The following is a 72089-nucleotide window of genomic DNA, read 5'->3' on the forward strand; positions in this document are numbered from 1 at the left end:
TAGCATACAGGTGCCTAATAAAGTATTTTGACCATAATAGATCATCAATTAAATATTGAAATTACATGAAATGAATAAATATTCCTAGTTCCTATAACTCAACATCATTTGCCCTCTCTAGGTGTTTGTTAATCCATAGATGTGTTTTAAGTTGTGCAGGCTGCTTACAGAGATCAAACATCGGAGAAATAGGATGGAAATGTTCCCCTTTTCAACATTTGAGCAAGGGAACGATTGTGGGGAGAAGGGGTTGGGCTGGGTTCACCAAGGCAAACATCAAAAGGCAAAGCAGAAGCTCATATGGGAATGATTAAAACCTGGAAGAGAACTAAGGGGTAAATTAGCCATTTAAGATGAATTCAAGGATCTGCTATCATGAAATCATTCAGAGTTAGAGTAGGCACATGGATGAGATAGTAGAATTAGGGAAGAATTTTAAAATCTGGCAGACCAATGGAATAAAGGCATCACAATACTAGAGACTAGAGGAGACAGCGGAGGAGGGGGTGGGGCTGTGACAGTTGGAGAAGTCCCAGGAAAAGCATGAGAATGTCAGACTCTTGAGTGAGTAAATCAAGCACAGTGAGTCAGAAATTGTGAGCAGCAACATATATATTGCAGTGTATAAACAAGGGCAAGTACCCAAGAGCAACAGAGACGTCTTTACAATGAAACAACTTTCTGTCACACTCAGTTATCATATATATATGTGTGTGTGTACACATATATGAATGTGTATGTGTCTATATACACTTATTTTCACAGCAAGAGATAATTTCAAGGCATAGCTGTCAAGCCTTCTGTAAAACAAACCATATTTAAATAGGAAAAGCAAGTATACACACGTTTGTTTGTCTCAAACTATGGAAATGACAAATGTTTTCCTTAATTAGAGAAATTTGATCCATTGTTTTGTGGTTTTTGATAAGTACTTTATAAAATAATATCAAGGCCAACATGTAGATACATTAACATTTTGGCTTCCTTAAACAATGGTTTTGAATCTACAACCAGTGGAATTCCTGGGTGACTTTCAATTCCTCCTCGAACCCCCAGGCTTGTAGTGGTTATTACAAAAGCCTGTTGCCATTGCTGGTGCTCGGATTCTTTCTCCATTCATTTATTCAAGAAATATTTATTGCATTTCCTCTAGGAAATCAATTTTACCAAGAAAATTCTTTGAACACCGGAATACTTTTACATGCAACTTGGTGTTTACAAAGCTCAAGTTGTACGTGACCCTTAATGAATTTTAAGTATTATTATACTAATATTTATATTCATATATTTAATTTAAAAGAAAACTTAATTCCACATTTTTCACTGGACTTTTAAAATACAGAAAATTTTCAAGTAGTCCAAAATTATGCACAGCTTTCTAAACCTATTTTATCATATATTATTGTCAGCTTAAACGAGGTGCAATTTAATCAAAGCAAAATTTGACATCTAGAAGTCAATTTCATTACAATTTCAGAAGACTCATAAAAGCTGTAAATGCATGCTTATCCTTACCTATGAAACATATTTTGATGACACTATGAAAATCTTAACTGTAATCAATTTTGTATATTCCTAATAGTGCTGATTGCTAAATGCTGTGCTGATTTTAGTACACAGTAGACATGCAATCCTTATATCTTGAAAGGATAAATAAAACTAAGCAATGGCCTAGGAAAGTACTAAATATAGAAAACCTAACAGGAAGGCTTGTAGATGAAAAGAAGTATACGTGATCAAAGGTCTGTATAAACAAATTTAATGCTGGCAAATTGAGTATATTCAGCTGGCCACTTGTGAAACCAACATTTAATTAAATACAGTTGTCTCCTAACATACTCACTTCCTCACAGCCAAACTAAAAGTGTTTAAATAAAATGAGACTCATTAACTTTTCTAATTGTTGTTTGCGTGAGGACTTGAACTTTGCTTTTAAAAAGAAACTGCTCCATCTGCAGCTAGTAAAAAGTATCAGCTGGCAATGTTTAACCCTCATGAATCATCCTTTTATTTTCCTTTCCCAGCCAGGGAGTGGTAGGGAGAACAGATTCTGTAAAAAACAAACAAAAAAAATCAAAGAATGTTACAGGAGCATTGCTTAGCGCCTGTCTTCTGAGCCTATACATACCAAAAGAAATAGTATGTGTAGTTTCTATGAAAGGTAGAAGTACAAGCATCATGGGACTGTAACAGCTGCACAACTTCAGGCATTCTTAGTTGTCAATAGAGAGGAAACAGATCATCAGAACTTGAATGCTTCATTTTATAATGATGCTTCATGTTGTACAGCTTTAAAATGGCAAGTGTTTCTTGACAAAAAAACTGTTCTATTGCTGCTAGCTGATAACAAATATATCATCTCCTTAAGAGAAGTAAAAAATAATGTAAAGCTTCAACTTGATTATTGGCATTTTAAAGTTAATGCAAGCAATAATAAAAACAGAGGAAATCATCTACTGAAATTCTGAAGATGCAATTTATTGCTTTCAATCTTTTTGTTAAGTTTCTTAAAAAAGTTTTTTTTTTAATTTATTTAGAGAAGTTGTGGGTTTACAGAAAAATGATGCATAAAATACAGAGTTCCCAATTTTTTTAAGCTAAGAATAGACTTAAATCAATTTAATAGTACTTTTAATGAATTAAGGTAATTTTATAAATAAGTGGAGTAGCTATATAAAAATGTCTGCCAATTTTCATTATTTGATAATAACTTCAATTTAGCAGTAAAAAAACAAAACAAAATATGTTTTTCTCTACTTTATCATACTGAAAACATTTTTCTGAAGTGCAGATACTATGATAACTAAAATCCATTGATGTAAAGTTAATTATTTTGGGGGGTTAAAAATAGGAACTTGAAAAAACGGTGGTTTTTACAGCCAAGGATTTATTTTCTGACATTCAAAAAAAGTCTATAGGCAGGCTGCACTGGCAGCTACGGAAGGTCCACAATGCATCAGAGGCTGTGCGCCATCTAGTTTTGTTTCCCTCTCCCATCATCAGTGGCAGGCTTCCAGCAGAGGTTTCTTCATGGTTCATTGGATGCTGACGGTCTGATCTTTGAGTCTGAAGTAACAGGAATGAGACAAGTGGAAGAAGGACTAACCCTTCCTAAGAGGAAGACTATTTGGGAGTTCTGTGCCACATTTCCTCTATTGCTCATAATTAACTGTCTAGAATTGTGGCCCCATTACCACATCTGCATTGACAAGACTCAGAAATCGAGTTTTCCACAATGCACATGGCTTAGGCTTCTGCTAATGATGAAACATCAATGAAAATACTTGGGGAGACAGTGAAGTCTTTGGCACACAGAACAAAATTAATCACATTTGTTATTTACTGGTAACACAAACAGTTAAAAAATTAATAAAAATAAATTTAAAATAGAAACACCAAAAAAAAAAAACCAAACCCAGGAATAAATCAAACTAAAATGTGAAAAGCATTTAGTGGGAACTGTTGAATATTTATTGAAAGACATTAAAATAAAAATAAAGAGGGAAATACATTCTGTTGATTAGTAGGAAGATTTTATAAAGCTGTGATTTCTAGATAAATTCATCTTCAGATTAATGCACTTCCGATCACAATCTGAACAAGCTTGTTTTTGGAGGTTGGTTGGAGAATGTGGCAGTGAAATACAGAATTTATATGAAATACAAAAGGTTAAGAAGAGCCAAGAAACTCTTTAGGAAGAAGAATGTGAGTTCATAATTGACATCGGGTGATTATAAAATTTGAGTAATAAAGATAGTGTGCTTTTGGCACAAGAGTAAACAAATTGGCAAATGGAACAGAAACATCACTGATTTTTTAAAAATTGTTGTATAGATGAGCTATGCATTGCAGATTGGGGGAGTGAGGAGGAGAGGGACTATTTTTAAATTATGCTGTGACAACTCCTTATGTTCATGGAAAAAATGAAATCAGATTTCTACCCCAACACAATATATAAAATCAGTTTCTGATTAAGTATATAAATGTGAAAAGTAAATTTTTGAAGACTTTTAGAAATTCTTGTAAATGAATATCTTTATGACCTAAGAGAGGGAAGATCTTAAACAAGACTAGAAACAACTCTAGTAATTAAAAGAATCGTAAAGCAAACTCAATTAAAAATTATGAACTTTGCTTAGTCAAATAGTGCCTTATACAACCTGAAAAGGCAAGGCACATTGTTGGAAAATACATTTGCCGCACAGGATATTATAAAGCACTAGTATTCACATTACATATAGAATGCTTTGAAATCCATAAGAACAAGAGAATTTAATAGAACATTAGGCAAAATGTATGAGAAGGTCTTTTACAGAAAAGGGAACATGAATTTTCCATAAATATGAGAAAATAATGCTCAGCAGTATTAGTATTCAGAGAAAATAAAATTAAAATCACCCTGAGATAATATTCCACACTTACCAGATTGTCAAAAGTTAAGGGAAAATAACAAGTTTTAGGCAAGGGAATAGAGAAGCAGGAATTCTCACATTCTGAAGGTAAGGAGTGTAAATTGATACAACCCCTTTAGAAAATAATTTGTCTTTTCTTAGTAGAATTGAAGATGTACATACTCCATTTCCCAACAATTTCATTCCTAGGTGAATACACCTGAGATTTGCATGCATACATAAGAACACATGTATAAGAATATTCATAGGATACTCTTAATAATAAGAAAATACTAAACTGAGTCCAGATTTTTCATCAATAATTGAATAGATAAATACGTGTATTTTCTTTTTTATTAAGAAAGCAGGATACTAAAAGGCTGGTAAAATAGTGACCTATAGCTTCACAAAGGAATCTCAAAAATGTAATGCTGAATGATAAAATTAAGCTATAGACGAACTTTCATGTTACAATTCTATTATATAAAAATCATAAACAGGAAAAATTTACCTATAAATGTGCATGTATTTATATAAGCATATATGTTTACAACATATATATGTAGTGAAATCATAAAGAAACAAAAGGAAATGATTAACCAAAAATTCAGGGCACCTTTCCCCTTCGGGGGGGGATATAAATTAGAAGGGACTGAATACAGGAAGGCAGAGAGGGAACTTGAAATACTCATAAATTATATTTCTTAGGTTGTGAAGTAGGTAGATATGTGGGCTATTACTCATTTTGGTGCATATATTTTTTCATTCTTTTGTATAAATGATAAGTTATTTTAAGTTACATGTTGTCTAACTATTTGGCAGACTTTTCAACAGAGTAGTATATACAAATATAAGAATATTATTTATGTAATATATACATACTGAGGTCAGAATATGTTTTCTTATGGCAGTAGGGATTGTGGGATGCTACCTGCTCTGCATACTTCAAATCTAAACTTTTTATTACAATTGTTCCTTGGAATTCACCACTTTCTAGTATGTACTTTAAGAAGACCTAAGGAATTCCTTAAAATGAGACTTCATGCATTATTCAGGAATCTCTCATTGCAAGTGACAGAAACCCAAGTTGAACATATGCAAAAATGAAAATTTATAGACTAACATAATTTTGCCAAAGGAAAAAAGGGAGTGCTAAAGAAATAGAGATCCACAGTGTTTTGTACTTCTGCATCTCTGCTTCCTTCTTACAATCTGGCTTTCGAACCCAATAGGCAGGACAATTATTGATGGCAGATTGGAGCTCATATTTTCTATTTTTGCTACAGCAATACATGTGAAATCTGCACCAGTAATAGACCTTCTTCTCAAATACTTCAGCATTTCATCTATTTAATTCTTTTGATAAATAATATATTCTGAATACCAAACATGTAAGAAGCATTTGGAAAAAAGAGTTGAAATTTTTAGCATATTTATTTTTAAAAGGAAACATAAAATATGTACATTGATAACTATACATTGATAACATTGAATGGAATTGAAGACTATAGCATCCAATAGAAAAAATTTAAGTTCCTACCCACGTAGTATATTTAGCTTTAAAAAGTCTGATTCTGGTATTTGGAAGTTCTAGAAGAGGCTAATTAAAAGAATAGTCTGTTTTTGATTTGGGAATATTAAATGCCTATAACACACACAGGCAATTTTTAATTCAGAGAAGCTTTTTCTCTGACAGAATAATGAAAGCCCTGTTAACAGTATTAAAAGCTTATGTTACACACACACGCACACACATATCAATATATAATTCGTGACAGTTATATAAGTCATATTTGAGTAAAGGACTTGTGGGAGAAAATAATATATTCAGGTTGTATTTACATTCGATATTTAATATTAGAATAGTCTTATAAATATTAAATTTTAATCTGAATTTCCATTCTGTTTCCTTTTGTTTCTTTTCAAACATGCTTTATATATGCACCTGCACAGCTAATTCCTCGACTCCATATTTTTAATCTTTATCCTTCTGTTAGTTCCATAATCTCTTCTTTATATCTGGAATCACAAACTCTAGTATTCCAGTCAGCATCTGTTTTGTACCAAAATGAGTTATTCAGTTCTATGCCTTTGCCATACTATCCATTTTCCCAACCTATAAACCTTTTTTGTTCTCCCTGAAAATCTAAATCTCACAAAGACCAGTATTTTAACTATTCTTTTGTTTGTACCCTTCTCCCTGCCCCTGTGTCTTTCAACTCTAGCCCTCTTGTAAATTCCAGGCTATAGACTGACCAAATTCCTGGCACCATGTTTCTAAGAATTCCCAGAGGATCGGGAATGGCAGGCTGCCATTATGAATATATTGTTTCTAACAGCACAACTTTCATTTACCTGGTAATAGTTACAAGTATTCACCACATAGTCTTCTAAACAAAACATCCAACTTTTATTCTTACCACTTCTCGTCCCTTTCTGAGGCGGAGATCTACCTTTCTTTGCTCCCGACTATCCTATTTTTACTTAATATATTCCTTCCATTCTATCTTCCCTTTCAGTACCAGTTCAAGAGTATAATAACCCCATCTACCTTCATACATTCTCTCTCGTTGCCTCTAAGATTTCAATTCCTTGATCCATGCTGCACACTTTTATTCAGTGTATTTATCTTGTACCAGGTAGACATTAAAATAACTTTAAATGAAATGACACATGGATGAATAAAGAACAAATGGATTTCAGTTTACAGTGGTGATACTAGCTTTTGAAAAAAAGAATTTTTAACCTAAAGAAGACAAAACTACATTTAAACAATATTTTAAAAATACCATTGTTTTATAGTTTCATATTTGTATCTCCTATCTTTGTCAATACACTCAATCATGTGAATATATAGGCCTCTCTATGTTCCATGCTTGAAAAACAGGACTGAGAAAAATTAACACAGGTAGCTTGTGATCGATTAGTTAGATGCTTAAGCATTTTCCACATATTCTAGTGTTCTTTCACAATATTATTGTAAAGTAATGATTATTACTGATTGGTAATTTCTGATATTTTATTTTATTCTCTGAATGTACCAGTCATACGTCAAAAAAATACGTTTTATGAACCACAAAACCTAACTCAGAAATTCCTTTATTTATTAGATCGATATTGTTTAAACTATGTTAATATTTTGGGATAATATTCAGAATAAACTCTACTTATCAATTCCTGATACAAAGGAAGCCTTTGGTTCCCATTATGATCAGGCCTCTGTTCCATACAGAGCATCTTGGTCGACCTCCAAGGAGCTATTCAGACAAAATCCAAGGGAACGGTCATAGAATAAATATATCTCAAAAGTGCTGCTGCTTCCTGAATGCCAACAGGTTCTACATGTCATTATCTGATCACCTGATTATAGAGAAGTCCAGACATCCTTACCACTTTGAAAAAAAATATCACTTGAAGTCTTCTCCAAATAATATCAGGCTTTGTAGCAAGTTCAGAAAGGAAAAAAAGGAAAGAGAGCAGAGTTCTCCTAGCATCGCTGGGTTGAACTGTTAATCTGACTTAGTGCTGGAGTTAGGAACATAGTTTTAAAAAATAAGACAGCATTGAATTATACTTCTTGTCATTAATGTTGACCTTTATATAAGATGTTCCCATAGAGTATGTTCTTATGAAGTCCACAAGGTAGTTTACTGAATTGAGTTTTTTTTTAAGAAGTTGTCAGTTCACAGAAAAATCATGTAGAAATACAGCATTCCCATATACCTCCACTCCATTATTAGCACTATGCATTAGGGTGGCACCTTTGTTACAGTTGATGAAAAAATATTATAATTGTACTATCAACTACAGTCCATAGTTACATTAAGGTGTGTTTTCCCCTATATACTACCATGTCATTGACATCCTGCTTTAGTGTGGTTCATTTGTCATAATTCGTATTTTTATAATTGTACTAATAACTATAGTCCATAGTTTACAGGGCTCACTGTGTTGTACAGTCCCATGTTTTATCTTTTAATTTACATTCTAGCAATATATATGACCTAAAATTTTCCCTTTTAACCACATTCACATATATAATTCAGTGCTGTTAAATATACCCACAGTGTAGTGTTAACGTGACCACCCCCCACTTCTAAAACTTTACAATCACCAGAAAGTCTGTACAAATTAAGCCTGAATTGCATTCTAACACATTAAAATCCTAATTCCTTAGAGACTTTAGACTAATAATTGTCCTTTTAAATATTTTTAACTGTTTGAATTATTTATGTTTTGTTTGTTTTCTATTCATGTATGAGATAGGGACTTTGCTTTGGAAGGAAAATGAGCAGAAGCCAAATGATGCGCTACCTGAAGAACTGGTAAAGTGGTACAAGAGGAAGTTTATACCAAACTGGAGAGAAGATTTTTGCTCTCTACTTAAACTGCCAATTGTATTGGTAAAGAGAAGAGAATGTCTTATTATGATCTTACCTTTCATAGAACTATGACAATACTTGTCCTGAAGGAGTCCACAGAGAACTTTAAAATCATGCTTGCAATAGGACATTATACACTTTCCAAATACATTAAATATGATAAAATAACGGGATATCTTAGAGTGACAATATACTTTCATAAAATATTAGATATTTAAGTGATGATCGCTGAGCTGTAAAAATCAAGCATTCTGTCATGGAAAAATATGTGAGGAATATTTTTTGAAATTTAAATTTAAGCAGATAGCAATGACAACTTTTAATAATTCTTTCATTTGTATAATTCATGATTGTTCTATCTTAAGCGCTTACATTCATGTATTAATTGGTATTATTATGGAGAGTTGTAGAAAAATGCAAAGTTCACTTGTAATAATAATAAAATATTTCCTTGATAAATTATTTTACTGAAACAAAATGATATAAAAGTGTACTACATCTTTTAATTAAAACAGAACTGACTCAATGGCTCTTTCCAGAGTAAATTACATTTCTGCCCTATTTTCTTTTCTTTAAAATTCCTTCTTTTAGCATTTTTCATGATCTATCAACCTAGAAACACTAAAATAAACAAAAAAATATAGAAGAAAATAAAATGGTACAAAATAATGAATATATGACCAAAGGAAGGAAAAAAAAATGTAAAATAAGCTATATAGAAATAAGCAAAAGTGCTTATAAAAAACTTGGTCACAAATTAGTGCAGGTATCAGATTCACAAAATGATCAGTTAATACTTAGCTAAGTTTCAAAGATAAATATTTTTTTCTACCAGAATTAAATTATACATTTAAATTTAAGCTAAATATAAGGAACCTGTGAGTAGTAGGTTAATTGTTAACCTTTTACTCAATAGTCAGTTTAACACAACTTCTTAAAAAGTAAGAAATATGTTTAAGATATTTGTTGTAAAGAGTTAGTGGTCTAAGGATAGTGTTTATATTAATTAGAAGAAGAAATATTTGATGTTGTAGAGTTATTAATGAAATAACTATTTGGGGAACAGTGTGATCAGAGGGAGATGTATTTTAACTGAGTTAAATTATGATATGCTACCACAATTAGTCAATAGACAATGTGTGAAGGTGATATAGCAATAAATAAGTGTATGAATATATTATTAGAAGAAACTTTTTTTTATGGAGCATGCAAATAAAATCAAAATTGTTAAAAGTAGCATGGGAAATAAATAAAATCAGAAATGGAAGAGGAGACTTAACCACTGACCCTGCAGAAATAAAGGAAGTAATGAGAGGATACTATGAACAACTTTATGCTAATAAACTCAACAATGTAGATGAAATGGACAACTTCCTAGAAAGACATAAACAACCAGCGTTGACTCGAAAAGAAGTAGACAACCTCAACAAACCAATCAAAAGTAAAGAAATGGAATTAGTCATTGTGGTAGTTAGATTCAATTGTCAACTTGGCCAGGTGAATGTGCCTAGTTCTGTTGCTGTGGACATGAGCCAATGGTACATGAACCTCATCTGTTGCTGATTACATCTGCAGTTGGCTAGGAGGTGTGCCTGCTGCAATGAATGTCGTTTGAGTTAATTGGTTGGTGCTTAAATGAGAGAGCTCAACCTAGCACAGCCAAGCAGCTCAGCATACCTCATCTCAGCACTCACAGCTCAGCCCAGGCATTTGGAGATGCAGAAAGGAATCACTCCAGGGAAAGTTGTTGGAACCCAGGGGCCTGGAGAGAAGGCCAGCAGAGATTATCCTGAGCCTTCCCACATAAGAAAAAACCTCAGATGTAAGTTAGCTGCCTTTCCTCTGAAGAACTTAGAAAATAAATCCCCTTTTATTAAAAGCCAGTCCGTCTCTGGTGTGTTGCATTCTGGCAGCTAGCAAACTAGAACAGTCATTAAGAAGCACCCCCCCCCCCCAAAAAAAAGTCCAGGACCAGATGGCTTCACATGTGAATTCTACCAAACACTCAAGAAAAAATTAGTACAAATCCTGCTCAAACTTTTCAAAATAAATTGAAGAGGAGGGAAAGCTACCTGACTCATTCTATGAAGCCAATATCATCCTTATACCAAAGCCAAACAAAGAGATTACAAGAAAAGAATACTACAGACCAATTGCTCTAATGAATATAGACGCAAAAATCCTAAACAAAACTCTTGCAAGTCAAATCTAGCAGCACATTAAAAGAATTATACACCATGACCAAGTAGAATTCATCCCAAGGATGCAAGGATTGTTCAACATAAGAAAATAAATTAATGTAATACACCATGTCAACAAATTAAAGCAGAAAAAACATGATCATCTTGATTGAGGCAGAAAAGGCATTTGACAAAATTCAACATCCTTTCTTGTTGAAAACACTTCAAAAGATAGGAATAGACGGGAACTTCCTCAACATGATAAAGAGAATATATGAAAAACCCAATATATTTTTCCTCAATGGGGAAAAACTGAAAACTTTCCCTCTAAGATCAGGAACAAGGCAAGGATGTCCACTATCACCATTGTCATTCAACAGAGCAATTAGACAAGAAAAAGAAATACAAGTCATCAAAATTGGAAAGGAAGAAGTAAAACACTTGCTCTTTTCAAATATGATACTATATGTCAAATACCCTGAGAAATCCACAGCAAAACTACTAGAGCTAATAAACGAGTGCAGCAAAGTGGCAGGTTACACGATCAACACTCAAAAATCTGAAGTGTTTCTACACACTGGTAATGAACAATCTGAGGAGGAAATCAAGAAAAAAATTCCATTTACAATTGCAACCAAAAGAATAAAATATTTAGGAATAAATTTAACTAAAGAGACAAAAGACCTATACAAAGAAAACTACAAGAAATTGTCAAAACAAATCATAGAAGACCTAAATAAATGGAAGGGCATACTGTGTTCATGGATTGGAAGACTAAATAGAGTTAAGATTTCAATTCCACCTAAATTGATTTACAGATTCAATGCAATACAAATTAAAATCTCAAAAACTTACTTTTCAGAAATAGAAAAGCCAATAACCAAATTTATCTGGAAGGGCAGGGTGCCCCAAATAGCTAAAAGTATCCTGAGAAAGAAAAATGAAGTCAGAGGTCTCATGCTACCTGACTTTAAGGCATATTACAAAGCTACAGTGGTCAAAACAGCATGGTACTGGCATAAAGATAGATACACTGACCAATGGAATCGAATAGAGTGTTTAGATATAGACTCTCTCATCTATGGACAATTGAGCTTTGATAAGGCAGTCAAGCCAACTCACCTGGGACAGAACAGTCTCAATAAATGGTGCCTAGAGAACTGGATATGCACATGCAAAAGAATGAAAGAGGATCTATATCTCACACCCTATACAAAATTTAACTCAAAATGGATCAAAGACCTAAACATTAGATTTAAGACCATAAAACTTTTAGAAGAAAATGTAGGGAAATATCTTATAAATCCTATAATAGGAGGCAGTCTCCTAGGCCATACACCCAAAGCATGAGCACTGAGGAAAGAAATAGGAATTCCTCAAAATTAAACAATTTTGTGCATCAAAGAACTTTGCCAAGAAAGTATAAACCTTCACAATGGGAGACAATATTTGGGAACAATATATCAGATAAAAGTCTAGTATCCAGAATATATAGATTGCTCAATTCAACAACAAAAAGACAGACAACCCAATTACAAAATGGACAAAAGACATGAATAGACACTTCTCAGAAGAGAAAATACAAATGGCCAAAAGGTACATGAAAAGATGCTCAACTTTCCTGGCTATTAGGGAAATGTAAATCAAAACCACAATAAGATATCATCTCACACCCACCAGAATGACCATTATCAATAAAACAGAAAACGACAAGTGCTGGAGAGGATGTGAAGAAAGAAGCACACTTATCCACTGTTGCTGGGAATGTCAAATGGTACAATCGCTGTGGAAGATAGTTTGGTGGTTCCTTAGGAAGCTAAGTATAGAATTGCCATATGATCTGGCAATACCACTGCTAGGTATCTACTCAGAGGACATGAGGGCAACGAGACAAATGGACATTTGCACACCAGTGTTTATAGCAGCATTATTTACAACTGCCAAGAGATAGAAACAGCCAAAATGTCCATCAACAGATGAGTGACTAAACAAGCTGTGGTACATACATACGATGGAATATTATGCATCTGTAAGACAGAATAAAGTTATGAAGTATGTAACAACATTGATAGACCTTAAGGACATGCTGAGTGAGATTAGCCAGAAACAAAAGGACAAATATGTATGGTCTCACTGAGATGAACTGACATTCATGAATGAACTCGGAGAATTTCAGTTGGTAACAGAGACTACCAAGAGATAAAAGTAGGGTAGATATTGGGTAATTGGAGCTGAAGGGATACAGATTGTGCAACACGACTGACTGTAAAAATTCAGAAATGGATAGTACAATACTACCCAACTGCAATGCAATAATGTTAGAACACTGAATGAAACTGAATGTGAGAATGATAGAAGGAGGAGGCCTGGGGGCACAAATGAAATCAGAAGGGAAGATGGATAATAAAGACGGAGATGGTACAATCTAGGAATGGCTAGAGGGTACTATGATAGTGACTAAATGTACAAATTAAAATTTTTTTGCATGAGGAAGAACAAAGGAAGGTCAATACTGCATGGTGTTGAAAATAGTTGGCAATTCATATTTTAAAACTATAATTTATGTGTGAGACTAAAGCAAAAAAATGTTTACTTGGTACAAAATTTATATTTGACTAGTGCATTTCCTAATATAACTTCTGTGGACAGCTTAATTGAATGCCATAGTACATGTAACCTTGAGTAGGGCATGAGATTTTGTAGGTTTGTCCAGAGTGATGCCCCAATAAATCCCAGAGTGATTTGAACAGTGAATAAAAAATGTATTTTCAGAGTCTCCTTGGAGGAATGGTGAGAAAGGGGGAAAATCCAACTTCCCCAAAGGGAGAATTTTTGATATTTTCACAAGCAGTGGGGACAACCAAAGCAATAGGCTGAGCCCCCAATCTTGGGGTTTGTTCATATGAAACTTAACCCCCCAAAGGATAGGCTAAACCTACTTAAAATAGGCCTAAGAGTCACCCCCAAGAGAACCTCTTTTGTTGCCTCTCTCTCTTAGCCAACATGGCTAGCAACCTCACTGCCCTCCCCTTCTCTATGTGGGATATGACTCCCAGGGGTGTGGACCTTCCTGGCAACATGGGATAGAAATCCTAAAATGAGCTGAGACTCAGCATCAAGGGATTGAGAAAACCTTCTTGACTAAAAGGGGGAAGAGTGAAATGAGACAAAATAAAGTGTCAGTGGCTGAGAGATTCCAAACAGAGTTGAGAGATTATCCTGGAGGTTATTCTTCTGCATTATATAGATACCACCTTTTTAGTTAAGGTGTAATGGAGAGGCTGGAGGAAACTGCCTGAAAATGTAGAGCTGTGTTCCAGTTTCTTGGAAGTTCCAAGAAAGTTCCATGTTTCTTGAAGATGACTATATAATGATATAGCTTTCGCAATGTGACTGTGCGATTGTGAAAACCTTTTTATCTACATTATTGACAGATGAGTAAAACATATGGATTAAAAATAAATAAATAATGGGGGAACAAATGTTAAAATAAATTTAGTAGATTGAAATGCAAGTGGTCAATGAAAGAGAGGGGTAAGGGGTACGGTATGTATGATTTTTTTCTGTTTTCTTTTTATTTCTTTTTCTAAATTGATGCAAATGTTCTAAGAAATGATCATAATGATGAATATACAACTATGTGATGATATTGTGAGTTATTGATTATATATCAAGAATGGAATGCTCATATGGTAAGAATGTTTGTTTTTGTATATTATTATGTTTAATAAAAATAATAAACAAATTAAGTAAAACTGCACATTAAAATGAATACATATTATATGGGTCCATATGCACATATCCTATGGAAATGAACCGTAAGTTACAGAACTCAAGTGATATGAGACAAAAAACAAAAACGTTTTATCCACAGATGAAAATCAGATGGGAAATTTTATGAATGGTGTTTTGGTTTGCTAAAGCTACCAGAATGCAAAATACTGAAATGGGTTATAAGCCTGTTTTGATATTTTGATCCTAGGCATGTTTTTATTATGATAAACATTAAAATAAGATGAATGAGGTAACACAAAATACTGACACTTGTTTTCTAAAAGACTTGTAAAATGGAAGTAAAGGCAATATTTACTAATGCTCTCACCAAATATTGCTTTTTGAAAGAAAAGGTGTTGCGAGTTCATTGCATATGGACATTATTCAAATTATCCACAATTAGTGAGATCTTGTCAAAAACATCCAATAGGTTGAGCAATGGTGGCTCATGGCCTGCCATGCCGGAGACCTGGGTTTGATTCCTAGAGCCTGCCCATGCAAAACAAACAATCAATCAAACAAACAAAACAACAGAAAACAAAAAACATCTGATAGCAAAATTGCAAGGGTGTCCACTTGCCAGAGTTACAATTAAACAGAAAGACTAATAACTGAAAATATGTGTAAGTCAGTAAAAGTACCAAAAATGTATTGGCTACACTGGGTAATGCTTTGGAACTACCTCATTATTCTGAAAGTGGATAAATACATTAAAAAGGATCATTTATCCTTTTTTAAATCCTTTTTTTTTCTGAGCATTTATCCTTTTAGAGTTTTACTGTACAGTGTTCAAAACTGTTGATGAAGGAAAGGTCTTTTGTGTACACAAATTTCAGCTAACACATAAAGAAATGTGAAAAAATTAGAATAATATAATTTTACAGTCTTTGATTAGTTAATCTGAGCAATGTAGAACGCACAGATGAAAATCAGATGGGAAATTTTATGAGTGGGGTTTTGGTTTGCTAAAGCTACCAGAACGCAAAATACCGAAATGGGTTGGCTTTTTCAATGGAAATTTATTAGGTTACGAATGCACAATTATGACGTCACATGGGAAGGCCCATGGCAATATCTGCTGGTCCTTCTCCCCAAAATGTCTCTAGGTTTCTGTGGGGCCTTGCTTGTTTCTCCTGGGGCATTTGTGTCTTAGCTTCACTGAGCTCTCCCCAGAATGTCTCTGCCTTTTATCCTCTCAGAGACTCCAGCAAGTGAATTAAGATCCACCTTGGGTGGGAGGGTCACATCTCAATGGAAACAACCTAAGCAAAAGGCCCACCCACAATAGGCCTGCCCCCACAAGAATGGCTTAAAATAATGTAGGTTTTTTTGGGGTATATAACAGATGCAAACCAGTACAAGTGGAGAGGAACACCATCACCTAAACACATTGATTCTTCTTAATATCACAAAAAGGCAGCTACATATTTAAATGATTGTTTTAAATATGTTATACAGTAAACCTAATAAAAAGAAAGACCAGGAAAATAAGTACTAGAATGTAATTTTCATAAAAAATAAGTGCGTGTGAAAATAAATTTATAATTTAGTTGTATCAGGAAGTCATAATATTTTATTTTAAAGAGAACTTGTAAAGCAAAGCAATTTGCAAGACTCTATAATTTTCTTCAATTTGGCCCCTATTGTACTTATTTTTTTTAACAAAAAGTAATGATGATCAACATTTAATGAAATTCCCCTCATTTTATAAAGCATCTTTTTTTGCTGTTAAGTAATGAGACTTCTGATGTTTGATGAGTGGTTATCACACTAAATTCTATAAAGTAAAATGCAAAATTAAGCATTTTAATATTTATATGCTAGAAAAACATTATGTTGTAACCATTTCTTAATGAAGAAAACTGTAATGGTCATTTTTTAATGTAATGCTTTATTTCAGGTATTTCAGTATTAATAAAGGGTATTGATTTTATTTTGTAAGTATATATGTGTCCAGTGATACAAATCCTCACAATGGAGAATGTAAACTATTCATAAGACTAATTGAAGGTCAAAAGTAAATACATTGCTCTTGGACATTATAAATTTCTCAGCAATGTCAAAGAAGTGCCCGTTTTTCTATGGACTTTTTTTTTAATATAGAAGTAATTTAAACTAAAAGTGGACAATCCCATAGAGGTTATCTGCTTTAACTTCTGCTGAACTTTCCCAGAAAAGCCATGCTTTACTCTCTCAGGCACTACAATGCACTGTGATAAACGTCAGTTCTGTGATATTTTCTTTCAAATTTTGATCCTCCAGGGAGGAACAGTTTTTACGAACGTAAAAACATCTGCTATGTAACCTAAACAGTGTTAGCTCAAGGAGGAAACTTCTGATCAGTCAGTAAATAATCATCTAGTTCACATAGAATGATACTGCTGTGAAAATTAGTTAGCAAGAAAGTGTACCGAGAGTCACAGAAATCCAATTATTCCAATAAGATACAATTGAATAACAAGAATAAGGATTCATTTTTATGCACTAGATACCTCTAAGAAGAAACATTGAAAGTTTCTCTATAGATTGAAAGAAAAGTACGTTAATTCTCTCAGCATGCTACCTTCATAAAGATATTATAGAATTGAAAAGCTGTGCTTAATTCTCTCCTTTGAATGGGAAAAAAAAATGAAACTAAGGGACACTATGAGGCATTGAGAGCCAGAGAGATCTGGATGCGAATTCTGACTTTGTCTTTATGTCTCTGGCATTGGTCTCTTAAAACCTTGGAGCCTATCCCCCACACTGGAAGTTGTTTTAAAGAATTGAAAAGTATGATTATGAAGCAATATAAATACACGGCAGTTTTTAAACTAGTATTACTGTTAGTAAAAGATATTTTCATGATATTTTTCACTGCCAGTACCTTTTGTAACCCTTCCTGTATTTGTGGAATCTCTAATTTTATGAGTCTTATCTCCCCATGGAAGGAATCAGAAATAGCTTTTCCAGTCTCTCCTGAAGCTGGAGCATACCAATCATACCAGGTGGAAACACCCAACAATTTGATTTAGAAGCCAGTGAAGTAGAGAATGGAGCCCAGGGCAATGTATCTTGGTCAGGTAGAGGATGCCTTACAAAGACATTCAGCTGCCATGGGCAACAGGGATTGTAATGTAAGACTGTCTTTTCTAGGGTCAGAGATAACAGCATCACATAAGAGCTTGTTCTTGGCCTCATAAGTGCTAAGCCTACCAATTATGCTTTAGTATATCATATTTCTTCTCAAAACAGCCAGTATAATTTATGCTCTTGTCAGTTAACAGTACAAACTGATTATGGAAGGGCCACTGCCCTTTGATGAAATGAGGGAAAGATAACATGACCTGATTAAACTTTGAGTAATATAGAGAAATAGAGAGGCAAACTGCAGCATCTAATGCAAAGGATGAGAGAGTTGGATTATGAGGTTACTTTTGTCTTTCTTTTCTCACATTTAATTTATTCTATACACCATTGCCCCACTTCATTTAATTTAGGGTTATGAATAGGTAGAGGGAGGCTCTCTGATTCCATACTGAAGTGTTTTCCTTGTGGACATATTTCAGGCAATGAAGTAATTTATCCACAAATAATAACCTGAAAATATACTCGACCCTAACCCAGACCTCATTTCAAAGGTGAGTTCAATGGCAGAAGTCTCTTTACTCAAAATTGCCCACAAATCATGAAGCATGAAGTGAAATAAGAAAAAGAGCTGCTAACATTAAACATATGATTGTTCTTTCTTTATGTAACTCTCTCATTATGTGTGTGTATATTTATATATGCATGTATGTATACATAAATATGCAGTATTTATATATACCCAGTAGCCAGGTATAATAAAATGGAATTTTAACCTTTAATCTCAAGCAGTAGTTCTCAAGTGTCCCAATACAAACTTTCCAAAGTCCAGTTTATCATTCACCACAGGAGAAAACTAAATTCCTCACCTAAATACCACCTTTCCACATAATATAAAGAAGACAGAGAAGAAGAAAGATGCTGCTGGCTCACACAGTGGTGTTCAGTACTGATAACATTATTGGAGGAAGATTGGATCATATTCCTGGACTAATAAAGCACAGAGTATCTCTGAATTCACAGAAATTAAGCTCAAGCCAGGACTCTATAGGTTAATATTATTTTCCCCAGAGATGCATCTGGAAGTACATGGAATGTCTTAGGGTATTAACATATGTCATTTATCTAATACAAGCTATGGAACTATTGTTTTGCATATAATATATTATTTAAATCTCAAAACAATATTATAGGGCAGAAATTAATATAACACTTCTGCAGATGAAGAAATTAAATCAATTTCCTAACCATTAAGCTATAATTTAAACACATTTTTGTTTGAATCCCAAGCCCATGTTTGTTCCACTATTCTATGATTTATAGACAGATATTACAACAGCCTACATTCTGTGAATATACCTAACCATCAGTATCTTCCTGGCAAGTATGAAAGAGTTCTTCAATCCTTGCTGACCACTGGAGGAGTTAGGTAACTGATGACTTTGAATTTTCATTTCAAACATCCCTCATCATAGATATGCAAACATGCTTTATTGTGTGACTATTCAGATCGCCAATCACAAACAGTCCCCAGATCTCAGTGATAATACTATATGACTGGAGTCCTTATAGGTAGGAATTTGGAAATAATGAGTAGTAGGAGATAAAGGAGAAGAAGGCCATGAGACTGGGATAGAAATTGAGTTATACACTGCTGGCAATCTACTACCAGAATACTAGATACTTCAGAAAAAGCACAGCACTGCCAACACCTTGATTTTGGACTTTCAGCCTCAAAAAATATGAGACAATATATTTTTGTTGTTTAACACAATCAGCCTGTGATATTTTTTATAGCAGCCCTGACAAATTAAGACAACTTCTAGTGATTCACATAGAATATACAGCAATGAGTGTTGTATTATTTTTGTTACAAAAGATATGAGGAAGAGAAGTCCACGCTATATTACTAGCATTTGTCATAATACAAAACTGTCTTTTGAGAGAAGTGAACACCAGACAGGCTGGGTTGGAAATATCTTAGATAATTCAGTGTGAGATAAGAATGATAAAGTAGTTTGGTACAATATCATGGTGGCCTACAATCAGTATTTAAAGGAGTATGAATTTTAATCTTAAGGCAACAAATAATCACAGAAGAAATTGGAAACATGTTATCTTTTATGCTTTAAGAAAATGACACTGGAAATTGTGTGAAGCATGTTTTTGAGAGTAGCAGAATGGAAGGCAGAAACCAGTCCAGATGAATGGTGATGAAAGCATAAAACAACCAGGCCACCATAGCAATAATGGGGAAAATAATGGATTCATCAAATACTGTAACTAAATAAATATGCAGAAGATGGAAATTAAGGGATCAGGAAGACATTCAATATAAAAAGATTTCAGGTGAATGAGTAGATACGATTATATAATAATAAGGCTAGGAGAAACTATGGAAATCCTCTTAATGATTCTACCTCTCCAGGTTTTTTAGCTGAAAGACATTACTAAATAGAGACATTCATATTGTAGGGATGTGTAGTTTCTCAAGCATCTTGGGGCAAAAAGAATGCTAATAATGACCAATATTGTATGAGGACTCTAAATAATAGACAAGGGAACCAGGCCTTGAGAAAACACAGGCTTCCTGGTTCTAAAGCCAATATTTTTTCCAAATATTTACTTATTGATCAATAAATTATTGATTATACAACTATTTTTTAAAACTTTCTCTTGTAGTTACATATATACAACTTAAAATTTACCATTTTTTTTTCTAGTCACCATCCTAGGAAGGTTAAAAAAATGAAGAAAAAAAAGAAACAGTCTTAGCCCATGCCTTCGTGGAGCTTATACTCTGGTTGAGGAGTGAGAAAAAGGAGAAAAGAAATACATGATTTATTTGAAACAAAAATTCTCGAAAGAAGCAGAAAGAAAGGTATAACATAGAATGAGATAGAGAAAACTGCTCCGAGAAGATCATTTAAAAATCTTCCATGAGACTTGCCCTTTAAAGGGGGACCTGAAAGATGAAAAGAATGTATATATTTAAAAATTAGAGAAAACCACTCCAGAAAGAGGCAATATCATGCACAGGAGTAATATTGGAAAAAATCTTGGTGAGTACAAGGAACATATTCCAAAAACATCAAGAAATAATCCATATATAGATGTAGACCAGGCAGTTTCAAATTTATATTGAGTGTTCATAAGAAAGGTCAGGACTGGATATGTAATTGAGAGTAAAGGGAATAGAAATGATCACAGCCAAGAAGAATATTAAATTACACAGGAGAAGTTGGATAGAATGTGAAAGGAGAGACACAAGGCAAGAGTGTTCAGTGAGACATTCCTTTTAAAAAGTGATGTAAGGAGAGCAGTAACTGAATTAAAGTGAGGGAGTGAGGAGACAAATAAAAGTCATAAAAGAACATGCAAAAATAAAGAACTCAAAAGTTTAGAAAGTAAAGGGTCATCTATGCTAGATGCAGTTTATTTGAAAAATGAAATAAGACTATTATTGGTCATTGGATTTTCTAAAGGCAACTTATGGGAAAAACACTTTTAAGATTTTAGGAACAGGGAGTACTTAGGGGTTGAGGAGTCACATACATTGTTTCCATTTGATTCACAAGTGAAATGGACAAGATTTGGGTAAATTTTTCTCTGGATGACTAAAGTTATGGACTACCCACAATAAAACCTAAGTCAGTAGGCAATATTTAGCTATAAAAAGACCTATGAGAGTTATCACTATATGTAAAATATCCACTATCTATTATTATTCTTAAAATAAAATATAGTTTTATACACACACACATAAAGGTAAAATTGAATCTAATCTAATTTAATCTCTACAATAAAATTTTTATTGCATTTTTTTAAGATGATCAAGTTGTTTTTCAGAAAAACTTAAAAACTTACACAAGAGGTAAACGTTTCTGGAGTGACAGAATAAGGGCATCCAACATGTACTCCTCCATAAAAGCGGAGAGAACACAAACCAAATATATATTTTCAGAAGTCTGGAATTAATATAAGCTTGAATAATCTGAGGAGTGCTTATTCAAGAAAAGTATGGTTGGTTCTTGGTAAAAACAGCAAGAGTTGTGGTGCTTATAAACTTGCAATAAGCAAATGCTAATGCAAGAATTTATTATTATACATTTTTCACCTGATTTGCTGAAACCTTGCAAAGCAACAGTCTAGCAAACATGGTAGTTGTGAAAAACAACAGTTAAGCAGACAAAGGAGGGGGTAAGAATGCATTTGGAGTTCCCATAAAAAGCCCCATTCCTAAAGAATTGTCCCTATTTGAACTGCCTGGCAATTCCCTAGAAAATCCTCATTCACATGGCTTGCCCTCATTTGACCTGACTTAGTGAGAATCAAGACCCCTCAGGCATTTGTTAAAACAATTAGTGGCAAGTTTTTATCAGTGTAGCCACCTGAGGCAGCCAGAGCAGTTGTGACAAAAAAAAAGAGACCAAAAAAGACCTTAAAAGGAAAATATGGGGGACAAGATGACTATACTTGACTTTGAGAAGCACTGATTTGCCCCTCTAGAACTAGAAATACATGTACACGTGCAGATCAGTGTCTGTCCAAGAACGACATGAGAAAGTCTTTATCTCTCTGCTCTGGCTGACCGCAAGTCTCTGCACAAACAGGAAGTGAAGGCTAAGGGAGAGCCATAATCTGTTGAAGTAGTAAAGATGTACCGTAGCACACTCACACACACATGTACACACAAACACGAGTGAATTAAAATACAATAATATAAGGGTGTTCGCTGTCATGTTACCTCAGCATCTCATACCTTATTGTCAGGTTCCCTCAGTGGCCATGCTTGACACCAGCTTATACAAGATAAACAGCTTCTCTCTCTCCTTCCCACATCCTTCCCAGCTTCTCAGCCCTCCAAAAGTCAAATACAATTTTCCCAAGGGGCTATAACACAATACATAGTATGAATATACTTACAAAAATTCTTTAAAATATATAAGCAAACCAGATTCAGCAACATATAAAAAGAATCATGTATCATGACCAACTGGGATTTATCCTGGGAATGTATGGTTGTTTTCACATATGAAAATACATCAGTGTAATATATCTTATTAATAAATAAAGGACAAAAACACATTATTAATAGACAGAAAAGGTATTTGACACCCTTTCATGATCAGAACCCTCAACAAACTAGGAATAGAAGAGTACTTTCTCAACATAAACGATATCTAAGAAAAACCCACAGTTAATATCATATTTAGTGGCAAATGACTGATTGTTTTCCCCATATGCTCAGGAACAAGACATTCTCTCTACTTCTGTTGAACATTGTACTGTAGGGAAATTTGACAAAAAAAAAAAAAAAAGAAGTAAGATGTATCCAGATTAGAAAGGAAGAAGCAAGCTGATTTCCATTTTAGATGACAAAGGGGTTGTTTTTTACAATGAAGATTTATTAGTTTACAAATTTATAGTTCTAAGGCCGTGAAATATCCCACCCAATTCAGGCATCAACAAAATGATACCTTCTCTGAACAAAGGCTGCTGGCATCTGGGTTCCTCTGTCAGAGAGAAAGGCACATGGCTGGCATCTACTGGCCCTTCACTCCCAAGTTTAATTGCTTTCAGCTCTTGGTCACAGTGGTTTCCTCTCTGAGCTTTTGTGGGTCCTCTCTTAGCTTCTCCAGGGCTTCTCTCTCTAAGCTCTCTCTGAACTTCTCTGGGTATTTCTCTCTAAGCTCTCTAAATCTTTTTTGTCCTTTTTTCTCTCATAAAGGACTCCAGTAAAAAGATCAAGACCTACCTTGAATGGAGTGAGTCACATCTCAACTGAAATAACCTAACCAAAAAAGTCCCACCTACAACAGCTCTGCACCCACAGGAATGGACTAAGAGAACATGGCTTTTCTGGGGTACTAAGCTTCAAATTAGCATACATGCTGTTTCATCTAAAAATCCTAAGGAAGACAACAGAATATGCAAAACAGGCAAGAACTAGAGGTAAAAACTAGATCGGTTTTTACTAGAGAGAGTATGGAATGGGGACTTTTGCGAATGGGTCTGAGTCTGTTTTAAGGAATGGTGATGAAAATGCTATGGAACTAGACAGTGCTAATGGTTGCATATCTCAGTGAATATACTAAAATCTGCATGTACACTGTGAAAGGTGAATTTTGCAATATGCTAATTATAGCTCAATAAAGCTGCTACTAAAAAAATATACAAGTTCAGGACTAGTAAGAAGAATAATTATGATTCAGGCCTATTTCTGTTTGGGGCTAAAATCAACTAAAAACAGGGTTTTTTTTTTTATTACATGGTAGATATTAAGAGGAAGGTTTTATAAGTCATTATTGAGAGACATTAGGACTAATACACAGAATGTTTAAACTACCTGGCCACATTTGCAAACAGAATAGCTGGAAGTAAGCTCAAAATGAAATCTTCCTCTCATCAAAAAAGCTGGCTACTTCCCTAAGTGACTAGGCTGCAAAAAAGATTTAAGAGAACAGAATCTGAATTTTTATCAAGTAATATCATTTTACCCACAGCACTCCCAGCATTCAGCACTGAATTCACTGGAGCAAGCAATCGTCAGTCACTGCTGATTCTCTGGCAAAATTAAATTTGGCTTGTTACTTTTCTATTACTTTCATTTTTATAAGAATGTTCTACCTATTTTCACTCCTGTAATTCAGCCATTCAACATTTACATGTTGAGCATCTACTAAATGGCAGGAATTATTCTGGGTACTGAGTAAAAATGAAATAATTTAACTTTAATTCCTTTTTCTCAAATGTTCCTAAAATCTACTTAGTACTTATGGCCTCTGCAACTTTATCTTATAGTTGATAGCAGTAGCTTTGTTTTCCTATTGCTAAGAATATTTACACATTCTCACAATATTGGGTCCATCATGAACACACTGTAGAAAAATACTGCACAAACCATAAAACCATTAAAGATGTTAATTTTTGAGATTCTAACTATAAATAGCTAGAGTTAACGTATGTATGTATATATGTATTTGCATACACTTTTGTTTATAAACACATCACAGTCCAACCAAACTAAAATCAACCATAAAACATTTATTTCAATCCTCTCATTTCTTAAATCTGGCCCTAGTCTTTTCTTGATTAATTGTTCAGAGTGGAAGTAATACTCGCCTAGTTTCTTCATTATTCAATTTTTATTCAGCTTCATTTCCTTTTAAGTTTCATTGCAATTAATGATGCACTCCATTTAGCACAACAAAAGAATTCTAATTCTCTGTAAATATAGAGTTTGTTCTCTCGTGAATTAGCACTCCTTGGGTAACTAGACTGCTATAAAATATGCTAGCTTTTGTTTGATGACACAAAGGCCAAAGGAAAGTTCATAGTAAGATCTCTTTTAGCAAGTTGTTAGATAAATGTTTCTAGATAATTAAACCTCATTATATGAGTTCAGAAATCTTTTTAAAAAGTCTTTAAATATACATGTCAATTCTCAATTATCTATGTCAGTGGAAAGGAGTGGTAGTGTGTGTAATGCAAATGGGTGACTACACTCATATTTGATTTAGAGTACCCTTGTGCCATAAACTCTGAGAATAAGCAAACTTCAATTCAAATGATGAAGTCAAGTTAGAAAAACTCACCCTAATATGCTGTGTATTTGTCATTGTATACTCCAATGATCTGCTAAACTTCTAACCATATTTGCAAACATACTGCATCCTAGTAATGAACATTTTCATCTTTCAGATTTAAATAAAGAATGCTAGCACAAACAAAAGAGGACATAGACTTCTTTGTGTTTTCTGATGTAAATGCTTTATGCCTTCCAACTGATTAGGAGCGAGAATAATATTGTACTGTAAGAAATTTTCATTACATGTGCTGGACAGAGTACAAGCAGTAAAATCCCCCAAAATATAAGAATTTAGAGTTGGATATTATGACACCCTACTAAGGACCACCTACTATGCTAAGGAATAATTAATTTCAAAGCACTGATTTACTCCTCACATACAAAGTTAGGAGTAAATAATGAGACATTATGCTATGAGTTAGGGATTCTATGGTGAGTCTAATGTTTAGTGGAAGAGACCCACATCAATGAGTTATCAAGCTTATTACAAGAGAAGAGTTAGGGTAATGGAAACAGATGGAGGAACACTTGCCTATTATAAACAAAAAAGAGATTAGGAAGACCTCTGAATAAGTGGTATTTAGTGTATGAACAGAAATACTTAATACAATGAAAAATATGTATGATAAAGGAGTAGTGGGGGAAGGTGACACACGAAATAAATTTGTGTAAAGGTTCAGAGGCAAGATTGTATGACATCTTTGAGTAACTCAATGAATTAATTTTAACATTAGCTTTAAGCAGAGGTAAATTTAAGGCAAAACTGATAAAGATTTAGGCTCAGCGCTTCTTACTTTGAGGACCACTGTGAAAGTTTTCTGTTGCTTGCTGTGTGGTGTTTCAGTCCAGGAGAGGAGTGCTAGGAGAGGGTTGCCAGGTTGCTACCTGGAAGCACTTCAATTGAAGCCTTTCTTGGGTTTTCCAAAATTTACTTAAGAGGTCTGCAAGGAGAGGAGTCTATATCTCCAAGGTTCCTATGATTTGGTGTGATTTCTTTTCTAATGAGTATTGACTTTAACAAATAACTATATTCATATTTATGTCTTTTTAATATTAAAGAGAACTTCTGAAATTTTATAAGCTTCAGGCTCCACAAACCTATATATCTGCCCTGGTTTTAAGTAAGTAGATAGTAAATTGAACACAAAATAACACAGTAATGAAGGATCAATGTAGCTATATTTAATATATCTTGTTTTTGTCTTTCAAAAATTAAAAAAAAAAAACTACTAATCATATTGAATTGTTTTTGTCTATGTTACCTTTAAGATGAATGAACAAAACCAACAATGATCTCAGTTTTAATGATAATAAATATGGTTGTTTTTACCTACAGAGAACATCAGGATTTAAAGTGGGCTTATCTTTTGGAAAGACCTTACTTATTTTTCAAAGTTCTAAATAGTCTCCAGAATTCTGTGGGCTGCAGAGTATAGAAAGATTAATTAGAGATGATCATTGGGCTTTAAAAGAGTGACAATAAAAAAATGAGTAAACATCCATAAAAAAAAGAGGGAACATTTTCTAATTATTTTGAGATCTTACTTATTTAGTTCATCTTGGGTAAATTGAAAAAAAAAGAAGATCAAATACTGTTATAGATGCAAACAAAGCATGACTAAATTGTCTCTTTTCCTGCCAAGTCTATTAAATGTATTTCTTCTTTTTTTTTAAGATACTTTTTATGGTACCTCTCAATAAAGAAAACATAGTCAAATAGAAAAATGAGAATTGGATCTTAAAATTTGAGGATGACAATGCAACATAATAGTTAAGAGTGAGCTCTAGAGCTAGAATGCTTGGGCTCAAATAGGAGTCCAAAATTTTTCCTAATCTTGAACAATTTCCCTAACCTAATTTCCTAATAAATAAAATGGGTGTAATAATAGCAACTACCTGTGGGGTTGTTGAGAGAATTGAGATCATTTTTGTAAACTTCTTATCTCCTAGGAAATACAAGTACCCCATAAAAGAAAGCTGCAGCTAGATCAGTGAGCAATTTACAGAAAATAGCATGTTAAAAATACAGTTTCATCATTAATGATAAGTGAAACGTAGATTAAAATACTGGAAAATCATTTATTTTTTTTCCTATCACATTGACAAAAATAACACTGGTGGTTGGTTATAGCTTGTAGTTTTGATAGCTTTGGGGGGAAAAACCACATTCATCTATAGCTTGTGGGATAATAAATGGATGTGATTTTCAAAGGGCAATTTTATAGAGATTATCAAAATGTAAAAGTGCAAGTCTTTTCACCCTCAGAGCAATATATTTTAAAATAATAATTTGAGTGTTAAGAGTAGACAAGGGTGAGGAATTGGGTATATATGCAGCATTATTTGAAGAAGAAAAAAGAGTTAACATAAATAGCTATCAATATGGGTTCATTATATAAGTGTGATGAATCCAAATTATGTCAAATGTAGATTCAAAATATTTAAATTATTTTGGATATTTATAAAAATATACTGACTATACAGACTTACTTTATGAAGTAGCTATAATATCAAAGTCTAGCCTGTTTTATTCTATAAGTAAAAATTATTAATAGTCATTTGGTAAGTCATTACAAATAGGGACAAGGAGAATAGAAATACTTTATAAATTGCAGCTTTGAAGATTAGGAGAGTGTTAATTTGTAACACAATTGCAAGTATTCAAAGGTTAAAATAAATTGAAAGAAATTTGGATTACTAAATTGAATACAAAAGTCATTAACAGTAGGAATTTTTCTGCAACTTAAAAAGATATCACCAGTACTCATTTTTTCCTACAGTAGAATACTTAATCTATCACCAACAATGTCAGTATTCTTCAGAATATAACAGGTCTTAATTAGAAAAAGAATAACATCTATCTAGGTAGGCCCTGAGAGTATACAGATGTCTGAGTTACTTACTTTCATTCCTTCCTTCAACAAATTAATCCCTACTATATGCAAGGCACCGTTATCACCAGAAAGGATACAGACAACAAACAGTCCTTCCCTCATGGAGCTTATCCTTCTTGTTGGTGAAGAGGTGGCCAAAGGATTGTTGGTAGCCAGCAACAGAATGCTATAGTGCTTGGGGAGAAAGCAAGCCTTGCTGATAACTTGATTTTAGACTTATTTTAGCCTCAAATCATGAGCCAATAAACTCCTGTTGTTAAGCCAAGCCATAGTGTGGTATTTGTGATAGCAGCTCAGAGAAACTATGACAGTAGATGAAAAGAGACAGGTATGGATGATAATTTGGATTCCCATAAAAACTAAGTCTGAGACAGGAATTTAATGCATGTAGCTTATTTGGGAGGAAGAAAGAGTAGTAGAGTAGAGAGGGTGTGACATGGGAGGAGTAAAAGCCAATAAAGGGTAGAATATTGAGGTTGCTACTATAGGCAAGAGAGACTTGGCTCCACAGATTCTTCTAGAAAATAAACAGACACATTTCCAGAAATGCAAATCCAAACATCCACTGCTCTTTTAAATAGGGCCATGCAACCCCATTCTTTTAGAAACAGCCAAGAAACATATACGGCAGGCTTAAGATGGAAGCATATTGAAGATGATCTGAGGGAATGTAATAGCAGAGCCCTGAAAGCATCTTCCAATGCATTTTAAATTCATTTCTTTGCCAAGCTTAGCAGAAAGCCAGCTTAGCAGAGAGCTTTTTCAGCCTTAGTTAGCTCAGTGGAACAACAGAACTGAGGATTGTCTACTTGGTAGGTTATCAGGTTGTGGCCATTGCTAATCTGATAAGAACAAGTGGAAAGGGAGGACTGAAAACATGATTGAAGTGGGTTCAATAGGGAATATGAGGAAAGAAAAACCCAATTGACATTGACAACATTTTTGAGGAGATTTTGTTGATATAGAGACCAAAGAGAAATTGCTGAATGATGGCCCAGAAGAGGCAATGCTAATGTATGCAGGTGAAATTTATCTGTTGCCAAGTGAGGATTATAAACTCCAAAGATTTGCTAGGCAGAAGTCACAATCTGGGGGGAAGTGTGGTTTGGGTTTATATTGAACCTGCATGACATAGGACACAAAGAGTTTTTGTTTAATTTTTCAAATTGTCAAATTTTTATGGAGTGCTAAATTTCCCATACAATACACATTGGTGCCACCACAGAACTCTGCAACCATCTCATTTTAGTACTACAATAATAAAAGTTATATTCAAATTCAATTAGTCAGAAAGAAACTCCAGGCAAGATGGTGGTATAGGGAGGTATGGAATTTAGTTAAGTCTTCTAGGGCAGCTAATAAATAGTCCAGAACAGTCTGGAAAAACTGTTTGGGGGACTTCTGTGACCAGACACATTGTACACCAGTCTAGAATTGGTAGAAGGGCCAACCACAGCACAGAACTCTAAGTAGATTCCCAAACTGTAGAGACTAGCACCCCTGCCCTACTGTCATGGCAGGCTGTTTTGGAGACACTTCCCTGTGGGAAAATAAGCAGTCACTACTAGGAGCAAGTAAAAGAGAGCTCGCACAGGCTCCAGTTGTGAATTTAATTAATAAATTCAGACTGCTGATTATAAGCTCCCAGCATGGATAAACCCAGAGCAAGCATGAAAGGAATTTTGAGGTATTTCTAAGCAGAGAAGAGGAGAGGCTGACAAAAAGAGGCTTTTGGAGCCAGCTAAGCTCAGAATACTGGGAAAGGGCTGTGTCCCCAGAAAAGGGGTATGCAAAGCTGGGTACTAATACCATTTCTTGATTGGCAAACCCAGGGTGATGGGGAAAGGCTCTGAAGATAATTTTTTTTTAAACTTTTTTATCAACCCATCAAAAACAAAAGAACCTCAATCATTTTAAATTGTCAGCACTGGTCCAGGCAAGGTCAGAGTTAAGGTCTGACTAAGGGACAAAGTAACTAGTCAAGTGAAAGAAATGATTCCCTAAAGGACATACCTTTCTCAAGAAAATATAGGACAGGGCCCAGTACAAATGGTGGCTCTCATTCAGTGAATTCAGATCCCAGGGGCCGGAAAACAAAACAGCTTAAACCTATCTTCTCCCTCAGCCTCTGTCTCAACCACACCCCTGACAGGGACAGGGTGTGCTGAGAATTAAAGGTACCACACCACTTTATCCTGGTGGAGAGCTGCAAGCTGACAAGCACCAATTTTGGGGCAGGATAGGAGAAATAAAGAGTCAAGTCTTCATAGGAAAGACTAGTAACCTGCTGGGTGTCATCCTCAGGGAAACATGTTACTGATTACACCCTATTCCTGAGACTGTGCCTGTTTCATCTGAGAAAATCTTTTGGGTTCAATTACACCTATGAGATACTCCTCAAAAAAAGGTTTCATATAGGCAGAGTAAGAACCGGAAAAACGAGAGTTGAAAAATTCTTATCAGTTAAATAGAAATGACTTTAGAGGTCTAGAATAAGTTGAACTGAATGTCAAATAACAGATATAGAACAAAGCCAACAAACAAGAAAACTCTAGGTAAAAGAGAGAAAATTACCTACAGAATATACTAATCTGGAAAATCAAATGCCTAGACATCAGCAAAAAACACAAGTCATTGTAGGAAGAATGAAAATATGACCCAGTCAAAGGAACAAACCAATGCTTCAAATGAGATACAGGAGTTGAAGCAACTAATTAAAGATGTTCAAACAAATCTTCTAAATCAAATCAACAAGGTGAAGGAAAATATGGCAAAACAGATAAAAGATATGAAGAAGACACTCTGTGGCCATATAGAAAAATGTGAAACTTGAGAAAACAAATGGAAGAACTTATGGGATTGAAAGGTACAATAGAAAAGGTAAAGAAACAATGGAGACATAAAACAGCAGAGTTGAAGAAGCAGAAGAAAACATTAATGAACTAGAGAACAGGGCATCTGAAATCCTACACACAAAAGAACAGACAGAGAAAAAAATGGGGGAAAAAAACAGGAGTAGGGTCTCAGAGAATTTAATGACAACATGAAACACATGAATTTATATGTTAGGGGTGTTCCAGAAGGAGAAGAGAAGGGAAAAGGAGGAGAAAGAATAATGGAGGAAATAATCACTGAAAATTTTCCAACCCTTATGAAATACATAAAATTACAGATCCAAGAAACATGGTGTACTGCAAACAGAATAGATCAGGATAGTTCTACTCCAAGACACTTATTAATCGGATTGTCAAATGTCAAAGACAAAGAGAGAATTCTGAAAGCAGCAAGAGAAAAGCAATGCATCACACACAAGGGAAGCACAATAAAATTTGTGTAGATTTGTCAGCAGAAGCAATGGAGGCAAGAAGGCAGTGGTATGACATACTTAAGATACTGAAAGAGAAAAAAGTGCCAACCAAGAATTCTATATCTGACAAAACTATCCTTCAAAAATTGTGGAGAGTTTCAAAATATTTTCAGACAAAGAGACAAAGTTTATGAACAAGAGACCTGCTCTATAAGAAATACTAAAGGGAGTGCTACAGGCAGATAGGAAAAGTCGGGAGAGAGAAGTTTGGATAATAGTGTATAAATGAAGATTACCAGGAAGAGGAAAAAAGAGAATAAAATAAGATATGACATATAAAATCCTAAAGACAAAATGGTGGAAGAATATAGTGCCTTTAAAGTAATAACATTAAATGTCAATGGATTAAACTCCCTTATCAAAAGACATAGATTAGCAGAATGGATTTTAAAAATTGAGCCCATCTATATACAGACTACAGGAGATTCAATTTACAGCTAAGGACAAAATCAGTTGAAATTGAAATATTGGAAAAAAATATTTCATGCAAGCAACAAACAAAAAAGAAGTGGTAGCTATACCAATATCAGACAAATTAGACTTCAAATATAAAAACAACTGAAAGAGACAAAGAAGGACACTATACATTAATAAAAAGGAGAATTCATCAAAAAGACATAACAATCATAACTATGCCCCAAAATACCTGATGCAAACACTGACAACACTGAAGGGAGATATAATCACCTCTACAATGATAGTGGGAGACTTCAGTATGCCACTCTCATCAATGGGTAGGGCATCTAGACAGGAGCAATAAGGGAAACCACGATTTTGAATAGTATGATAAATGAAGTAGACTTAATAAGCATTTACAAAACATTACACCCCACAACAGCAGAACACACATTTTTCTCAAGGGCTCATGGATCATTCTTCAGGATAGACCATATGTTGGGTCCAAAGCCTGTCTCAATAAATTAAAAAATATTGAAATTATACAAAACACATTATCAGATCAAACAGAATGAAGCTGGAAATCAATAACAGGAAAGGCTGGAAAATTCTCAAATATATGGTAGCTTAACAGTACACTCTTAAATGACTAATAGATCAAGGAAGACATTACAAAATAAATCAGTAAATCTTTTCAGGCAAATGAAAATAAGAACACACATATCAAAATATGTGATGCAGCAAAGACCTTGCTGAGAGGGAAATTTATTGCTCTGAATGCCTATATTAAAAACAAGAAAGAGCAAAAAAAAAATTGAGAAATTAAATGCTCACCTGGAAGAAACAGAGAAAGAATAGCAAACTAACTCCAAAGCAAACTGAATGAAAGAAATAACAAATATTAAAATGGAAATGAATGTAATTGAGCATATTAAACAACAGAATCAAGAAAACCAGAAGCTTGTTCTTTGAGAAAATCAATAAAATCAATGGACTCTAAGCTAGGCTGACAAAAAAAAAAAGTGAGGATGCAAATAAATAAAATCAGAAATGGGAGGAGGGACATAACTACTGACCCTGCAGAAATAAAGAAGATAATGAGAGGATACTATGAGCAACTATATGCTAACAAACTAGATAACTTAGAAAAAAATGGACAGCTTCCTAGAAAAGCATGAACAACCAGCACTGACTCAAGAAGAAATAGAAGACCTCAACAAACCAATCACAAGTAAAGTGACTGAGTCAGTCATCAAAATCTCAACAAAGAAAACCCCAGGACCAGATGGCTTCACTTGCAAATTCTACTAAGTATTCAAAAAGAATTAGTACCAATCCTGTTTAAAATCTTCAAAAAAATTCAAGAGGAGGAAATCCACCTAACACAAACTATGAAGATAGCATCACCTTAATACAAAAGTCATACAAGGATACTACAAGAAAAGAAAATTAGGATCAATCACTTTAATAAATATAGGTGCAAAAGTGCTCAACAAAATACTTGTAAATTGAATCTGGTTGCACATTAAAAGAAGTATACACCATGACCAAGTTGGTTTTATTCCAGGTATGCAAGGCTGGTTTAACACAAGAAAATCAATTAATGTAATAAACCATATCAATAAATCAAAGCAGAAGGGCCATATGATGATCTTGATTGATACAGAAAAGATATTTGACAGAGTGCAACAACATTTCTTGATGAAAACACTTCAAAGGACTATTATAGAAAGAAACTTCCTCAGCACCATAAAGGGAATATATGAGAAACCTACCACTAACATAACATTGAAGGGAGGAATACTGAATGCTTTCCCTTTAAGATCAAGACCAAGACAAGGTACTCACTTTCATTATTTGTTACACATCATTTTGCTGGAAATTCTAGCTAGAGCAATTAGGCAAGAAAAAGAAATAAAAGGCATCCAAATTGGAAAGGAAGAAGTAAAACTCTCACAGTTTGCCGGTGACATAATCCTTTACATAGAAAATCCCAAAAATTCTATAGAAAAGCTACTAAAGCTAATAAATTAATACATCAAAGCTTCAAGATGCAAGATTAACACACAAAAAAGCAATATACTATTCTATACAACAATAATGAGCACTCTGAGGAAGAAATCAAGGTAAAAATTCCATTTACAATAGCAACTAAAGGATAAAGATTTAGGAAAAAAATTTTACCAAGGACATTAAAAAAACTGTACACAGAAAAGGAAAAAAAATGGTAAAAGAAATCAATTTAAGATGACTTCTGGGAAGATGGCAGAATAGGAGAGTTCAGTTCACCCAAGCTCTGTGAAACAATGAGAGATGGTACACAAAAAATGACCAGAACAGTGGTTACAGGGAGCAAATGACCAGAGAGGGTCTTTTAACGTATATAGAGAGGCCTTGAATAAAAACCCAAGAAACTGGGATGGAGAGAATGGGGTGAGTGTGCTCAGTCACAATTCTAGCCTACCCCCACAGCTGGCATGGGAGATCTTTCCTTGCAGTTCCATAGCTGGGAGTTCCTGTGGGAACTCAGAAGCCAGCAGACTTGTTCTTCCTATCCACAGAGACCATTTATCCAGGGTACAGCATCTGCTCCCTACTTCTGAGACAGGCTACTGTGGGCGCCTGTTTTCTTTGGGTGGAGACCAGGGTTCCTCCCCCAGGGAAGAGAGGGAGAGACAGAATGGTGTCAGTCTGACAGCTGACCAGTGAAAGAGACTTGTTTGGATCCTGAAATTACTCCTTTTTCCTCACAGAGGCCTGGACACCTCAGGTGTGTGGATGGAGAGGTGAAGTCAAGTAGCCAGCCAAACTGAATGCTGTGACCAGCTACTAGACATTTCCATACTGGCTGTGGGCAAGAGAAACTAAAATACTGAATCCCACAGCCCAAAGTCATCACAAATGGGAGTCTGCATGCCACCAGATCTATTGGACACACAAGTGGGATCCATGCTAAGGTGCATATTGCTCATCCCCCAGCCCCAGGCTTGGCAGCCTTCAATGAGCAACAAGCCCAGCAATCCTGGCTGGAATTACATTGGGTCTCCATTCAGCTCAGTGGGAACCTCCAGTCAGGGAGAAGTGGGACTGAGGAGAAGAGGTGGCTCAATAGTGCTATCTGCTGGGAGGAAGGGGAAAGTGCAGTCTGGCATACTGCCTGTCTAGGTTTCAATAGAGCCTCAAGTAGAACTGCATTCTTCCCCTCTGGGACTTGGTTTGGCAGAGAAGGATCCACAAACCAATTCAAAAAGGGATTTTCAATGCAACCCAAGTAGATTTAAAAAAAGCTTAGATGAGTACAGGTAATCAACCTAAAAAATAACCTTATCAAGACAATCAAAAGCCCTGTTTGCAACAAGATCACAAAGCACATGAAGATTCAGCAGATACGGCCTAACCAAATAACCAAATTACATCACCAGAGGAGATTTGGAAGAACTAATTAAGGATGTTCATAGTGACATAAATTATATCCAGAAGATACTAGAAGAGCATAAAGATGAATTTTAAAGAATAAATAGAAAAAGAGAAGCTCTTTCAGGGATGAAAGATACTGTAGACCAAATTAAAAGTATACTAGAGACACATAACAGCAAATTTGAAGAGGTAGAAGAATAAGCAAGTTGCAAGATAGGAAAATTGAACTCAAATGCATAAAAGTATAAATGGCAAGAAAGATAGAAATAAATGGAACTAGATATCATGGAAATGACAGACAACACAGAACACACAAATACAAGCATTATTGGTGTCAATCCTACCCAAATTGATCTATACATTCAAAGCAATAGCCTATTTTGAAGACTTGAAATAGTTAGCTATCAAATTTATTTGGAATGGAATGAAACCTTGAATGGTGAAAGATATCCTAAAAAAGAAGAGCAAAGTGGGAGAACTAAGACTTTGACCTTATGCCTTACTATAAAGCAATTGTGGTCAAAACAGCATGGTACTGGTACAAAGATAGAAGTATTGACCAGTGGAATGAAATTGAGAGTGCTGAGATTGACCATCAAATCTATGGTCAATTAATCTTTGATAAGGCCCCCAACCCACTGAATTGGAACAGAATGATCTTTTCAATAAATGGACTTGGGAGAACTAGATATCAATAGCTAAAAGAATGAAAGAGGATCCCTATCTTACACCCTATCCAAAAATTAACTCAAAATGGATCAAAGACCTAATATAACAGCCAGTACTGAACTACTTCTAGAAGAAGGTATATGGAAATATCTTCAAGACCTAGTGATAGGTGGTTGCTTTATATATATATATCTAAAGCACAAGCTCTGAAAGAAAAAAAAATGATATTGGGAACCCCTCAGAATCAAAAGCTTCTGTGCCTCAAAGTAGTGTGTCAAAAAGGTGAAGAGGCAGCCAACTCAATGGAAAAAAATATTTGGTAATCATATATTGAATAAAGGCTTGATAACCTGGGTATATAAACAAAGTATACAACATAGCAACAACAAAAAAACCACTTTTAAATGGGCAAAAGATATGAGTAGACATTTTTTCCAAAGAGCAAATAAAAATAGCTAAAAAGCAGATTAAGATATGTTCATCTTCATTAGTTATAAGGGAAATGCAAATCAAAACTACAGCAAGGGGTGGTGTGATGGTGGCTCAGTGGCAGAGTTCTTGCCTGCCACACTGGAGATCTGGGTTCGATTCCTGGTACGTGGCCATGCAAAAAAATGAAAAACAAAAAAATACAATGAGATATCATCTCACACCTGTAAGAATGGTTGCTATTAAACAAACAAACAAGAAACTACAAATGTTGGAGAGGATGTGGAGAAATTGGAACACTCATTCACTGCTGGTGGGAACATATAATGGTACAGTCACTGTGGAAGACAGTTCATCCTTAGAAAATTAAATATCAATTTGCCCTATGACCTGGCAATATAAATATTAGTTATATACCCTCAAGAGCTGAAAGCAGTGATGCAAATAGGCATTTCTACACTGATGTTCATGGCAGCACTATTCATAAGTGTCAAAAGATGGAGCCCTTCCAAGTGTCAGTCAATAGACCAGTAGATATACAGCATGTGGTATATACCCATGATGGATTGTTATGTAACAGTAAAACAAAATGAGGTCCTGAAGCATATGACAACAAGGATGAATTTAGAGGATACAAAGTTGAGTGAAATAAGCCAAACAGAAAGGATAGATATATGATTTCACTATTATGACTTTGATAAAGAGAGCAAACTCCAAATCATATGGCCAAGGAAGAAAATCTGTGCTCATATATAGCAACTAACTAGATGTTGCACCTCTGCAGTTAGACTACACAAATGACTTCAAAAGCAATGGCTTCCATGTGTTGCACATATTTTTATATTGATCATTCATATAAAAGATTCCTTAAAAGAAAAAAAATAGAATTGGGTGGAAAGAGATGAGCATCAGTGCTAGTTATTAAAATTGGAAGGATAATGGCTCTTCGGAAGAGGCTGGAAAACAGCAATACACCAAAGTTAAACATCAATAAGTGGGAAATATAAGGAAGGGGAATGAAATTCTTGTTATGCCTCCTTTTTATTTTTGATTTATTTAATTTTTTATTATTTTCTTTTTAAAGTTTTTTTTTATTTTTAATTTTCTCCTCTTCTTTCTTTGCAGAAGAAATGGAAATTTTCTCATATAGATTATGGTGGTGAATGCAATGTGCTGGTTTGAAAGGGTTATGTGCCCTAGAAAAGCCATATTTTAATCTTGATCCACCTTGTGGAGGCAGCCATTTCTTTTAATCTCTATTCAGCACTGTAGGTTGGAAAGTTGATTAGGTTATCCCATGGAGATATGACACCCCCAATTGTGGGTATTAACCTTTGATTGGAGGGATATGTTATTCCATCCATCCCAGGTGGGTCTTGATTATTTTACTGGAATCCTTTTAAAAAAGGAAACACTTTGGAGAAAACTTTAGAGCCATGAGAACCATGAAAGATCACACTCATGGGGGAGCTTCATGAAACAAAAAACCTGGAGAGAAAGCTAGCAGATGTCACCATGTTCGCATGTGCCTTTCCAGTTGACAGAAATTCTAAACTTCATCGGCCTTTCTTGAGTGATGGCAACCTCTTGTTGGTGCCTTAATTTGCACATCTTTATAGACTTGCTTTAATTGAAACATTTTCATGGTCTTAGAACTATAAACTTGCAACTTAATATATTCCTCCTTTTAAAAGCCATTCTGTTTCTGGTATATTGCATTCCAGCAGCTAGCAAACTAGAACAGGAGGGTATAGGATTCTTGTTGCTACTTCTCCTTTTTATTTTATGATTAATTTTTTTATTATTTTCTTTTCATAGTTTTTATTTTTATTTTTTCATCTTCTTTCTTTACAGAAGAAATGGAAACTTTCTCATACAGATTATTGTTTTGAATGCATAACTATGTGATTGTACTCAGAGCCATTGATTGTTCACTTAGGATGGATCATACAGTGTGTGAAGAAAACTATGTAAAAAATAAACTGAAAGATACAAGAGCAGGAGAATATTTGAGGAGAGAGATAAAGCTATTCACTGTTGGTAGGGAAGTAGAATTGTGCAGCCCCTCTGGAGAGCAGGGTGGTAGTTCTATTGGGGGCTAAGTATAGAATTGCCATATGACTGCGATTATATTATTTGGTATATACTTGGAAGAATTGAAAGGAGGGCCACTACTAGACCTGCACACTAGTGTTCATGGTGGCATTATTCACGATTTGCAAGGGATGGAAGTGGCCTAAGGGTATACTGATGGATGAATGGAAGGATGAACTGTGATGTACACATAGAATGGAGTATTGAGTGGCTGCAAGAAGGCATGAAGTTTTGAGGCATGCATCCAGGTAAACAAAAACTGAGGACATTATGTTGAGTGAAATAAACCAGAAATGAAAGGATGATATATTGTAAGAATTCACTAATATAAACTAACTATAATGTCTAAATGCTGAGAATTCAACTCGAGAGTTTAGGTTATCAGGGAAGAAGGTGGGTAGAGATTGGGCATATGACAATTTAAGAAGTACAAAATGTTCATTAAGCCATATTGTAAAGGATTCTAGGTTGTAAGCTCTTACAGCAGTTACATCTATTCCTAAGTTTTAACTGCTACTTTTAAATTCCAGATGTTGAGTTCTTTGTGTGTAACCCGATAGTTCTTTGGAACTTTGGGTCTCTGTATGACATCTGAGACTCAGAGTTAGAGTTCCGCAGCTCTGAAAATCAGCATTACTCCACACAGCAACTGTTACAGACTTCAATTAGGGATATGAATGAAAAGGACTTAGTTAGGTCTAAAGCAAATCAGAATACTGGGTAATGGAGGATAATGGCTGTATTTTAAAATTTCAATTTCTAGTGAGACTGAAGGAAGACATTTCCATTTGGTACAAAATTTATATTTTCTGTAGCACACTATCTCGTTTTACCTGTTTGGTCAGTTTATTTAAACAACACAATTACAAGGAAGCTAGAATAGGGAATGAGATCTTGTTATTCTGTTCAGTTTAATGTAATACCCCAATACTGAAAAGTATTTTGGGCAGAAAATTAAAAATGTATTTGCAAAGGTCCCTTGAGGCACTGGGGGAAAATGTGGAAATATTAAACTTCCCCACCTTTGAGTTCCTGATACTCTTGCAAGAATTAAAGATTTTCAATTTATTAAGGCAAGCCCTTAATCTTGGGGCCTACTCTTATGAAATTGTTTCCTGCAAAGGAGAAGCTAAGCCTATTTTTAATTATGCCTAAGAGTCACCCTTACCCTCAGAGAACCTCTTTTCTTGCTCAGATATGGCCTCTCTCTCAGCCAGCTCTCCAAATAAACTCACTACCATCTTCCACCACCACGATCACATGACTCCCAGTGGTGTAAGTCTGTCTGGCAATATGGGACATGACTTCTAAGGATGAGCCTGGCCCTGGCATAGTGTGATCGAAATAACTTCTTGACCAAAAGGGGGAAAAGAAATGAAACAAAATAGAGTTTCAGTAGTTGAGAGATTTCAAATAGAGTCAAGAGGTCATTTTGGAGGTTATTCTTATGCATCATATAGATATTCCTTTTTAGTTTCTAGTGTATTAGAAAAGCTGGAAGGAAATACCTGACACTGCTGAACTATCATCCATTAGACTGGATTCTTGATGATGACTATATAACTATATATCATGTAACCATGTGATTGTGAAAAGCTTGTGACTGACACTCCCTTTACCCAAAATATGGCAGATGAGTAACAAAATAAAGACAAAAAAAAGATAAATAATAGGTGGGGATAAGGGTAACAAGATATTTTGGGTGTTCTTTTTTATTATTTTTTCTTGTAATAATGAAAACGTTCTAAAATTGATTGTGATGATAAATGCACAACTATATGATTATACACTAAACCATCGATTGTATAGTTTGGATGGATTATTTGGTGTGTGAATATATCTCAATAAAATTGCATTTAAAAATTATATCACTCAAGAGCAACCAAATAAAAGTAAATTTCGTTACACACCTTTTCTGGAAATCCTTAAAGATACACTTTTCTATTTTATGATATCTTATGCTGTTTCATGAAATATACACGCAAGAATTGTAAAGAGTTACTATGGAATACATGGGAAACACCAGTGTATTGTTTTTTAGTGGGTGGAAAATTAATACCATTAAAAAAATTAACTTTATTGAAAATAAAATAAGGCACATTTTATTTTAGATAAAATACTTCAGACAGTTTTTTTTTTCATTTTTCTCTAATTGTATTTGTTAGGGTTCTCCAGAGAAACAGAATCAACAGAGAACACTCGCAAATATAAAATGTATAAAAAAGTGTCTCATGTGACCGTGGGAATGCAGAGTCCAAAATCCACAGGGCAGGTTGTGAAGCCAGTGACTCTGATGGAGGGTCTAGATGAACTCCACAGGAGAGGCTCGTCAGCTAAAGCAGGAATAGAGCCTGTCTCTTCTGAATTCTCCTTAAAAGGCTTCCAGTGACCAGATTAAGCATCACTCATTGCAGAAGACACTTCTCGTTGGCTGATTACAAATGGAATCAGCTGTGGATGCAGCGGACATGATCATGATCTAATTCTATGAAATGTCCTCATTGCAACAGACAGGCCAGCACTTGCCCAACCAGACAAACAGGTACCACAACTTGGCCAAGTTGACACATGAACCTGACCATGACACTAATTATCTTTATCTAGTTCTTCTTTTACATTGCACTTTATCATGTTTGTAGATACAGTATCACATATTTTAAAAATCACATTCATTTTAGACCATAGCAACGGCCTATAGAAATATACCTAGCATTCTCTGGCTCAATACTAGTTAGCAAATAGTTGATGACAACATGAATTTGTTGATTAATATCTGACTGATCCATTTATTCATTTCTCAAATATTATTTATTATAATGTACTCTGTGACATTTATTACATTCAGTCCTAAATTTCCAATCCCATTCTCATTTCTTAATGAGCTTAAAGTTGTGTGTGTTGAGCAATTGATATGGATGAGGAGTAGCATTTGAACATACAAAAATACTTAAGTTGAAATCAATGATAGAGGAAAAAGAAGTAGAAAAAATTCTATCACCTATGATCTCTAATTAATAAATTTGCTTATAATTGAATAGAAGTTCTGATATCCACTTTACATTTTCACCTGTTCCATTTATACTGAGGGAAATCATTAAGCAATTACAATAATGAAAAGGAAAAAATCACACAAATGTCAGTATAAATCAAACATTTCTGAATAGTCATGGAACTTGAAGAATTAATGCAATAATAGTAATCACAGACTTCAATATTTTATTTTTCTTTAAAAGCAAACTCTTCTTTACTACTCTGTAACTATCTAGCAAACATTTCTTATAAGTGTCAACAGAGATGAATGCATACCTTGTTTTGTACTGATAAAAGTTAACACTTTAACACTGATATAAGTGCCAACGATAACTAGATATCTTATAGGACCATAAAATTTATTTCTGCTTATAAATACCTATATGAATAGCATTAAAATTTGTTTATATAACCACACCATAAATAATTCCTTCAATAATGTCATGTGCCACACTCTACAAATCACATAGAATAAAGAATAGATGATTTAGCTTTCCATTTTAATTTAAAATGGAAAATTTCATCTGATTATGTTTTAAAATTACATTAAGTTGCATATTACTTTAGGCTTTCTAAGTCATTCTTTCAATTGATAACTGTCCAATTTTGCTTTATTCCACTGTAGTGAGTTCTAGAATGTCTGTTTTTCTTTCTTTGTAAGCATCAATGCCTAAAACACAATTAATATGGATGGGATTTACAAAAAATAAGAACAGATAAAGGTGACATGGCAAGGTCTAAGTGAGGACAGTTAGGAAAAGAATATTATTCATGAAAGACTGTGGGAAAAAAATCCCTGCTTGGGGAAATGTGTAAACTTGACCATTAATGCTTTAACATTTGGAGAGGGGAAAAAAGGCAGTATGAGTCTTCTAAGACCTAGATTTCTAAAACACAAAGAGCCCAGTAATTCTGAGGTTCACATACTAGTACTAATTCTAAGATGTTTAAACATCTAGAATTACAGTTCTTTTTTCCTGTATTCCAGTCTTATGTACCACAATCCCTAATATTTTTCTAGTTGGGAATAGGTCACAAATGTGAGGTTCTCCTGAATCCCAAAATAGGTATGGTACAAATATTTATGAAGTTACACCAAAGCCCTGATTAATTAAGTAATTTTCAGAGAGCACAGGGATCCCACCTTAGCCACAGATTTTAAATGAAGTTAGAAGAGCTCTAACTCCAAGTATATGTCTGATGATTTAAAAATCCAGTTCTAATAATTAATTTGTGTCTAAACCATTCAGGCTCAGTAACAGCCAGAGGTTGACATGGGATCAAGTGATGGCCCTGCCTTCCAAGTTTCTTTCTTGAACAACGTATGCTAATATCTCCCTTTGATTTGACTCATTCAAGGACAAAAATGCATGAGATGGAGTCATGCTCATGGGACTGTATGGAGCCTATCAAAGTAGGATTAATTGTCCATGGCTTTTGTTCTGGCTTTCATCAGATCTTTGCTAGGTAGAAAGCTGAAATATTTAATTTTTCTTGTGAAGAAAGTTGGCACATACTACCAAATCAAGGTTAAATTGTAAATTTAATTTGGCAAGCACAAGAAAATTTATCAGAGCAGGATGACCATACCGGGCAAGAGCAAATGGAGAATATTTCTGTGCATCCATTCCATGTTCTCTGAAGCACCTGATGGACATACAATCCTGCTAGTCAATTCCTCAAAACCTAGATTTCCATTGTTCTCTCTTTCCTCCAATGTAACTCTCCCTATACTGTTTCCTTTGGTTCCCTTACACCATCATTTATTATATTTTATAATTGGGGACTATATCCACCAAAATATACCTACTTGGTCCAGTTTGCCCCTTCTTCCTGCATAATTGTCTGTTTATTCCTAAATCTGAAATAAAGAAATATTGGAAGTTTCTCCGCACATCCATCAGACAATATCAGGCATATACTGTCTATCCTCTCATGCTAGTAGGCAGAAAAAAATAAGACTGAGTCTATTTGTTTTTTTATGTAAATGAGATTATTGCTTTTCTACCATCTATTTAAATTCCAAGCTTCTCAGATCAAATTTTAAAAATACAACCATAAACTATTTACTTCAAATAAAATAAAATAAATTATCTTTGTTTTCTGCCTCCTACACCATGTTTTCTTTGTTGATTTATCTTCAGCACTTTAAAAGACTTTAATCCTACTAAATAGAAAATCCCCCAACCCCTTTATGTACAAGGGCCAAGAGTTTATTTTTCTCCAAACACAGCCCTCAAATAATCTCTGTAGGTTTAATATTTAGCTGGACAGTACTTTTTTGCTGATATCATTGTTTACTTTCAGGTTTGAAAAAGTTTATCTCAGACCAATATAAAAATTTAATCTCCAAATGGATTTTAAATTTCATATCCAATTTAAAGCTTTTTCTCCTCCCTGTACTGCTGATCTGATCTGGGGAGGTAGATGGGAAAGGAACACATTGACTTTCATTGATCCTCTCTTCCTGTTTAAGAGTGGAGAAAGGTGAGATTAGAGGCAGAAGAACAAAGAGTTTTGTTGCTGGCATAGCTCTCTCCCTTGATTAGCAATCATTGGCTATCATGGTTCTATTACGGCAGGCCTTCAAGTGTTGGCTCTTTCACAGGGTACATTTGTGAGGTCTTTGGAACCCCTATGTGTACCTCTGTTCCACGTTTTAGTCTGAACCAGGGTAGCCTCTTAGCAAATTCAGTTAATTTTGGTCACAAGCTTTTGGCCTTTTTAAGGGCCCCCTTAAGGAAGCATAAGTCAGCTTCTTTCAGTGTGAACTAATGGACACTGATCTCTCCGGGTCATGCCAAGGACGTTGAGTATAGACCACTCTCACTGCTGCCTTCTCTCCTCACAGAGTCATTGTTAGACTGCTCCAACCATATTTTGCTGTCATAATTCTTCCAACAGGAAGCAGGCATCCATCTCTTTGTTCACATGTCAACAAACTCCTGGTAACAGATCCTGACACAAAATTCATTTTACCACACTCTGCTTCAGTGCACGACAGGAGGCCTCTGAATTTTTGAAGTACTATATCCCCTTCCATCTTCCACTTAAAAGATCACAAAACATTACTTTCTATATCTTTTTGTTCCCCCTTTGGACCTTTATTCATATTGCTTATAGGAGGGTGGAGATTTCAAAGGAACCACTCTGAGCTAATAACATGACTCAGAAAAATGCTCTCATTTATTCCTTAGAAGTTCTTTTGTTTAGTTTTTATATAGACACTGGTTAGGGAATGAGGAAAAGCCATCTTATAATTTACTTTTTATAGTTTGAAGTTCACATTGCCTATTGTCCTCAGCGTGATTCTCTAGCTGCATTTGTGAGACAATAAACATAGCCAATTAAAAGTCCTGTGATGAGCACATTTCTCAGTTTTTGTGTGGTTACTGAATGATTTCTCAGTTTTACATCAACCCACATTTCCATGGCCAGCAACCAATAGTCTTTCACCCAGTGTTCTGATCCACTCATTTGGGTCCCTCTTCCACTTTCTACTCCCTAATTCTCTCTGCAAATGAGAATGGATAGAGAACATATAATGTTGTGCTGCTGCCATATTCAAAGCACTTTTTTTTTGTACTACTTTCTCTTATCAACTACTTTCCAAGACTTGGGTTTAAAATATATATAATTATTAATATTCACATTTTTCAATCTAGTACAGCTTGTTGTGAACCAGTGGCCAGAGTTCTGAAAAGGAATTAAGGACAAGAGTTTGGCAATGTTTTAAATGTTCCTCTATCATCATTACCTTCAATTATACACCATTCTTTTCTCATTTACAGCCCCTGTCAACCAACCCAAGCAGTTAACTTTTCCGGTAACTTTCTAACACCTTGAAAATTTCCCTTCATGCTTGCTAATCCTTTCACCACTTCCTCTTTTATAACAAAAGGGATTTCTGGCTTCCTACTGAAAGCTGGTTAGATAACTACATCTGCATTTAAATTCCCATATTCTACTTAGATACTATCTCAACAAAAACTGTTTTCTCTCTTTTATACTCCACTCATCCTTTTTACAGACTTCTTGCATGAAGATTTAAATATCCTGGAGTCTATTTTACTTTTGACTTAGAGGCAAACAAAAAATTAAGCAACCAGAGTCTACAATATTTCTTATAACTACTTTTCTTTCCATTGCACATCAAAACTGTTTCTTAAAGTTTTCCATGACTTGACACTAATTATAAAATTTCAAGGCAAATGGAGCTGGATTAAAATAACAATCAGTTACCTAAAGCTCATTACTCTTCTTCAGGGAAGATAATCAACTGAAATCACAATAGAGTGACTCATAATAACCCCTCCAGCAAGTATTTAGAGAAGTGATGGCTTTTGCATTTCTGAGTAGTAGTTGGGCTTATTCACAAAAGTCAGAAAGCAAAAGCTAGTGAAGATACTGGATCATCCAATATATACAAATAAAAGCATGCAAAAATGACATTTTACTTCCTTTACATTGATAGAAATTAAAATAATATTAATGCTTTCTTCAGAGGAGTTTTCAATACTTTCCATACACGTTTTTGTACTCTCTATGGCGAGATCACTGTTTATTATTTTTCCATGTGAGTATCCTATTGAGCACCATCCACTGAATTTTTATTTGTTTGTTTTGCTTGTTTGTTTTTTTACTTTTTGGAGGGGGTGAAGTGCATGGAGCAGGAATTAAACCCTAGTCTCCTGCACAGCAGGTGAGAATTCTATCACTGAACTAATCTTGCACCCCTATGCACTTCTTATTTCTGACGAGAAGATAGTATATTTCTGCTCATCACTTGTTCCAGTCTTGGTTGAAGAAGACATCTCTGGCAATATTTTCCTCCAGTTACTCTTAATGATTATGGGGAGTTTATTTCATTCCCCAGAGCTATCACATTGATTGGTTTCATTTTATTGGGATGGATTGATACCATGATTTAAAATGTACAGAGCAATGCCTTACTTTTTCTTTAACTTCCTTTTCTCTGATTCAATTGTTTCTCTTGTAGTCTGTTCCCATGAAGTAATTACACCTGAAAGGCTCCAAAGCCTTACCTTCTGGAAGAGCAGTCATTCTCATGCTTCACCATGCATTAGAATTACCTGAAAGACTTATTAAAACATAGATTCCTGGGGTGCAACTCCAGAATTTATTATTTAGTTGGGTGGGGGTTGGAGGATGGGTTTAAGAAGTAAAGTGGGGCAGAGCAGGCCCAGAATCTGTGTTCCTAACAAATTCCCAGGTGATGCTACTGCTGTTGGTTCAGAGACCACACTCAGAGAACTACTACTCTAGAGCTCTGTTCCAGATATTTTCTTCTCACCACTAAGTGGACAAGCTGTTTTGTATATGACAGTAAAATGTACCCATTTTGCACACTCAGGACAGGGGCTAGTTCTCTTAAGTCAGTGTATGAAGCTGGTAAAGATATTGCTGACCAAATATATACAAACCATACATAATGAGAAAGCATGTCTTCACTTCTTTTGTTGGCAGAGATTTAAAAAAATAGTAAATTAAAGATAAAAATATGCACTCCATCTGATCTGTTCAAGCCTCTTACCTCCTGGGTCTTGGTTGTTTGCCTTGCTTTCCTTCAAGAGCTGCCTCAACAACAGCTCATGCCATTACCTTGGTCATAAAGCCATGGCTACTGCCATTGTGTCCTCATCTCTGAACGCTTCCAAAGATCTCTGCCTTTGAGTACACTCCAGGCTTCCACAAACCTGCCATAGCAGCAGCTGCAACAACTCCATCCACTATAAGGTCTGACCACATCTGGGAAAGTAAAGGAGTTATTGCTCTATGGGGTGGGCCTTAACCAATGATAGACTAGAAGGAACTACTAGATAAATTGCTTGTACTTTCTCCCAACAGTGGACTCTTGGCAAGGTATAGCAGCTCAGTAACATATTACCTTGCATTTGTTCATCCTTGTTATGCTCTATTCTCTATTACCCTCATCCTCATCTTTCTGTAAACAAATTTTCAAATAAAGAGTTAGTGGATAAGCTTTACCATAGGCTGTTTCCTAGAAAACCCAGACTAAGATGAGTGTTACCAAGACTGGGCCTGGAAAGCAATACTGTAAAATGTAATTTTAGAGTTGTATTGTGACCTCTCTGAAGGAAGTAAGGACCACATTTCAGGTGGTAATCATGGTGATAATAACCTTTAGCATGCACTGCTTTCTTTATAGTACAGAGGTTAATTGGCTTGGGTGCAGGTAGAAGTCAGGGTGTAAGAGAACAAGTGCCTACTTCATTTTACTGGGATTGGAACAAAGATAATTGTAGTGACTGTGGTATAGAATATCTTCTTTTGATGGCCTTGAGGGCCTGGAAAAAGAAACGTTTCATCCCAGAGCTATCAAGTGTCATCTTAAGGAAAACTGCAAAAGCCACAAAACCTCTACAGATTTTTGAAAGGAGAATTTCTTTTATAGCCCTATAAGACTGCTGAAGTTCAGATCAAAGCTCTGATTATAAGATACAAAGAAATGCAAAGGCTAGCGAATTGTCAGCCTTATAAATCTATCATGGCGAAGTTGGCACCCTGAAAAGGAAATTGTCAGCACCTGAGCCTTGGGATTCATTAGCTTGGTATGCCCCCCAATTCTCTTGAAACTTACTTGCCTACAGGTGCAGCCCCTTCTTCCATGCAAGAGGAGAACACTCTTCCCTGGTTGGGAATCCTGTACTGACCTCAGCTGAAGCAAGTGCTTCACATGATAATATTTGCAAACCTCAGAATCCATCCCTACCACTTTTCATGGCCCACAGTTGATAACCAGAGTCAAGTTTTAGCACAGTTAAACTTGTAAAATATTGACACAAGAAAAGCACTTTTATACTAAAGGAAAAACAGGAATTTGCTAATGCATATTGACTGGAATGGAGCAAACAGGCATTGGAGCAGTTCTTGGGCATGCTAGAATGAAAGTCGCAGAATATAAACTGGATAGGTAAGAATCAGTGGACAAATGGCACATATTTGTAAGTTATGATTTCATATTCTTACCAGGACAAATAGGCTTGGCCCTAATAGTTTATACCTTGATGACTGAGTATAGAAAATGTCTACAGTAAATTAGTAGAAGATGCCTGAACTTTTTTGGCACCATTTTGAGGAATGGTTCAGAACATTCAGGGATGTGACAAGTTTATGGGGTTGGTCTGTAGGACCTGAGGAACTACTACTTGACTTTTCTCTAGGAGGATACAGAGTACAATCCTTTCCCAAGATTATTAAAGACTAAACTGATGAAGGGGCAGTGACACCTTTATGGAGCTAGTCGATGCATGTAACATGTCCTAGCATGTTACAGAAAGTGGGAAATGGTGTCATGGAACTATGTTTGTGATACCAGTAAGAATAATGGCATTCCAAAATGAGAGAGGCCAGGTGACATTACTTAAGTATCAATGGCAAGGTGGGCAAGTAGACATCAAAGAAGAGTAGAAATTATAGCCATTTAGGGTGGCAGCTAATAGAGTAAAGTGGTGATAGAAGCAAAATAGAATGTTAATCAACTAGAATGTGGCTCATTTTACATTACAGCAGCAATATAATTGAGGATTGGGGAGCAGAGGATGATATCAGCTACTGTCCCTCATCTATTTTCCAGATGTAAGTTCAGAGACTCAGACCCTATAGTTTGGATAATCTTTCTCTTGAGGAAGGATCCTACAAATTCACATAGCAAATAATCCTCTGATAATTTGTATAAAGGAATGTGTAGTCATTTTCCAGAATAACCATGCACTGAGGAAATGGGAATTTCAATGTCTTTTGAGATATCTTAGATAAAAGATCTAAACTGACACTAATAGAGGTCCAAAGGCCCATCATAGTCCTTGAGTTAATGGAGCAACTTAGAGAGAGCAGGTAAAATACAGAAACTAGTCTAAAACTATTTCACAGTGAGTCCAATACGTCTCTGTGAATATGTCTTCAGTTCTGAAACATAATCAGGATAGATATACTTATAAACTGTTGTAGTCCTCATTTTTGGAATAAGAGTTAATTACTGTTTCCCACTCCACACCTTGCCTAAGCCATGGTAGTAAACCAAAAGAAATACCATGTTCCATGAAAAATTGCAGAGATTGACTCCATCACTAAAAATGTAAAGGATGAATTCTGGTGGGCTCCATCATATCAATCCACCTCTGTTACCTTTACAGAAAAAGTAGGTGGATTATGGTAGAGAACTATAGAATATTATATGCCTAATCAGATTATAGCTCCTACCACAGCTACTGTGATCAAATATTACAGTCAATCAACTGAAAATCTGGCACCTGATATGCACCTCTTGATTTGGCAAATTCTTTTTGTTGATCCTGACAGGAAGGTATGCCGGTTTGAAAGTATTATGTACTCCAGAAAAACCATGCTTTAATCCTGATCCAATCTTGTGGGGCAGCCATTTCTTTTAAACCTGATTCAAAACTATAGGTTGAAAACTTTTGATTAGATTATCTCCACAAAGATGTGATGCACCCTATTGTTTGTGTTACCTTTTGATTACATGGAAATGTGACTCCACCCATGCCACATGAGTCTTAATTTGTTTACCAAAATCTTTAGAAAGGGAAATATCTTGGAAAAACCTCAGAAATGACTGAGCTGAAAGAAACTACACAGCAGAATTGACACAGATGCCGGCACTTGAAAAACAGAGACACAGATATTTGGAGATGCTTGGAGCCCAGCAGATGTCATTATGAGATATTAAGCAATAATATCTCCTGGAGAGAGCCAAGGAAAACCAAAAGATGAAAGTCAGCCCTGGAGAAGCAAAGTGAGGAACCCCCACAGCACAGAGGTTGAAAGCAATGGATCCCAGGAGCAAGGGACCAGTGTGCCTTCCCAGCTGACACAGGTGTTCCAGTCACATTGGTCTTTCTTGAGTTAAGGTATCTTTCCCTGGATTCCTTAGTTTGAACATTTTCATAAGCTTAGAACTAATTTTAACTTATAAAAGCCATTCCATTTCTGTATATTGCAATCCAGCAGACTCCAGAAGAGACGATCGAAAGTAGCTAAATATAAATTATAAAGGTGAATAGTACTCCTTTACTCTCTTGTTCAGGGATCTGTTAATTTGCTTATCTCTGCCACAGTATGGTCACAAAAATCCTAATCATCTTGTCATTCACTAGAACATCACATCAGTCCATTACACTGATGATATTAGGTAATTGAAGCCAATGAACAGAAAGCATAAAATATATTAGATGCCTTTTTAGGATATATGTATACCAGAGGATAGATGCTAATTGAAGATTTAGGGGTCTACTATACTAGAGAACATTTCAGGGGGTTAGTACTTGCAGCATTGCAATACCTTCTCTCAAAATGAAGGACAAGTTGTTGTATTATAAAGGCTTCTTTGGACTTTGTAAGCAATATATATATATATATATATATATATATCATTTGGAAATGTTGTTCTCACCTATTTGGCAGGTGAAGATGACTGTTCAAATGACAACAAAAGACTGTTTACAGAAGATCTGGACTAAAGATTTTTCTTTAGTAGATCTCAAGGTGCTGAAAGTAGCTTGGGTAGAGAAGGGTTCCATGTAAAATCTCTGGTAAACCCCAGTAAGTTGTGTTGTAACACCTATCTCTAGGTTCTTGAGAAGTAATGGCACACAATCAGGATGTTGGTCTTGGGCACCCCAGTGTCTTTCTCTGACTTCTGGCATTATTTTATGACTACCAGGAATATGGATTAAGACCCACCATAATTCAGTTGAGCCACAACTAAATAGGCTCTTAGAAGACCCTATTCACAAATGAATGGACACCTTAACTGATAATCCATCTTCAAAAGGCCCTATTTACAGTGGGTTCATACTCCTAGGAATTGCAGATTAAGATTAAGAATACGTCTTTATTGGAGTATTTGATCAGCCTACCACAGTGGAAAATTGAAGTTTGTATAACTAGTCAATTTGATATATACTTGTCAAATATTTTTATTTTAATTAACAACCTGGAAAATTTGCTAGGTGACTTTTAATTATAATAATAATTATTATTATATATTATTATTAATAGCTCAAGTTGATGATGACAAACTAGTAGAATGGAGGCTTCTAATACCCCCAAGATGTTCTTTATTATATAATTTAATGTAAAAGCAATGATGATCTAATAAGACCTGAGAAGATGTCAGGCAAAAAAGAAAAAATATAAAAATTACTATGCAGTTTCAAATTACAAAGACATCATGATTAGCAAGATATTTTTACAGATAAACAAATGGGAACTAGAGACAATTTTAATTAAAAACTACAATTTTAATGGTATTTGAAACCATTTGGTAGTATCACTCCATTAATATAAAATCCACTTAAATTAATACAATATTTCTAAGCTCCATTTAAATTTCCTCTACTAAGATTTAAGCCCAAGGAAAATCATATAATGCTTGGTAAATTGGTACAACTCCTGATATAATAAAAATAACTGAAAAGATATACAGATAAGTAATGTAAGACAATATAAAATGCATCCATTTGTCAGCAAATATATGATGAAAAATTGTGATAGTTAATTTCATGCGTCATCTTGGCTAGGGTGTGATGAAGCTTGTTTGGTCAAGCAAGCACTAGCCTGATTATTATTGGTGGATTTGTATCTATAGCCAGTTGATTGCATCTATGACTGACTGCATTTACAATAAACAAAGATTGCCCTCCAAAATGAGGAAAATCTCTTCATCCAATCAGTTGGATATCTTAAAAGCCAGAACTGAGAATTTCATAAATCACAAAGATTTTCTTCCTTCAATTGGAGAACTACACTTTGCCATCATTTTTGTTGTGTTTCCAACTTGACGCCTGCCCTATGGAATTTGGACTTACCAATCCACATGGTTGTGTCAACCAATTCTTAAAATAAATTTCTTTCTGGCTCTCTCTAAATATATATGTATTCTGTTAGTTCTGTTTCTCTGGAGAATGCTAATACTAGGATACATAGACAGCTTGTTAAAATTCTGAAGAAATAAATAGTTTACACAAAGTTGATTTCTATATAATTGGGATTTTATGGAATTTTGGTTCATGTTTCAAAGAGAAAATGTGGGAACTACTTTTTTTCATGGCCCTCTAAAGGAAATTACTTGAGAAAATGCATTGTCAATTTTAAAGGACTTTATGATGAAAATCAGATAATGGAGAAACTAAGAAAGTTAAGCCACTAACAGTACAACTGGTTTAACTTTAAAATGAAATAATATAAAAACAAACAAAATTAAAAAAAAAATTCCATTATAAAGTCTCACAGTTAGAACCAGCATTGATATTCTTCCCAGGTAAGCTATTGTGAAAGCACACACACTCACGTGCACTTGGGAAGCTTAGTGGAGTGGAAGCTGGAGCACCATAAAATGTAAAACCCAGCCCAAGATAACCTCGATACAATTGAATTTTTCTATATTTGTGAGGTATCTTTTTCAGCCATAAAACATATTAAGATCAAGTATCAGAATATAATTAATTTAGATCTGTATTTTTTAAAAAATGAAGTAAATGCAAAGATAGTATTCTTATAAAAATAAAATATTATTGATATTGATTTTGTGAATACAAAATTTTCCCCTGAATAAATAACAGAGAATGATGCATTTAAAATTTGTATTTTATCCTCATACTTAAAAACTGTGTTTTGTATATTGTGTGTAGTATGTGTGTGTGTGCATGGTCTGGGAGTCAAGCCCAGGTCTCCTACATGGAAGGTGAGCATTCTACCACTGAATGACCCATTGTGTTCTGTATACTTTGTAGCATATATATTAAATCATTAAAATATCATATGTAGACCACTATGCATAACTATATGTATATTCCTTTTGGCGGTACACAAAAGTAAAGCGTGGTCAAAGAAATTTGAAGACTGTTACCTTTTTACCTTTCCCATTGAATATTAATTTCGACTTACATGCCAAACAGTTTTAAAAATAAAGGCCTTTCTAAAAATCTGGAATCTATATACTAAAGCATTGAGAAGAAGAGGGAAAAGTATTATATTTATGAAATTATTTTTATAAAGATTTAAATAATCATAAAATTCTCCTTCCCTTTGTATATTAGGCACTGAGCAAATTTACCTTAAGATTGATGAAGTTTCATGATTTCCATGCACTCAAAAGTTAAGCTCTATTGGTGGGCTCAAGTTTTTAGAAATTACTATTCAAACTCTCTTTAGAAAGCTGTCTTGGCCACTTTGAATTTCACTTGGCCCCACTTATGATTGGGATTGTGAAATGTAGGACCAGGGGAGCATAAGCATGCTATGTTATAATGGAGACAAGGACAATCAGAACTCTAGAAACTCAAAACCAGTAGAAGTAATATTAATTAACAATGCCAGTTCTGGCAAATGTGCCAAGTTAATTAAGCTTTGTTCTTGCATTCATCACATTTTTCTATTACTATCCAAGTTTTACTAATCAGACTCTGGACAGTACTGAACCCTAGTGTTTATCAGCCATTCAGGATCCTCTCTGGGATATTCTGCCCATATCCAGTTCCTATATTACACATGCTGTTGGAGGGCTGTGAGGGATGGCAATGGAGTTACTAGAGTACAAAGAAACCATCATAATTTCATAGGGGAAGTCAGTAGTCCACTAGAACTATGGGAGAAATGGAACCAAGCATTTAAAACATTAAAAGTACATAAATTGTACAAATTTAAACTTATACTTAGGCCAACATCCTGCACTTACTATTAACTATATCCTGCTTCTTTGATCAAGCAGAGAAACTGGAGTCAACCAGTTGCAAGCACAGGTGCAGTAGCCCCAAAAATGTCCTTAAGGTGACCCCTGCCTTATTAGCATAGTAAAAGACACATCCAGAGGTAAAGACTTTCCTCCATTTGTGAACATACAATGTGTGAAATATTATGTAGACAACATAGAATTATATAATCCTAGGGACATGCTCATTACTTAGTAGTCAACAGACAACTATAGATGCAAATAACACTAGCTTTGTTAAAATATCTGGCCCCAAGCTACACAAAAAAAATATAAGTCAGGGACAGAAAAACTTAAGGGTTCTGATTTCTGGATGAGGGTTGGACCCATGCCTCTGCAGATGCAAATAAACTCTTTGAATCGCCTACTTAAGTTGTGGTTCTTCTAACTTAAAGCAGTCTGTTCTAGTTGGCTAGTTGCCAGAATGCAACATACCAGAAACAGAAAGGATTTTTTAAAAAAAGGGAATTTAATAAGTTACAAATTTACAGTTCTAAGGCCATGAAAATGTCCCAATTAGAGCAAGGATATAGAAATGTCCATTCCAAGGCATCCAGGGAATGATACCTTGGTTCAAGAAGGCCAACGAAATTCAGGGTTTCTCTCTCAATTGGAAAGGCACATAGTGAACATGGCGACATTTGCCAGCTTTCTCTCCAGGCTTTATGTTTCATGAAGCTCCCTGGGAGGTGTTTTCCATCTTCATCACCAAAGGTCTCTGGCAGCGTGGGCTCTCTGCTTCATCCGTGACTCTGCTCTGTCATTCTCCTGTCGTGCTGAAGCTTTCTCCAAAATACTTCCCTTTTAAAGGATTCCAGTAAACTAATCAAGACCCACATGGAATTGGGTGGAGTTATGTCTCCATCTAATCAAGTTTAATACCCACAATTGATTGAGTCACACTTCTGTGGAGCTAACCCAATCAAGTTTCCAACTTATAGTATTGAATAAGGATTAGAAGAAATGGTTGCTCCCACAAGATTGATTAGGATTAAAACATGGCTTTTCTAGGGTACATAAATGTTTTCAAACCAGCACACAGTTTTCCTAAGAAGTTGGTAATTTCCTAATTTAACAATTGGTGCCTCCACCAGGACTATTCAAAGCACACTAAATTATCACACTAATTAATTATTAATAATTAATATGATTAATACTAATTATATATAATATACTAATTATTAAATATTCAAAGGACACTAAATTCTCATCCTTCCTGGTTACTAGTTGGCATCACCTGGGGACTTGTTGGGGTCACTTCTCCTGTGCCCAGACCTCTCTTCTCAGTGGCTACCTAAACTCTCTTTTGTTTGGAGGATGGCGTTCTGCCTGGGAATGGGAATCAGTGAGTACCACTGAAGACCAGCAACCACAAATGTCTGGTAGATTCCCTGAGAACCATCTCCTTCCCCTGGAAGTGAGTTTGTTCCATTTTGTTTTCATATCATCTGGTCTCTGATTCTTATTTTAAATCCCTTTGTTGGATTTAGTGGGAGTCTGCCTTGGGTTCTATTGTGGAAGCTGCTGGAGGTCCTCTCTCCATTAGATTTCAAGAGGCTGGTAGGCTTATGTCCCACACCCTCACTGTGAAGACGTCTTTGAACTAATATTTCTTCCTGAATCTGGTTTCTGGTCTTAGGTGGTGCTGCTCTGGTTTTCTTTCCTCTCCCTTAGTTTGTCTAAATCACCACATGTTCTTGAAACATCTCCCTTAGGATGCATCTTTAAAGATTGGACAAGGATTACAGGACACCTTGTGGGCCCCACTCTAGGGCAAGGCAGATGATCCTTTTGTGTGACTTTGTGTGATCCCAGTATCCCCCAGAGAACAGAGAAATTTGGCAGAATGCAACCTTGAGAACCGAGACATGTTAGAGTTGGATTCATTTTTGCAGAAAATGAGTAAGTGGAGGGAAATTCCCTAGGTTCAAAATTTTTGTGAATTAAGCCAGAATAAGGATATTCAGAGGTGGTATGAATTAATGGTCTGTGTTGAGCCTAGCAATGGAAGAAGCAGCAAAAAACAAACAGATTGGCAAACTACTTTCCTAGTGGCTGCACTAGCAGCCTGTCTGGGAAAAGAACCATGGGTTGTTGAGGGTCCATGTATTATCTAGGCTCCCTAACCCATGGCAGAGAAGACAAATAAATAGGAAGAACCCAAACTTCAGCTCCCTTGGGCCCCAACAATGTGCTTCGTACAAGAAGGAAGGACACTGGAAGAATGAATGCCCAAATAAATCAGAAAAAGCATTTCTCCTGGGAGCTCTGAAAACTAACCAGAGCAACTCAGACTGACGGGACTTGGAAAAGGGGACAATAAGCTCCCACCCTGTCTCCACTAACTCATCAAGAACCCTGGGTTCAAATGAAGGTAGATAACCACACTATTGATTTGTTAAAAGAAACAGGAGCAACCTATTCAGTCCTCAACTCTACTGTGGACCCCTTCACAAAGGAAGGGATAACTGTCAAGAAAGTGGCTTGAAAAAACCTATGCCCAAGTTTACTGGCCCCCTCTATTATAAAATTGGAACTAATAAAGTTTCTCACCAAGGCTTGTCTATGCCTGAGTGCCCTACTCCTTCACTGGGAAGAGATCTATTAGTCAAATTCCAAGTGGAAGTTACTTTCAAAAGGGAAGTACTGAAAATTAAAGCCAGAAAATGAGGCTCAGTAGTTACAAGCTGCTTTAACTCAGGCTCCAGAATAAGTATAAGCTGAGTTCTGGTCCCTGGAAAGCCAGGTTGACCCCAGAGTTTGGGCTACTGGGGCCCCTGGAAAAGTGATAAATGCCTTGTCAGTAAAGTTGAACAGTTACCTGGATTAAGCAGTACCTCTTACCACTAAAGGCATGGCTGGGGCTTCAACCCATCACTGTGAACTTAAAAGCTGTTACTGGACAAAGGTTGTGGATCCTTTTGCCTGTGCCCCTCAATAACCAATTCCTGAGACAACAGGGTTCAAAGAGAGAAAGAGCTTATTACTAGGCATGTAATAGGAGAGCAGATGGCCTACTGGCCCTAAATCTGTCTCCTTAAACTACAGTAATTCTGATAGTTTTATTAGAGAAAAAGATGGGCAGGGTTTGGGATAATGAGCACAGTGGTCCCAGAGGATGTAGAGGTGATCTAATTATTGAGCATGAGCAGACTGATTACATATTTAGTCCCAGAATATATGTAAGAAAATGGCAGAATGAGGTCTAGGTGACTTGTAGGTTAAAGTTTAAGCTACTGCACATGTCAGATGGGCCCACTATGGTTAGATCCAGTCTCAGTTATCAAGATAACTTTGGATTTGGGATGGATTAGTTCTGGGCTGACCCATTACCCTTCATTAATAAACATTAAGGGGTATCTTTAGTGATTATAAGACTTCAAAATTTAAAAAAATTGGATAACTGGGTACAAGTGAAGCTTAGTCACAAGGTTTTTACAATCACAGGGGCAGAAGATAAAGGCTATACAATCATTATCAGAGGTCAAGGCAGCAGGATTACAATTTAAAGATTTCAGGAACCTTTTTTTTGTTTGTTTGTTTGTAATTTTTTTTTATTAATTAAAAAAAGAATTAACAAAACAATTAGAAATCATTCCAATCTACATGTACAATCAGTAATTCTTAATAACATCACATAGTTGCATATTCATCATTTCTTAGTACATTTGCATCGATTTAGAAAAAGAAATAAAAAGACAACAGAATAAGAATTAAAACAATAATAGAAAGAAAAAAAAACAAAAAAAACAAAAACAAAAAACCTATACCTCACATGCAGCTTCATTCAGTGTTTTAACATAATTGCATTACAATTGGGTAGTATTGTGCTGTCCATTTCTGAGTTTTTATATCCAGTTCCGTTGTACAGTCTGTATCCCTTCATCTCCAATTATCCCTTCTCTCTTTTTTTTTTTTTTTTTTAATTAACGGAAAAAAAGAAATTAACCCAACATTTAGAGATCATACCATTCTACACATGCAATCATTAATTCTTAACATCATCACATAGATGCATGATCATCATTTCTTAGTACATTTGCATTGGTTTAGAAGAACTAGCAACATAACCGAAAAAGATATAGAATGTTAATATAGAGAAAAAAATAAAAGTAATAATAGTAAAATCAAAACAAAACAAACAAAACAAGACAAAAACCTATAGCTCAGATGCAGCTTCATTCAGTGTTTTAACATGATTACTTTACAATTAGGTATTATTGTGCTGTCCATTTTTGAGTTTTTGTATCTAGTCCTGTTGCACAGTCTGTATCCCTTCAGCTTCAATTACCCATTGTCTTACCCTGTTTCTAACTCCTGCTGAACTCTGTTACCAATGACATATTTCAAGTTTATTCTCGAATGTCGGTTCACATCAGTGGGACCATACAGTATTTGTCCTTTAGTTTTTGGCTGGATTCACTCAGCATAATATTCTCTAGGTCCATCCATGTTATTACATGGTTCATAAGTTTATCTTGTCTTAAAGCTGCATAATATTCCATCGTATGTATATACCACAGTTTGTTTAGCCACTCGTCTGTTGATGGACATTTTGGCTGTTTCCATCTCTTTGCAATTGTAAATAATGCTGCTATAAACATTGGTGTGCAAATGTCCGTTTCTGTCTTTGCCCTTAAGTCCTTTGAGTAGATACCTAGCAATGGTATTGCTGGGTCGTATGGCAATTCTATATTCAGCTTTTTGAGGAACCGCCAAACTGCCTTCCACAGTGGTTGCACCCTTTGACATTCCCACCAACAGTGGATAAGTGTGCCTCTTTCTCCGCATCCTCTCCAGCACTTGTCATTTTCTGTTTTGTTGATAATGGCCATTCTGGTGGGTGTGAGATGATATCTCATTGTGGTTTTGATTTGCATTTCTCTAATGGCCAGGGACATTGAGCATCTCTTCATGTGCCTCTTGGCCATCCGTATTTCCTCTTCTGAGAGGTGTCTGTTCAAGTCTTTTTCCCATTTTGTAATTGGGTTGGCTGTCTTTTTGTTGTTGAGATGAACAATCTCTTTATAAATTCTGGATGCTAGACCTTTATCTGATATATCATTTCCAAATATTGTCTCCCATTGTGAAGGCTGTCTTTCTACTTTCTTGATGAAGTTCTTTGATGCACAAAAGTGTTTAATTTTGAGGAGTTCCCATTTATTTATTTCCTTCTTCAGTGCTCTTGCTTTAGGTTTAAGGTCCATAAAACCGCCTCCAGTTGTAAGATCCATAAGATATCTCCCAACATTTTCCTCTAACTGTTTTATGGTCTTAGACCTAATGTTTAGTTCTTTGATCCATTTTGAGTTAACTTTTGTATAGGGTGTGAGAGATGGGTCTTCTTTCATTCTTTTGCATATGGATATCCAGTTCTCTAGGCACCATTTATTGAAGAGACTGCTCTGTCCCAGGTGAGTTGGCTTGACTGCCTTATCAAAGATCAAATGTCCATAGATGAGAGGGTCTATATCTGAGCACTCTATTCGATTCCATTGGTCGATATATCTATCTTTATGCCAATACCATGCTGTTTTGACCACTGTGGCTTCATAATATGCCTTAAAGTCAGGCAGCGCGAGACCTCCAGCTTCGTTTTTTTTCCTCAAGATGTTTTTAGCAATTCGGGGCACCCTGCCCTTCCAGATAAATTTGCTTATTGGTTTTTCTATTTCTGAAAAATAAGTTGTTGGGATTTTGATTGGTATTGCATTGAATCTGTAAATCAATTTAGGTAGGATTGACATCTTAACTATATTTAGTCTTCCAATCCATGAACACGGTATGCCCTTCCATCTATTTAGGTCTTCTGTGATTTCTTTTAACAGTTTTTTGTAGTTTTCTTTATATAGGTTTTTGTCTCTTTAGTTAAATTTATTCCTAGGTATTTTATTCTTTTAGTTGCAATTGTAAATGGGATTCGTTTCTTGATTTCCCCCTCAGCTTGTTCATTACTAGTGTATAGAAATGCTACAGATTTTGAATGTTGATCTTGTAACCTGCTACTTTGCTGTACTCATTTATTAGCTCTAGTAGTTTTGTTGTGGATTTTTCCGGGTTTTCGACGTATAGTATCATATCGTCTGCAAACAGTGATAGTTTTACTTCTTCCTTTCCAATTTTGATGCCTTGTATTTCTTTTTCTTGTCTAATTGCTCTGGCTAGAACCTCCAACACAATGTTGAATAATAGTGGTGATAGTGGACATCCTTGTCTTGTTCCTGATCTTAGGGGGAAAGTTTTCAATTTTTCCCCATTGAGGATGATATTAGCTGTGGGTTTTTCATATATTCCCTCTATCATTTTAAGGAAGTTCCCTTGTATTCCTATCCTTTGAAGTGTTTTCAACAGGAAAGGATGTTGAATCTTGTCAAATGCCTTCTCTGCATCAATTGAGATGATCATGTGATTTTTCTGCTTTGATTTGTTGATATGGTGTATTACATTAATTGATTTTCTTATGTTGAACCATCCTTGCATACCTGGGATGAATCCTACTTGGTCATGATGTATAATTCTTTTAATGTGTTGTTGGATACGATTTGCTAGAATTTTATTGAGGATTTTTGCATCTGTATTCATTAGAGAGATTGGTCTGTAGTTTTCTTTTTTTGTAATATCTTTGCCTGGTTTTGGTATGAGGGTGAAGTTGGCTTCATAGAATGAATTAGGTGGTTTTCCCTCTACTTCGATTTTTTTGAAGAGTTTGAAGAGAATTGGTACTAATTCTTTCTGGAACGTTTGGTAGAATTCACATGTGAAGCCATCTGGTCCTGGACTTTTCTTTTTAGGAAGCTTTTGAATGACTAATTCAATTTCTTTACTTGTGATTGGTTTGTTGAGGTCATCTATGTCTTCTTGAGTCAAAGTTGGTTGTTCATGTCTTTCCAGGAACCCGTCCATTTCCTCTAAATTGTTGTATTTATTAGCGTAAAGTTGTTCATAGTATCCTGTTATTACCTCCTTTATTTCTGTGAGGTCAGTAGTTATGTCTCCTCTTCCATTTCTGATCTTATTTATTTGCATCCTCTCTCTTCTTCTTTTTGTCAATCTTGCTAAGGGCCCATCAATCTTATTGATTTTCTCATAGAACCAACTTCTGGCCTTATTGATATTCTCTATTGTTTTCATGTTTTCAATTTCATTTATTTGTGCTCTAATCTTTGTTATTTCTTTCCTTTTGCTTGCTTTGGGGTTAGCTTGCTGTTCTTTCTCCAGTTCTTCCAAATGGATAGTTAATTCCTGAATTTTTGCCTTTTCTTCTTTTCTGATATAGGCATTTAGAGCAATAAATTTCCCTCTTAGCACTGCCTTTGCTGCGTCCCATAAGTTTTGATATGTTGTGTTTTCATTTTCATTTGCCTCGAGGTATTTGCTAATTTCTCTTGCAATTTCTTCTTTGACCCAGTCGTTGTTTAGGAGTGTGTTGTTGAGCCTCCACGTATTTGTGAATTTTCTGGCACTCTGCCTATTATTGATTTCCAACATCATTCCTTTATGGTCCGAGAAAGTGTTGTGTAAGATTTCAATCTTTTTAAATTTGTTAAGACTTGCTTTGTGACCCAGCATATGGTCTATCTTTGAGAATGATCCATGAGCACTTGAGAAAAAGGTGTATCCTGCTGTTGTGGGATGTAATGTCCTATAAATGTCTATTAAGTCTAGTTCATTTATAGTAATATTCAGATTCTCTATTTCTTTGTTGATCCTCTGTCTAGATGTTCTGTCCCTTGATGAGAGTGGTGAGTTGAAGTCTCCAACTATTATGGTATTTGTGTCTATTTCCTTTTTCAGTGTTTGCAGTATATTCCTCACGTATTTTGGGGCATTCTGATTCGGTGCGTAAATATTTATGATTGTTATGTCTTCTTGTTTAATTGTTCCTTTTATTAATATATAGTGTCCTTCTTTGTCTCTTTTAACTGTTTTACATTTGAAGTCTAATTTGTTGGATATTAGTATAGCCACTCCTGCTCTTTTCTGGTTGTTATTTGCATGAAATATCTTTTCCCAACCTTTCACTTTCAACCTATGTTTATCTTTGGGTCTAAGATGTGTTTCCTGTAGACAGCATATAGAAGGATCCTGTTTTTTAATCCATTCTGCCAATCTATGTCTTTTGATTGGGGAATTCAGTCCATTGACATTTAGTGTTATTACTGTTTGGATAATATTTTCCTCTAAAATTTTGCCTTTTGTATTATATATATCATATCTGATTTTCCTTCTTTCTACACTCTTTTCTATATCTCTCTCTTCTGTCTTTTTGTATCTGACTCTAGTGCTCCCTTTAGTATTTCTTGCAGAGCTGGTCTCTTGGTCACAAATTCTTTCAGTGACTTTTTGTCTGAAAATGTTTTAATTTCTCCCTCATTTTTGAAGGATAATTTTGCTGGATATAGGAGTCTTGGTTGGCAGTTTTTCTCTTTTAGTATTTTAAATATATCATCCCACTGTCTTCTAGCTTCCATGGTTTCTGCTGAGAAATCTACACAAAGTATTGGGTTTCCCTTGTATGTAATGGATTGTTTTTCTCTTGCTGCTTTCAAGATCTTCTCTTTCTCTTTGACCTCTGACATTCTAACTAGTAAGTGTCTTGGAGAATGCCTATTTGGGTCTAATCTCTTTGGGGTGCGCTGCACTTCTTGGATCTGTAATTTTAGGTCTTTCATAAGAGTTGGGAAATTTTCAGTGATAATTTCTTCCATTAGTTTTTCTCCTCCTTTTCCCTTCTCTTCTCCTTCTGGGACACCCACAACACGTATATTTGTGCGGTTCATATTGTCCTTGAGTTCCCTGATACCCTGTTCAAATTTTTCCATTCTTTTCCCTATAGTTTCTGTTTCTTTTTGGAATTCAGATGTTCCATCCTCCAAATCACTAATTCTATCTTCTGTCTCTTTAAATCTATATTGTAGCTATCCATTATTTTTTCTATGTTTGCTACTTTATCCTTCACTTCCATAAGTTCTGCGATTTGTTTTTTCAGTTTTTCTATTTCTTCTTTATGTTCAGCCCATGTCCTCTTCATGTCCTCCCTCAATTTATCGATTTCATTTTTGAAGAGGTTTTCCATTTCTGTTCGTATATTCAGCATTAGTTGTCTCAGCTCTTGTGTCTCATTTGAGCTATTGGTTTGTTCCTTTGACTGAGCTATATTCTCAATCTTTTGAGCGTGGACAGTTATCTTCTGCTGCTGGCGTCTGGGCATTTATTCAGATTTCTCTTGGTGTTGGACCCAGCAAGGTTGTAATATTTTTCTGTGAAATCTCTGGGTTCTGTTTTTCTTATCCTGCCCAGTAGGTGGCGCTAGTGGCACACGTTTGTCTGCGGGTCCCACCAGTAAAAGGTGCTGTGGGACCTTAAACTTTGGAAAACTCTCGCCGTCCTGGGGGTTCGCTAGCCGAAGCGGCTTAAGCTGGCCCGGGGTCCGAATGCAGGGAGGGTTGCTGGTCGCCGCAGCCAGGGAAAGAGCCCGTCCGAATTTCCTAGTCGGCCCTGGGCAACAAGCGTGGCGGGAGGGCGCCAGCGGCAGCGGCCCGCCCGTGAGAGTGCACGTTCCCCGGGAGTCACGGGTATGGAAGGGGCCTCCCCCACCCGTCACCGTTCTCCGCGCCCTGGGGGTTTCCGATCCAATTCTCTCAGTTGGTCCCGGGGCTGCGCGTGGTGTGGGCGCCAGTCGCCTTGGTTTCAGGGGACCACCTCTCCAATTCTCCCAGCCAACCCGGGAAGGGGGAAGGGAGTAACTCCGGCCGCTTGCCACCCCGCCCGGTGGGGCCCGCGCGCCTCCGCGATCTCACCCGAGCTGCTTCTCTCAGCCAGCCAGCCGTTCCAGGATGGGGTACGCTGTCTTTTTTATCTCTGTTGTGGCTTTGGGCACTTTCTGTATCGTTTCTACTCCCCTAGTAGGTGTCCTGGAGAAGAAACTAAGATCCGCACGTCTTACTAAGCCGCCATCTTCCAGGAAGTCCCCTCAGGAATCTTTAAACAGTAAAAAATTTCTGTCTACTCCAATATACCAGAAGACAAAAAGGAATATCTATATAATGATTCAGCAATCAAAATCATTGCTTAAATCCTAATTTCTCCATTACAAAGCCATCAGGCTTACTATAACCTGCTAAATTCCATGCAACACTCCTGTTCTCCCAGTCAAGAAACCTGGAACACAGGACTACAAGTTTGTTCAAAATTTAAGGGCAATCAACAAAACTGTTAAAGACATGCACCCAGCTGTTCCCAACCCATGCACATTATTGTCCACTTTAAGCCCTGCCAATATCTGGTTCTCAGTACTACATTTAAAAGATGGTTTGTTTTGCATCCTATTAAGCAGAGAAAGTTAGACCCTCTTTGCTTTCGATGGGGAGGAAACATAACACCGGACAAAAGAATAGCGTACTTCGACAGTCCTTCCTCAGGGCTTTAAAAATTCCCCCACTCCTTGAAGACTTGCAAGAGCATTCTTGACTAAAAGGACAATACTTGCAATATGTTGATGACATCCTTTTTGCCAATCTCACCTGGAACATATGTGAAAAGGATATCATTAATATAGTTAACTGTTTAGCTGAGCTTGGATACAAAGTTTTAAAAAAGAAAGCACAAATGGTAAGACAAAAAGCAACTTACTTGGATTTTTTCATAGAGTAAGAGAGGGGTTCCCTAACAGAAGATGAGGTTCAAGCAAATGTCCACATTGCACCACCCAAGAATGGTCGGCAACTATGGGGATTTTTAAGCATGGCTGGGTTCTTCAGAATATGGATTCCTAACTTTGGGCTTAGTGTACAAACCCCACATCATGCTTTACAGCTTGGGACATAGATCCCCTCAATTGGACAGCAGAATGTGGAAACACTATACAAAATCTAAAAGAAGCACTGGTAAATGCACCTTCCCTGGGCAGTTTTTGATCTGTTTGTGTATGAAAGAAGTGTTGTAGCCCAAGGTGTTCCACATGGAAGCTGGGCCCCAACCCCTGACTGGTTGCTCACTTCTCCAAAAATTTAAAGAACACTGAAAAAGGTGCCCCCCCCCCCCAGTTTAAAAGCTGTGGGTGAAGACTACAGCAGGATGCAAGAAGCAGAAAACCTTACTCTTGAACAGCCCATGATAATTCACGTCCCTCACAGTCTTAATTCTAGTGTAAGGAATAGCTGGACTTTGGCTCACTCAAGGGATGCTAGGCTGGTATCAAGCCCTCTTATTTGATAATCCAGAAGTAAAGCTGGAAGTTTCACCCCCTTTAAGTCCTGCCACAATGCTACCAGACCAGGTGCTGTAAATCCTACTCATGATTGCCTGGAAGTCTTGTCTGAGAATTTCTCAGCTAAAGAGGACTTAGTGGATATACCATAATCAGTCCTCAAATTAGAAATCTTCACTGATGGTAGTAGGTTTATAGAGAAAGGGGCAGAAGGCCAACTACATTCTTGTAACAGCGGGAAAATTCATTGAAGCTTGCACCCTTTCACTGGACACCTCAGCCCAAAAGGCAGAGCTACAGGCTCTAATTCAGGCCCTGGAAAAAACTAAAGGGAAACAGATTAATATCTAAATAGACTCTAAATATGCCTTCCTTATCCTCCACACACATGCAGCATTCTGGAAAGAACATGGGCTGCTTACTGTAAGTAGCAAAACTCTAAAACAGCAAGAAGAAATTGCATGCTTACTCGAAGTTGTTAGGCTGCCTGCCCAAGTTGCAGTCATCCACTGCCAAGGACAGAAGATAGGAGATTTGTACATTGCCTCAATGAATTGAGTGGCTGGCTTGGCCATCAAGGCAGCTGCAAGAACTACATATCACATGCCCCAAATGTGTCCTCTTGTGGCACAGCAATTCCAAGGTTTATTTAAACCTGATTAGTTGACTTGAGGTGGGGCAAGAGGGCGACATAGTGAGGTGTGGAATTTAGAGCATCCTCTAGAGCAGCTAGTAAATAGCCAGGAATGGTGCAGAATAACATCAGTGACCAGAAACACAGCATACACCAGCCTGGACCAGGTGGAGTGGCTGAGACATCTCACAGAATTTAATTCCCCCAAGCCCCAGAGGCCAGAACTCCTCCTCCACAGGCATGGCAGGCTGGTTCCTGAGGAGAAAGGAAACAGCCTTTACTAGTAGCAAGGGCTTAGCTCAACCAAACTCTGACTGCAGAATTAATGAACAGATTCTGACTACTGAAAACAGGCCTCCAGCACAGATAAACCTGGAATAAGCTAGGACTATTTGTTTCAGGACAGAGGGGGTGGGACAAATAGAAAAAAAAAAAAAAAAAAAGAGGCATTTTGAGATGGACAGCACAAAATACTGGAAAAGGCCTGGACCTGAAGAAGAGGCCACAAAAAGAGCCTGGAAATACAGAAAACCATATAACAATTCAAGCTCTTAATTGACAAACCTGAGGAGCAGGGGTTTGGATCTGAAAAGGCTTTTTTTTTGCATTTTGTTTTTTACTTCTTAACAGTTTATTAGGCAGAACTGGAAGCATTCTCAGGTTCCAGCACTGCCCTAGGCAAGGACAGAACTAAAGCTTGTCCAGAACTAAGACAGAACTAAGTATTCCAGGAGTAAAAAACTTAGGAATGAATTTAACCAAGAATACAAAAAACCTATATGCAGAAAATTACACGAAATTGCTAAAAGAAATCATGGAAGACCTAAATAAAGGGAAGAGCATACCATATTCATGGATTGGAAGACTAAATACAGTTCAGATGCCAATTCCACCAAAATTGATTTATAGACTCAATGCAATAACAACTAAATTACCAACAACTTTGCAGAAATAGAAAAACCAATAACCAAATTTAAAGGAAAGGGCAGGGTGCCCCAAATACCTAACATATTTTGAGAAAGAGGAACGGAGTGGGAAGTCTCATACTACCTAAGTTTAAAGCATATTATGAAGCTACAGTGGTCAAAACAGCATGGTACTGACATAAAGAGAGACATACTGACCAATACCACCAAATTGAGTGTTCAGAAATAGACCCTCTCATCTATGGATAATTGATCTTTGATAAGGCAGTCAAGCCATCCACCTGAGTCAGAGCAGCCTTGTCAATAAATTGTTTTTGGAGAACTGGATATCCATATGCAAAAGAATGAAAAGGGATACTATCACACACCCTACACAAAAATTAACTCAAAATGGATCAAAGACCTAAACATTAGAACTAAGACCATAAAACTTTTAGAAGAAAATGTAAGGAAATACCTTATAAATCTTGTAATAGGAGGTAGCTTTCTAGACTTTACACTCAAAGTGTGAGCACTGAAAAAAGAAAAAGTTAAATGCTATCTCTTCAAATTAAACACTGGGTGGGCCACAGTGGCTCAGCAGAGGCAGAGTTCTTGCCTGCCATGCTGGAGACCAGGTTCGATTCCTGATGCCTGCCCATGCAAAAAAAAAAAAACAAAAAAAAAAAAAACACTCTTTTGTGCATCAAGAACTTTGTCAGGAAAGTAAAAAGGCAGCCTATGCAATGGGAGACAATATTTGGAAAACATATATCAAATAAGGGTTTAGTATCTAGAATATATAAAGAGAAAATTACACTCAACAACAAAAAGACAAACAACCCAATTTTTAAAATGGGCAAAAGAAATGAAAAGACATTTCTCAAAAGCAGAAATACAAATGGCTAAAAAGCACATAAAAATGTGCTCAATTTCACTGGTTATTAGGGAAATGCAAATCAAAAACACACTGAGATATCACGTGACACTACTAGAATGGCCATTACCAAAAAAACAGAAAATGACAAATTCTGGAGAGGATGTGGAGAAAGAGGCATACTTAGCCACTGTTGGTGAAAATGTAAAATTGTTCAATTGCTCTTGAAGGCAGTTTGGTGGTTCCTCAGGAAGCTAAGTAAAGAATTGCCATATGATCCAGCAATCCCATTGCTAGGTATGCATTCAGAGGAACTGAAGGCAAGGACACAAATGTACATTTACACACTGATGTTTATAGCAGCATTATTTATGATTGCCAAGAGATGCAAACAGCCCAGATGTCCATCAATGGACAAGTGGGTAAACAAGATGTAGTATATACATACAATGGAATATTATGCAGCTATAAGACAGAATAAAGTCATGAAGCATGTAATAACATGGATAAGCCGTAAGAACATTATACTGAGTGAAATTAGTGAAAAACAAAAGGACAAATACTGTATGGTCACACTAATATGAACTTACATTAATGAATGAACTTTGAGAGTTGAAATTAAGACCACAGATTATCAGGAGATAGAAATAGGATAGGGATTGAGCATTGGTGTTGAAGGAATAAAAATTGTGCAATTGGACTGATTGTAAAAATTCATAAAAGGATGAAATTTTTATGAATTCATAAATAATTGCTACCTGATTGTAGCACAATAATATAAGGACACTGAATGAAGCCAAATGTACTATGATTGAGGGAGAAGACCTGGAGGTACATATGAAACCAGATGAAAAAATAGAGGATAAAGGAATGCCTTGAGTGGACAACGATGGTGATTAAATGCATAAATATAAGAATGTTTTTGCATGAGGGAGAACTAATGAATGTTGACATTGCAAGGTATTGGAAATGGGTGGTATACAGGAAAAAGTAAAATCAACACAAGCTAGGGTCTATAGTCAACAGTAATACTGTAATAAGCTCCCACTCAATGCAACAGAGGCATTGTGCCAAAACTAAATGTCAACAGGTGGGGGGCACGGGAAGGGGTATTGATTCCTTGTGGAAGAAAAGGAAATGTCTTCATATAGATTATGGTGATGAAGGTATACCTATTTACTTACGTTGGATTGTATTATGTGCAAATACAGCTGTTTAAAAATGAACAGAGAAACACATGCTAGAGAAAATGTAGAGCAAGAGATGTGCCTATTCACTATTCATAGTGAAACTGAGAGGTGCCCTTGGAGGGCAGTGTGGTGGTTCCACAGGAGGCTAGGGATGGGGCTACCATATGATCCTGAAATCCCATTGCTCAGTAAATACTTGGAGGAACTCGGGATGTGAATGGACATTTGTACACTGGTGTTTATGGTAGCAGCGTTCACGACTCACAGTTGATGGAGGTGGCCTAAGGGTACATTGTCTCAGGGAAAGAAGGAGAAACTGAGGTGTATATACGGTAGATTACTAATAGCTACAAGAAGGAATGAAGTTGTGAGGCATGTAACTAGGTGAATAAAACTTAAGGACTGTATGTTGAAAAAAGTATCAAAAACAAAAAGATAAATATTATCATGCCTTGCTCATTTGGACTAATTATAATATAAAAACTTGGTGAACTGAACTCGAGTGCATTAGTCATCAGGTTGGGGTCTATTGTAAAGGGCCCTAGATTGTAAGCTCTTACAACAATCACATATATTCAGGAGTTGTAACTGTTATTTCTAAATTCTGAGATACTGAGCTGGCTATATATAACCTGGTTGTTCCCAGAGACTTTGGGGATTTATGTGACACACGAGACTCAGAGTTAGAGCTGTGACGCTATGAAGGTCAGTACTACCCCATACAGGAATTGTTTAAAAAGTTGAAAAAGGGATCAGATTTTGACTAGAGATAGGAATGAAGCTGATCTGGATAGGACTAAAGTAAATCAGAATACAGGGTAAAGGATGATATTGTCCATATTTTAAAACTTCAATGTATATGTGAGATCAAAGGAAGAGATGTTTATTCAGTGCAAAATTTACATTTTAGGTAGCATGTTACCTAATTTAATTTCTATGTCCAATTTATTTGAACCCCATAAGTACATGGACTCTTGAATAGGGCATATGATATTGTTGGTTTGTCCAGATTAGTGTTATCCCTGATATATCCCAGAGTGATTTGGGCAATGAATAAAAAATATTTGTAAAGTCCCCTTGGGGGGTGGGGCAAAGGAGGAAATATTCTATGTCCCCACTTGGAAAACTCCTGATATCCTTTCCAGCAATAGGGACAACCAAATCAATAAGCTGAGCCCTCAATCTTGAGGTTTTCCCCTATGAAACTTATTCCTTCAAAGGCTAAGCTAAACTTACTTATAATTATGCCCAAGAGCACCTTCAGAGAACCACTTTTGTTGCTCAAATGTGCTCTCTCTCTTTAAGTCAGTGAATTCACTGCTCTCCTCACTATGTGAGACATGAAACTCAGGGGGTTAAATCTCCCTGGTAACATGGGTCAGAACTCCTGGAATGAGTCAGGACCCAGCATCATGGGATTGAGAAAGCCTTCTTGATCAAAAAGGATAAGAAAGAAATGAGGCAAAGTAAATTTTCAGTGGCTGAGATATTGCTTAAGCATTATATAGATATCCCTTTTTTGTTTATAAAATATTGGAGTGGTTGTAGGGAAGTATCTAAAACTGTTGAGCTGTGTTCTAATAGCCTTGATTCTTGGAGATGATTGTATAATGATACAGCTTTTACAATGTGACTGTGATTGTGAAACCTTGTGTCTGATGCTTTTTTTTCCCAAGGTATTGACAGATGAGTAAAAATATGGATAAAAAATAAATAAATTATATGGGAGATAAAGGATAAAATAAATTGGATGGGTTGAAGTACTAGTGGATACTAGTGGTTGATGAGTGGGAGGGGTAAGGGGTATGTGATGTATGAATTTATTTTTTTCTTTTTTATTTCTTTTTCAGGAGTAGTGCAAATGTTCTAAAAATGATCATACATTTTTAGATGTATACACTACTATGTGATGATATTTTGAGCCACTGATTGTACACTATGTATGGACTGTATGTGTGTGAAGTTTCATCCATAAAAATATACACACATATTTATATAATAAATATGAAGAAATCATCCCAAGATTTCAGCTACCTTATTAAGTCTAGTCAGACAATGGTCCTGTATTTATCTCTAAAATAGTGTAGCAACTTTGCTTCCATCTTGGAATCAAGTGGAAATTTCATGCTGCATGGAGACCCCAGTCTTCAGGAAAAGTAGAACATATGATCCATACCTTAAAGGAAACCATCAGCAAAATTTGCCAAGAAACCCACATATCATGGACTCAAGCTTTGTTCATGGTACTTTTCCCAATTAGAGTGAGCCCATGCAACAACCTGGACTTAAGGCCTTTTGAATTAATGTATGGAATGCCCTTCCTAGGTAGACCCAAAGAGCCATACCCTGTGCCCTCATCTATAGAAGGACCCCTCCATAAGTATGCGCTAAAGCTTAATGAAACACTCAAAATACTCCATCAGTTTAACAATCTGAGGCTTGCCTTTCCAGCTGATATTTCTCTGCATATATTCAAGGCAGGAGACTTTGTTCTGTTAAAATCCTGGAAGCAAGATTTGCCAAAGGACCAGATTAAACCTAAGTGGCAAGACCTCAATTATATTTTATTAAGTACTCATTCTTCTCTCACATTACACGGTGTCAAGCCATGGGTCCACTGCACTCAAGGAAAACTCTGGACTGCACTAGACCTCAAAACCCTGAACACTCACCCACAAAAAGGAAAAAAAACTCAGAATATACTGCTGAACCCTTAGAAGTGCCAAAATGACTGTTCAAAAGAAAGCTTTTATCTAGTAAGCCAATTCAATAACCCAGATTTGTTGTTGTTGTTTACTCACTGTTCTTCTTTACCCCACAGG

General features: G+C 35.8%; 1 long non-coding RNA gene across 2 annotated transcripts; it reads right to left on the minus strand.

Annotated features, from left to right (window-relative positions):
* Window positions 1-2884: 2884 nt before the first annotated feature.
* Window positions 2885-47736, minus strand: LOC143686353 (uncharacterized). 2 transcript variants are annotated; one of them, XR_013177083.1, is made up of 3 exons: window positions 47690-47736; window positions 47235-47449; window positions 2885-3066 (listed from the first exon to the last, which is right to left on the minus strand). It is a non-coding gene; the product is annotated as an uncharacterized LOC143686353 (long non-coding RNA). The 2 variants fall into 2 exon arrangements; XR_013177082.1 differs by lacking the exon at window positions 2885-3066 and adding an exon at window positions 44838-45376.
* Window positions 47737-72089: the final 24353 nt, after the last annotated feature.

The sequence above is a fragment of the Tamandua tetradactyla genome, chromosome 6 (assembly GCF_023851605.1).
Source record: "Tamandua tetradactyla isolate mTamTet1 chromosome 6, mTamTet1.pri, whole genome shotgun sequence".
Classification (NCBI taxonomy): domain Eukaryota; kingdom Metazoa; phylum Chordata; class Mammalia; order Pilosa; family Myrmecophagidae; genus Tamandua; species Tamandua tetradactyla.